The 72,089-nt window shown below is 47.2% G+C and overlaps 1 protein-coding gene across 2 annotated transcripts; it reads right to left on the bottom strand.

Annotated features, from left to right (window-relative positions):
- Window positions 1–19,188: 19,188 nt before the first annotated feature.
- On the bottom strand, window positions 19,189–68,137 carry TUNAR (TCL1 upstream neural differentiation-associated RNA). 2 transcript variants are annotated; one of them, XM_054665669.2, is made up of 3 exons: window positions 67,593–68,137; window positions 63,131–63,250; window positions 19,189–22,031 (listed from the first exon to the last, which is right to left on the bottom strand). In XM_054665669.2, exon 3 carries the CDS (start codon window positions 21,990–21,992, stop codon window positions 21,846–21,848), a length of 147 nt encoding a protein of 48 aa, XP_054521644.1. In that variant the 5' UTR covers window positions 21,993–22,031; window positions 63,131–63,250; window positions 67,593–68,137; the 3' UTR covers window positions 19,189–21,845.
- Between the last annotated feature and the right edge of the window lie 3,952 nt (window positions 68,138–72,089).

Genomic DNA, 72,089 nt, shown 5'->3' with positions numbered 1-72,089 from the left:
TCTGCCTTAGCTGTGCTAAAAGGACATTCATAAAAAGGTCTGGGCCCTAACCCCCCAGCTGCACCAGAGGAAAGAGGAATCTTGGGAAAACTGGCCAGCTCTGCCCATGGCTCCACAGTTTCATGGCACTTGCAGATGGAAAGCTTGGGGCCCACATGAGGCTGGTCATTGGCAAAGGCTAATGACAACAAAAGCTCAGCACTCACCTGGGCATGAGGACATGGGGCTCTGAGACAGGCTCTCCTCCTTCCATCTCTGGGCCTCAGTTTCTCCAGGATAAAATGATTGATTCTCTTCATGCATTTTGGCACTGACAAATTTCTATCTGGCACAGTGCCTGCACACAGGAGGTCTGCTTAAACATCTGTGGAGTTAATGCCATGGGGCACCTGCTTGATATGGTCCTTTCTCACTCTCAAGTGTAAGAGGCAGAGAAAGCACGGAGGATGGGGAGCTGCGGAGAAATTTAAGAATAGATTGGGGAACTCTAAACGTAGCTTTCAGGGGGCAGGGAAAAGGCCAGCCACACACTCAGCTTTCAGTGGAGAAGGCACAGCCGAAAGAGGCAGGCAAATGGCTTTAGGTTACCATGACAACGGCAGTGGATAGGAAAGGCATCCAGAGGATGCCAAGAGTGGCATCTTTCCTCCTGCCTTTTTTTTTTTTAAATGACTGGCTTTCTTTCTGTAAGGGAAAGAGAAGAGGAGGTAGAGGGGAAAGAAGGGCCCAACAGAAGGGAGTCTTGGAGAGCAAAACTCACCTTTAAAACTGTAAGGAAATCCATCCCTTTGTCAGAAAACTGGCTGAGCCTGCTTTATGACTGGCAAGGGCCAGTCAGTTTCCACAATGGCAGTAGCTGCTGAGTAGCTTCTATGAGGCAGGCCCCTTGCTCAGCCCTTTCCACACCGGGAAGTTTGATCCTCCCCAAGGATGCCATTGACATAGAGAATTAGGCCCACTATACAAATGGGGAAACTGAACCTCAGATAGGGTAAAAGCCTGTGTCTAAAGGCAGCATGGTGAGTTAGGATTGATTCTCAGGTGCCTCTGGCTGCAAAGCAGTGGCACTGAAGCTCTCTGCCAAGTAGCCATGGCAAAACCTGGCAGATGTGGGTGGAAAGCCATGATGATCACACTTCTTTTTTATTTAGGTGACACTTTCAGGAAGGGATTCCCTAAACCTGTGTCATTGTATTAGTCTTTTTTTACACTGCTATAAAGAACTGCCTTAGACTGAGCAATTTATAAAGGAAAGAGATTTAATTGACTCACAGTTCCACATGGCTGGGGAGACCTCAGGAAATTAACAATCATGGCAGAAGGTGAAGGGGAAGCAAAACACGTTCTTCAGAAGGCTGCAGGAAGGAGAATGAACACAGGAGAAACTACCGAACACTTATAAAACCATCAGATCTCATGATAACTCACTCACTATCACAAGAATAGCATGGGGGAAACTGCCCTCATGATCCATTTACCTCCAACCGGTCTCTCCCTTGACATGTGGGAATTATGGGAATTATAATTCAAGATGAGATTTGGGTGGGATCACAAAGCCTAACCATATTTTTCTGTCCCTGGCCCCTCCCAAGTCTCATGTCACTTTCACATTTCAAAACCAATCATGCCTTCCCCACAGTCCCCCAAAGTCTTAATTCAATGCAGCATTAACCCAAAGATCAAGTCCAAAGTCTCATCTGAGACAGGGCAAGTTCCTTCTTCCTAGGAGCCTGTAAAATCAAAAGCAAGTTAGTTACTTCCAAGATACAACCGTGGTACAGGCATTGGGTAAATGTTCTCATTCCAAATGGGAGAAATTAGCCAAAACAAAGGGGCTACAGGTGCCATGCCAGTCCAAAACCCAGCTGGGCAGTCATTAATTTTTATAGCTCCAAAATGATCTCCTTTGACTTCATGTCTTGCATCCAGATCATGCTGATGCAAGAGGTGCACTCCCATGGCCTTGGGCAGCTCCAACCCTGTGGCTTTGCAGGGTATAGCTCCTCTTCCAGCTGCATTCACAGGATGGCATTGAATGTCTGTGGCTTTTCCAGGAGCATGGTGCAAACTGTCAATGGATCTACCATTCTGGGGTCCTAGCAGAGGGGAACATAGCAGAGGTTCCCCATAAGGACTCCACCCCTGCCGCAAACTTCTGCCTGGACATCCAGGCATTTCCATATACCCTCTGAAATCTAGGTGGATGTTCCCAAACCCCAATTCTTTGTTTCTGTGCACCTGCAGGCCCAACACCATGTGTAAGCTGCCAAGGCTTGGAGCTTGCACTCTCTGAAGCAATTGCCTGAGATGTACATTGGCCTCTTTTAGCCATGGCTAGGATGCAGGGCACCAGGTCCCAAGACTGCACAAAGTAGCAAGACAGTGGGTCCAGCCCAGGAAACCATTTTTTCCTCCTAGGCCTCAGGCCTGTGATGGGAGGGGCTGTTGTGAAGACCTCTGACATGCCCTGGAGACGTTTTCCCCATTGTCTTGGTGATTAACATTTAACTCCTCATTATTTATGCAATTTTCTGTAGCTGGCTTGAATTTCTCCCTAGAAAATGGGTTTTTCTTTTCAATCACGTCATCAGGCTGCAAATTTTCTGAACTTTCATGCTCTGCTTCCCTTTTAAACATAAGTCCCAATTCCAAACCATCCTTTTGTGAATCCATAAAACTGAATGCTTTTAAGAGCACCCAGATTGCCTCTTGAATGCTTTGCTGCTTAGAAATTTCTTCCACCACATGCTCTAAACCATCTCTCTCAAGTTCAAAGTTCCACAGATCTCTAGGGCAGAAGCAAAATGTCACCAGCCTCTTTGCTAAAGCATAGCAAGAATCACCATTATTCCAGTTCCCAAAAAGCAGCTCCTCATCTCCATCTGAGACCACCTCAGCCTGGACTTCACTGTTTATATCACTATAAGCATTTTGGTCAAATTGATTAAACAAGTCTCCAGGAAGTTCCAAATTTTCTCACATCTTCCTGTCTTCTGAGCCCTCCAAACTGTTCCAATCTCTGCCTGTTACCCAGTCCCAAAGTCACTCCCACATTTTTGGGTATCTTTATAGCAGTATCCCACTCTCTGCAGTGCCAATTTACTGTATTAGTTCATTTTCACACTGCTAAAAAGAACTATCTGAGACTGGGTAATTTATTAAGGAAGCAGGTTTAATTAACTCACAGTTCAGCATGGCTGGGGAAGCCTCAGAAAACTTACAATCATGGCAGAAGGTGAAGAAGAAGCAAGGTACCTTTTTCAGAAGGTGGCAGGAAGGAGAATGAATGCAGGAGGAACTACCAGCAGTTACAAAACCATCAGATCTTGTGAGAACTCACTCACTATCATGAGAATGGCATATGGGAAACTGCCCCCATGATCCAATGACCTCTACCTGGTCTCTCCCTTGACACATGGGGATTATGGGGATTATAATTCAAGATGAGATTTGGGTGAGGGACACAAAGCCTAATCATATCAGTCATGCAAAAATGTTTATTTCCAGTGACTGGAGTCAACAGAACGCTCTCTCCTCTTGGAGTCTTCAGTTGCCTATGATGGGTGTGTAGGGGGGTGTAGCCATGGGGTATTGGATATATGCAGACCCCTAAGTTAGCACTTAGCAATTGTGTGACCTGGAGCTGTGCCTCAGTTTCCTCTCATGTCAATGGGGATGGCCATGAGATCTTTTCACAGGGCTACAAAATGACTGAATGTGCAAATGCTCAATGGACATCAGCTATGTTACTGAGATGAAAAAGAAGCTGACAGGAGGAGGAGGGTGGTTCCCTAAAATCTTGCAGTAGCAAGTCAGGGCAGGGCAGTGGCCTGGACTCAGCCTCCTGGTTCTCATGGTGTGTGCATCCATCTGACTGACATTTTGGTGGATGCAGACCCTCACCCATAAGTAGCCCAGCTTCTGGTCACAGACATCATAAGGACACAAATGATACCATGCCAGCTCTCTGGGACCTCCTAACTCTGTGTGTGTGTGTGTGTGTGTGTGTGTGTGTGTGTGTGTGTGTGTGTGTCACAGAGAGAGAAAGGTATATATATATAAATTGGAATTACAGGCTCCATGAGTCCTGTGGATGGGGGCCCACAGCACTACTTCCCTTGGGTTAATGTTTTATCAGTGAACAGTCTCGTAATTCATTATTTACATCATGCATGCTGCCATAATTGACTAATTAGCTTGAACTATCTGCTTAGCTCATTGGACAGGTCACTGCTCTGACTACAGGCAGGGTGAGGATCCTGGAAGGTTAGTCCTGGAAGGAGCCTTGAAGGCACCAGGAGACAGGTCTGAAGGTGGGACCACATATGCGGAGGGGTGGGCACTCACATGGGAGCGCCCCCTAAAAAGATAGTGGGTTCCAGATACTAAGAAGACGTTGAAGAAATAAAGGCAAGCTACATTTACTGAGCACCTGCTAAGTGCCCAACACCAGGCTAGGGGCTTCTACACACGTTCACTGGCTAATTCTTTGTGTTGGATATTTTTAACTCTGATTTGCGAGATAGAAAAACTGAGGCTCAGAAAGAGACATAGGAGCTTGTCCATGGTCAAAAATCATTCAAAGGAGTTAGTCTTTTGCATCTGGAGCCATGGACTCTCACGTTCCTTGTCAAGCGCTCAGAAACAGGAAAGTTGAGTGAAACATGGTCCAGCCACCAGATGGATATGGCGGGTGGAGTGTGTGTAGTCTGTGCTCTCTCGTCAGTGTGGGAATGGAGATGTCAGTCTTTGTGATATGTCTGTGAAAGGCTGGGAGTTGGGTTCACCAGAGACAGAGACTGCTGTATTTATAGTGCATGGGTTTCCTAGGGTGAAAGATAAAGTTGCCTGGAGCCTATGTGGAGAGCATCCCTGGATACGCTGGAAGTGAGTGGCTCATGATGTACAGGCTGGCCGAGGCTGGCCTTCAAGGCCAAGCCATCTGTCTTCTGAGGGTGGATGAGTCAGCGGGCAGCTGCCTGCCACAGGTCAGTGGCATGTCTTTGGGGAGAGATTGCTGTATTATTAGAAGGTGTTGACATGGTGCTCTGTTTGCAAAACACTTCTTGGTCACTTTAAGTTTGGGAAATATTTAGTGCAAGTTTACTAATGCCTGAGAATCAAATTTTCTTGGGCAAGCTGTTTTTCGGTGAGTCCTACAAAAGGGAACAACACCAAATGGGGAATTATTGCTACCGTAACCAGAAGTACTTTAAAGAGTCATCAGATGTGACATCTTTCTAGGGACAAGAAATGGAGTAGGAAGAACCCCTAGACACAACCTAGCTCAACCCGCTATTTAAAAAGTGTGGAGACTAAGGCCCAAGAATGGCATTCTCAAGGTCATTCAGCCAATTAGCCAATAAGGCAAGAGTGAGACTCAGCTTCCCTGTCTCCAAGCCCTCGACAGGGAGCATGAGAGTTCATGGCACCAGACGCAGAAGGCTGACTCATTTGAGCCTCAGGGGTGCTTGTCAGGTCATCATCAATTGTCCAGGCAGTTGCTTGGTCCCAGCTGGTTAGTGATGGAGCTAAGATATGAACCTGCATCTTCAGCTTTTTAGTTTGGTGACCCAACCACTTACTACCCCTAAAATTGGTACTCCCCAACCCTCTGTCAGCTTGTCCAAAAGTTTTCCAGCTAAATCAAAGTACTGAATAGTTGGTATAATGAACACTTGTCATATCACTTAACATTTCTGAACATTTTTCCTATATTAGGGGAAATTCCCACATTTTTAAGTCTCTCCTCTTCAAGTAAAAGCTGGAAGTCAATTTCCCAGCCATTTCTAAGAACGTTGCTTAGATGCAGGCCATCAGAGGCATCCATGCAAGGCCTTGATTTGGAAGAAGGAAACAAAAACACAGACCCCACATGCAATCCTTTCTTGATGAGGATGGTGAAGGATGAGGCAGAGGCAGCATCCAGATCTCAGTTCTGGCAGAGCCCAAGGATGCAGCAGCTGTGTCCTGTGCTTGGCGTCTGCAGGGCCTGTAGCCAGAGGCCATGAGATCCAAGTGAGCTACAAGCAGTGTAAAGGGGCAATTTGGAAATCGTTCCTGGGCATGTGGTCTCCAGGCCCCAGTCTCTGGCCCTCTTGGAGATTCTGCAAGCTCTTAACAATCTTTAATAAATTCCTGTTCCATTTAAACCAGATAGAGTAGACCCTGTTGTCTGCAACTTAAAATCTGAATGGGCACAAATATCATCCTCATTCTCATCATCATCACCATCTCTATGATTTGTATCTTAGATATAAAATGGCTTGAGCCAAGTGTAATGGTTTACACCTGTAATCCCAGCACGTTGGGAGGCAGAAGCAAGAGGATCTCTTGAGCCTAGGAGTTCAAGACCAGCCCTGACAACAGAGTGAGGCCCCCGTCTCTACAAAAAATTTTAAAAATTAGCTGGGTATGGTGGTGCATGCCTGTAGTCTCAGCTATCTGGGAAGCTGAGGTGGGAAGGATCGCTTGAGTCCAGGAAGTTGAGGCTGCAGTAAGCCATGGTTGTGCCACTGCGCTGCAGCCTGGGTGACAGAGCAAGACCCTGTCTCAAAACAAACAAATAAATAAATAAAATGGCAGGTGGGTGTTGCTGTCCCTATTTTCTTGAAGTTCATTTTTCTTTTGAGAGGAAAGGAGTCCTGGTATTTTTCTTTATCTTACTTTATATTACATTGTAGACATGCAAGCTATGCATGTATAATAGGTGTTCATGGTGTTCATTAAAGATTTGCTGGCCACTGGCTAGCTGGGTAGAGAGGTGACATTTCCATGATAAAATATGCCCTAAGTCTGATATTTCATTCTTGACTGGTGTTCTTATTAGGATGATTTCAACTGCATGTAATAGATGGCTCCATTAAAAGTGGCTTAAACAAAAAAGGAACCATTTTGCATAACCAGAAATTGGAGTGGATCCAAAAGCAGGGTAGAGTCAGTGTTGTTTAACTCAGACACTCAGGTGTCATCAGAGCCCCTGGTCCTTTCCATCTTTATGTTCTGTCATTTTTTTATGGTAGCTTTTATTCCCAAGCTTATCTCCTCATAGTCACGAGATGGCTGCAGCACTTCCAGACATCACAGATAGACACCAAACTTCAGTATTACAAAACATCAAACCACATTTACATCCTTCCTCTTGAGGTATCCCTTTGGAAAGTGATGACACCCTTTCCAGAAGCTCCCCAACAGATTTTCCTTCATGTCTCACTGGCCAATAAATTATGCCCTATATCCGTTCTCAAACCAGTCCTGGCAAAGAAATAGGTTTATCATACTGACATGTATCATTCAGGATTCATGCCTTGGGGCTGCGGATAAAAGGTGAGAAGAAGGGAGGAGTGGATTTTGGGTAGCAGCAAAGTTTGCCAATTGCCTTCAGTGCACTGGCTCTCAAGTTAGCTACGTCCACATGCTTTACCATCTCACAGGAGCTAAGCAGGTCGGTGTTGCTGTCCCCATTTTCTTGAACTTGAATTCAGGCAGTTGAAAAGTGATTTGCCTAAGGTTGCCCAGCTAAATCATAGGAGAGCTGGGCTTGGAATCTAATTGATTCCAAGTTCAGAACCCCCATGGTCCCTTGAGGGGAAAGCACTCTTCCTACAGTTTATGCAGAGGTTTTGCTAAAGCAAGAAGAACTTCAGCATGGAAATAACTTGTTAATTGGAGGAGGCTGCAGAAAAATATATTCCCTTGCTGGGTTTAACCTTGTATTTTAATAAACTGTTTAAAGGAAAGAGAAACGGTTTCCTATCAGCTGTTGAGAAGTCTGACTCTGTGCTGCTGAAATATTTACTCTCCTGTAATTGCTGGCCATCTCTTAGGCTCAGGCAAACTGCTGCACAGGAGAAAAGAATTCAGCAGTGACTCAATGGGACTTCCACAGGAAGAAACTCCTGCCAGTGGCTAACCGTGGTTTGCTAACTGTCTCCTTGGGAAGCTCATTGGGGATTTATTTCTCGGCAGGATTAATTTCTTTAGTGAAAAAGTCTCAGCTGCCTCTTCCAGAGGGGGTTGGTGGTGGGGGGAGAAGGGGGGTAGAATTTTGGTTACTTTCTATGTGGCATTTTCCTCCTAAGTGCATGGGCTATGCTGGCAAGTAGCTTTGGATTTGAAGGCATTTTCTTTCTAATTCAGATAAATTCAGTTTATTTTAACTCCCATGTACTGGAAGCATTCACTGTGTGGAAGGCCCTTTGCCAGAAGCTGAGGAAACCAGCGTGCCTGGAAGTATGACAGTGCCTGGCATGTAGTACATGCAATCTGTGTTGATAATTGGTCACTGCATGTTGTTGAGATGCTAAGAAATAATGTGCATACAATGCTTCACTCAGCGCTGCTTACCAATTGTGCTAAAAGTTCTTACTACTGTGCTAAGAGCTAATGCTTATTGAGTGTTTCCTTTATGCCAGACACAACTCTAAGTACCTTTCATACATTAATTGACTTAATGTCAATTAAACTTACATTAATTGACTTAAGGTATGAAAGGTAGTTAGAGTTGTGTCTGGCATAAAGGAATTATTATCATGACACTATGTAACTTAATCACTACAATGACACTATGAGGCAGGTACTATTTGGACTCTGCTTGTGGATGAGGAAGCTCAGAGAATTTGAGTAACTCACTGAAGGTCTACATAGCTGGGATTTGGAGTTAAGAGTCCTGCCTTTGGAAACTGCATTCTTAACCACCATAGTATTTTGCCTCTTGCTGTTTAATATTACTCCTACTGTTGTGATGTTATTCTTGTTATTCTTTTCTATTATTATTCTCACTGTGATGCTTCCCATCACAGTGATGTTTTCAAGAATACTCTTTGTATAACTGGTACTTTCTTTTGGTTTCCTTCTTGCAATTTGGGCATGGTACTTCCATGTGAGCAGTGAGTATGGGAGAAATCCTTGGTGGAGTATCTTTTCGGAAACACATATGTGTTCCATCTTGCTGTGGATGCCACTTTTCTTCTTGACAAATGTTTTTCTTCTTAACACAGGGCAGGCTCCCAGCTGCTGCAAAATAGATCAGCACCATGGAGAGCTCCTTCCAGTCACCAAAATGGAATAAGGGCTTGTGGTCAATGGAAGTGAAATTAAAACTGTTTCTATAATGGTAAAAACTACAATTTGTGGAGTGACTTCTATGTGCCATACACTTTTCATGCCTGATCCTATTTAATTCTCACAACTACACAGCAAGGGGTGTGTGATTATTCCCGTTTTTCACATAAAAGAGGACTAAATGTCAGAGGTGAAGCAACCCATTGTCAGTCGCACAGTTAGCAAGTAGGGAAGTCAGAGTTAAATCAGATCTTTTGACCTCAGATTCCTTGCTTTTTTACACTAGATAATGATGCTTTATATTGCCCTGGCAATTCAGTTGTAGGTTTCACCCTGGCTCCCTGACCGAAGGCCACTCCCACAGGAACCTACCCTTAGCTGTCAGAGCCAAAGACAACAGTCTGCAAGAGTCTGCACTGGTTGTCTCCTTCTGACCCTACCTGGCCATTCTACCTAATCACCTGGGCTTATACTCACAGACGTAGCTTGCCATGATAATGGGTTATGTATCTATACGGTTTATTGGTGTGGCACTGGCCAGCTACCAGCACATACAGCAGGCACTCAACTAGTATCTGTTGAATGAGTGAATAAATAAATCAACAAGTAAGTAAGTGGATGAATGAGTGAATTGCCTTCAAAGGATCCTCCTCAAAGGCCTGGCCTCCAGCAGTTTGCTCTCCTTTTAATCTTGCCTCCTGAGCTCCAGAGATCCTCCAGAGATTTGCATCTTCGTTTCTGAATTCTGATAAAGGAAAGATGAGTGATTGGGTGGGCAGGAAATGGGCTACCCAACATGTACAGGGAGCTGTTCTTCTGTGAGGTAAGCAATAAGGTCCAATAAACATGTGGGGAGACAAATCACTCCACTTGGAGAATATTGTCTTCCTTGGGTGAATGTATTAGAGATGTGTCTGTAATTTCTGTTTCTTCATTAATCATTGAGCACCTATTGTGTACCAGGGACTGACTTAGGCAACAAGGAACTGCGCCAGCCACACTCAACTTCTTTTACTCCTCTATATATTCCACATTCTCTCATTTCTTAGCTTTCTGGCATGCTGTTCCCTCTCTTGGGAATACTATTCTATCGTCTGGACCCTGTGCCTGGATAATTCCTACTTCTCCTTCAAGTCAGAGAGGAAACATTTCCTTCTGTGAGAAGCCATCTTCTAACTCCCCAAATCTGTGGTCAGTGCTCCCTGTGTCATCTTTGACTTTTCTCATCATTGCACTTCGTAGGACTCTGTAATGTCATTTTCAGCCTCTTTGTGTCTTTCCAGGAGATGAGGATATGTAGATGAGGGTCCCTGATGGGCTCTCTGTTATATTTCTATAGCGACCAGCAGCAATATAGTAGGCATCTAATAGATTTTTAATTAAGTGCTTAAAATAGAACATATGCATAAATTTTCTGAGCAGTAGAATAATGTACATAAATGTAAATTATTTATATTCTTCTCCATTGGGTGTTGCAGAGGATGTCACCTTCTTTCTGCCCAGTCTGTTATTAAGCCATACACCCATTCCTCTGATTTTTCTGTCTCGAATATCTCTTCCCACACCTACTGAGCACGTTTTTGTTGCCAGACATTGTTTTACACACCCTTCTTGTGTACATTAGCTTACTTGATCCTTAGAACAACTTTCTAAAGCAGGTTCTACTATTATTCCCTCCATCTTATAGATGAGGAAACTGAGGCAAACTGAGGAAACTGAGGCAAAGTCGATTAACTAGTCACATACCTTTTGTGTTAGTTAAGGTTGTTGTAGAAAATAGGTAACATACAAATTAAAGCAAGTTTAATAAAAGAGCAATATATGAGGTTGAAACATGAGACTGCCAATATTTGTTGATTTTTGACTTTCAAAAATAGCAATTTTATAAGTTTGAACTTAACGCAAATGTATGACCAGAGTTTAGGGCAAGCAACAAGTGATGGTGTTGCTTGTAACCCTGGGGCTAGTAACCCAGGAAGCTGAGGCACTGCTAGGTCTGAAGGAGTGAGAGGAGGTAGTAGTTACTAGAGCCTAGAGAGGGAGCCATGTAGACAGTCCACCTGAGAGGAGATGTGGCCTTTGGTTGAGCCCATAGTGATCCAGCAGGGAGACAGGGAGCTGGGAAAACACATTTCTCAGCCTGTTTCTTCTCAGTTTCTGCAGTGGTTGCCAGGGCTTTCCATTGGTTGAACAACTGGAAGGCACAGGTCCACGGTATTTGTTGTTACAGTCCATAGAGTTCAGCCTGTTGGAGCACAGGGCAGAGTGTGAAGGGTAGAGGGTGATTTATAGGGACAAATAGAAGACATTTGGCACAGCAAGTAAGTGAGAGTTGGGTGAAAACCCAGGCAGCCTAGTTAAAGAGCCCATGCTCTGAGCCAGCATCTCTCATTTTGAACTTGGTGGAAAGAGCTGAGTCTATATAGTCACTGCTGCACCAAAATCTCCTCTTGGGGATTTCGATGGAACTTCTCGGGAACTCAGACTTACCAATGAATTATTCACCCTTTATATTAATATTTGATTTCTAACAAAATAGCTGGTTTTAAGAGTGCTTTGGTGCAAAACGGAGCCAGTTTGAACCCAGGGCTGCAGCCTACTCTTTGCAGATCTTGTTCATCTTTGGTAGTTAAATATTTTAGTGTGTAAATAAGGGCCCATGTCAGGCTTCATAAATATTTTAGAAGTTGAGGCTGGCTGTCAAGATGATGGCACATTAATGAACATTGATGGTGTCCAACCAATGGAAGGCAACTCACTTAGATCACAAAATGTCAACTCTGGGACAAATCATGTGAAACTGGATTTTTTTCAAAACCCATACTTTGAGGAAATTTTGAGATAAAAAGCCCCAAAACACCAGGTCTGAAAGAGAAAGAAATGAGATATGTGTCCTGGCATCTGTGGCAACAGTTTTCCCTGGGGCTGAGGACAGCCTTGTTCTCCTTCCCACTTTGGTACCTTGACAGTTGATGTTTCCTCTGGCTCAAACATCTTCTACCTTTAGTACCATGACAAAATCCTACTCGTTCTTCAAGTCTAACTCTCCTAGGAAGGATCTCATGATTTTCCATCTTGTCCTAGGCAGAATAAGCCATCTTGGGTAATAGGATAGTTATATATCTGTCTCCTTGACTAGACTATGAATTACCTTCTTCTCATGGCTAGAGACCATGCCACAGGCATCTCTGGAGCCTCCAAGCCTAGCATGGTGCCTGGCACACAGTTGGTATTCCATACATGTTGGATGAATAAATAAAGGAGCCAATAAACCCTGTCATCTCAGAGGAAGCTGTCTTCAGTATTGGGGGAGGGCTCACTGAGGGTCTGTATGAAATTCCGTGGGAAGCCACTGTGTATGTTTTCTGGGTACAGTAAGGAGCATCAGCTGGAATTCTAAAATTACAAGTGATGAAAGAGATACATGCACTTGTGCCTTAGTTTAGGCTGCTATAACAAAAAACAATACCACAGACTAGGTGAGTTAAACAATTAACACTTACTTCTCACAGTTCTGAAGTCTTTTTTATAAGGGCAGTAATCTCTCATGAGGACCCCATCCTCATGAGCTTATCTAAACCTAATTAACTCCCTAAAGGTCCTACCTTTTCACATTGGTGATTAGCAAATTAGGGCTTCAATATTTAAATTTGCTGTGGGGGTTGAAGGGGACACAAACATTCAGTCCATAGACACTGAGATACTGGGTTCTTTCCCAGAATGCATGTGTGCCCATAGTCCTGTGAGGTCAGTCTAAGCCCACTTTTCACCCCAGGGAGGAACTGCTGGAATTCTTTAGCAACATGAGTCCAAAGTTCAAAGCCTTTGGACCAGACAATGCTGATTCAAGTCCCAGCTCTGCCATTCACCAGCTGTGAAATTTGGATGACTTACACTCTATTTGCCTCAGTTTGCTTGTCTTTAACTTGAAGCTGGTCACACCTAGCCCTCTGGGCTGCTGCAAGAGACCCAGAACACTATGGTGACCTCTTCCAGCAGCTGTGATTGATTATGTCTCTGTCTTCCTCTGCAAAAGTAAGAGGCAGAGGAGGAGACGTGAGCACTGGCCTGGGAGCACAGGAAGGATATGGTTAACTGCTGACCATGACTGATGCATGGTGTCCTGTCCCATCCACTCCACAAAGATTCTTCTGAGGACCACCTGGAACAAAGGGGTTAAGGTATCTGTCTACACAGAGGGCTCTGAAATTGCAACACACACACCTTTGCCTTATGAATAAATATATCTCTGCTTGTTCTCTTTGTGGATAGAAGATAGAGTTCAAATCACAAATCACTGATGAAGAGATCATTGTGCTCACATTTTAGTATGTAGCTACTTCCAAGTTCCTAATATTTGGTTTTCCAATCACATAGACCCCTGCTACCAACCCAGGTGAAACTACACTTAATTTTGACAATAAAAGGATTTTGAAACATTATTGCATCTGAATCTTGTATCTTTATGATTCTTCAGTGAAAAAATTTAAATACACATATCTATCTAAATATATCTATCTCTATATATTCTTTCATCTCTGCTATGTATTTACTTTTTATTTATCTATGTATCATCTCTATATAATTTGTAATTTCTGTGATTAACTGCTAGCAGAAGAACATACTTCTCAGTTCCCCAAATGATATATAAAGATGTAATCCACACAAAACCGAGAGATCAGAATTATTAAACTCAAAACAAGAAAATGAAGGCTCAGCAACACTGAGGGTGTGATCCAAGATCAATAGCCAATACGTGGCCGTGTTGGGACTTGAACACAGGTTTTCTGCTTCTGAATCCCAGTTCCATTTCTGGATAACTTCCTGGCCCTCAGAAAAAAAGGGGGGTGGTCCTTGAAGAGTGAGGATCGGCTTTCTGCACACACTTATTGCTTTAGTACTCACAGGCAATGGAATTATCCACCAACTTTTCTGGAAGAAAATGGGATAGGTGAGAACTATCAGCAGCTTGGGTGGCCAAGCCAATATCAAACCAGAACAGCCTCTTGAAGCTGAGTTCACACGACTCTTCAACACTGAGGCAGTCTCAGAACTTCAGAACCCAAAGTTCTATAGTATAGTCTTTAGAACTAAAAACACTAAAGCGAGCTCTTTAGAAATGAAAACAAAGTTACCAAAGAAAGAACATGGCCACAGCTAGGCGCAGTGGCTCATGCCTGTAATCCCAGCACTTTGGGAGGCTGAGGCAGGCAGATCACGACATCAGGAGTTTGAGACCAGCCTGGCCAACATAGTGAAACCCTGTCTCTACTAAAAATACAAAAAATTAGCCGGGCGTGGTGGTGGGCACCTGTAATCCCAGCTACTCGGGAGGCTGAGTCAGGAGAACCACTTGAACCCAGGAGGCGGAGATTGTATTGAGCCGAGATCACACCATTGCACTCCAGTCTGGATGACAGTGTGAGACTCTGTCTGAAAAAAAGAAAGAAAGAAAGAAAGAAGAAAGAAAGAAAGAAAGAAAGAAAGACGGAAAAAAAGAAAGAACATGGCCAACCTTGGTCAGGGACAACAGAGGCTCGGGTGGCAACAAGGGGAGAGAGTTATGGTAACCGTGGGCAGGATACCGCACTGTGGCGGCTGCCCAGTTTCGGAGAATTATGAATCTCTTTGGAAACTGACTGAGGGGCTAGGCAAGCTAACCACATATCCACTCCAATAGAAGCTACACTGTTCATTCTGGCATGCGTAAGCTCTTGAGGAAGCGCCTGAAGTCAACCTTCCCTGGCTCGAGGTCTCAGAGATGAAACAGCCTGTCTGCATCTCGGCAGCTTTGATTTGTGGCTGGACCACACGGGTGGGTCAGTCAATCTGTGCCTTTGGCCTTTCGTGCTAGAAAAAACTCCTTCCCGGTTAAGAGAAAGATGAGATACGGGAGACATAAAGTGTAGGCTTTGGATCTTGCCAGAATTAAGGCTGACTCACCTCTCTGTGTTTGTTCTAACTTTGATTCTTTTAGTCCCAATGAGACAGATACGAGTTAAAAGTGCTGTCCTCTTATTTTTGATTAACTACAATGCTTAGGGCTATTCAGCTATGACCCCCCTGCTTCCTGCTCTTGGCTGGGAGGTGGGATGTTTCTGCTGCCCCAACAGGATGCTGAGTTGTGCTGTCCTCTTGGTAGTCACAGGTGGATGACAGTGTTGGATGTCTTGGCTTTGAAGCTGAGCATCTGTCTACGTACCTGGCGGCTGCTGTGTCAGGGAGGGAGGTGCGAGGACCTTTCATTACTTTCCCATGGAGACATGCAACTATGACTCTTACCCCATTCTGGAAAAGTTTCCCCATTACTCCCTAATGGAAGTGGAGAAAGTAAACAAATACGGCTCTTAACAAAGAGTCTTTTAAGAGAAAATTTACAGCTATGTAATCTTGCTTCCCGTGGCAACATGTAGCCCATCTTCTGGGAAAAGTATCCAGTTTTATGTAACATGTTTATGAACAACAGAAAATATTGACAGTCTGTTCATCCCATCTGCTTCCCATGACAGGGAGTAATCATTGCATAGTGGTGCCAGAGGGTCTCCCGGTCCACAAGGGGATCTTTCTGGAGGTGTCCTGTTATAGGGGTCCTGCCTTCAGGGAGATGGAGGCCACAGAAGTCTCCTAGGTGAGCTCTTTTGGAAGAGGAATCAGGAATTTGGCCTCTGGAACTTTCTCTTCTTAATGTGTGGCATGCTCCTAGCCAGTCTGGGCTCATGAAGTCACTGGTAGGAAAGTGCCTAAATGGCCAATGGGGTTGTTGGTGTGGAGAACAGTGAGACAGGGAAGGGGGTGGGCTTTCTCATGCTCTGCAGGCAGCTGGTGGGAAGGGGGCCCTGAGCTAAGCATGGGGGTGGCAACATGTAAAGGAGAGGAAAGTGAGCGAGGCCCTGGTGTTTAGAGGAGGAGGAAGGGGAAAGAGAAAGAAGGAATAATAAAGAGAGGGACAGAGGGAGAGGCCAAGGCAGAGAGGGAGGGAGAGGGAGAGGCAGAAAGGGAGGGAGGAAGAGGGGGAGGCAGACAGGAACAGAAGGAGAGGGAGATAGGGAGGGAGGGAGAGGGAGAGGGAGGGACAGAGAGAGGCAGAGAGAGGGAGGCAGAGATAGGGAGGGAGGGAGAGGGAGAGGGAGGGACAGAGAGAGGCAGAGAGAGGGAGGCAGAGAGAGGGAGAAGCAGGGAGAGAGGGAAGGAGAGGGAGAAGCAGGGAGGGGGGAGGTAGAGAGGGGCAGAGGGAGAGGGAGAGAGGGATGGAGGAAGAGGGAGAGAGGAATGGAGGGAGGGGGAGAGAGGGATGGAGGAAGAGGGAGAGAGGAATGGAGGGAGGGGGAGAGAGGAATGGAGGGAGAGGGAGAGAGGGAGGGAGAGAGAGAGGGAGAGGCAGAGAGGGAGGGAGAAGGAGAGAGGGATGGAGGGAGAGGGAGAGAGGGAGGGAGAGGGAGAGAGGGATGGAGGGAGAGGGAGAGGGAGAGAGGGATGGAGGCAGAGAGGGAGAGGGAGAGAGGGATGGAGGGAGAGGGAGAGAGGGATGGAGGGAGCGGGAGAGAGGGATGGAGGGAGAGAGGGAGAGGGATGGAGGGAGAGGGAGAGAGGGATGGAGGGAGAGGGAGAGAGGGACGGAGGGAGGGGGAGAGAGGAATGGAGGGAGAGGGAGAGAGGGAGGGAGAGAGAGAGGGAGAGGCAGAGAGGGAGGGAGAAGGAGAGAGGGATGGAGGGAGAGGGAGAGAGGGAGGGAGAGGGAGAGAGGGATGGAGGGAGAGGGAGAGGGAGAGAGGGATGGAGGCAGAGAGGGAGAGGGAGAGAGGGATGGAGGGAGAGGGAGAGAGGGATGGAGGGAGCGGGAGAGAGGGATGGAGGGAGAGAGGGAGAGGGATGGAGGGAGAGGGAGAGAGGGATGGAGGGAGAGGGAGAGAGGGACGGAGGGAGAAGGAGAGGGAGAGGGAGAGAGGGACGGAGGGAGAGGGAGAGGGAGAGAGGGATAGAGGGAGAGGGAGAGAGGGACGGAGGGAAAGGGAGAGGGAGAGAGGGATGGAGGGAGAGGGATGGAGGGAGAGGGAGAGGCAGAGAGGGAGGGAAAGAGGGATATGTCCTTGAAGCTTGCTGTAAAGCACACTACCTGAGACCACTCTAGGGGATCATGGGGGAGAGATGGACAATGCTTGGGATGCTTTAAAGAGCAAGGCTGCATGGTTCGTAGCAAAACACTGACAATGACCTTAAGGGTCAGCAGTAAGAGAACAGGGTAATTTGTGATGGTACATCTAAACCACAGAACACTGAACAACCATCACGAGGGCTTGCCCATATAGATCCATTGATGTGGAAGCGTATTCATAATTGCCAATGACAAAATTATTTGGAGGCAATGCTCATAGCATGAGGCCATTTTTTTGTAAATTACAATATCCAATCTATTGTTTATAGGTCAATGTCTGGATGGGCATTCAAGGATGTCATCTAGAACATCTTATGACCCAAGTTACAGAAATGTGGAGAACTGTCCACTGAAAGACTGCAGGGGCCACGGGGGCAATGGCTGAAGAGTGTGCCCTGCCAAAAGACAAAGAGATTTCAAAATTCAAGAAAAAATGGACTCACCAAACAGTCCTGCTGCTCTATAAATTACACACTAGCTCTATAGTGCTAGTGTACTATACAATATATATAGTACAAGCCACCTGCTCTATAAATTACACACTAAATATTAATAGTGGTTGCTTCTGGGTGGTGACATTTGGGAGTTACCTTAATTTAAAAAAGTGCTTGTATAGAGTTTTTAGAATTGTAGTTCTTTTTTGACTGTGACTATGAGTGTGTGATTTATGAAAAGACAAGAAGAGTAGGACCAAGTTGCCATGTGAACTTCCCTTTCTGTTGCTGGCATAAGGCCCCTCTCTGGTCCTCCCTGCAGGCAAGGGAACCATGCAGACTAGAGGGAGCGAGGCCAGAAGGGGCCCCCAAAATGTATGCCCAACGGCTCCCTGACTGCCTTCATGTAGCAGCAGGAGCTTAGCATGACCTGAGCATGAGCTATGGGCCAGGCCTGGTGGTGCCAGCAGCTTCAGCTGGTCAGGCTCCTTTAATCCTCACAAAGCTCCTCCAGGTGGGACTGTTGTTATCCCCTCTTACAGGTGAGGAAAGCTGAAACTCAGAGTTCCTGTGAGCTGCCCGCCATCACTTACACTGAAAGAGGCAGAGAAGGGACTCAGGACCAGGAGGTTTCTGGCCATAGGGCAAGTGCCCTGTGGCTCCAAACCACCAGGCTACACTTCCAGCAGCATGGCTGGCCCTCCGGGGCTAGGACCCGGCCTTTCAAAGTTGCCTTCCCAGAGGATAGGTGAAAGGCCAGTTGTATTGTGATCAGTTGTATTGTGATCAATACAGGGCCAGCTGTATTGTGATCAAGAAGTGCCAGGGCTGATGGGAATCTGTATATTGTGACTGAGCTAGCCAGATGGTTCATCACACCACCTGGGGCAGGCAAGGTGCTGACGGCTGGTGGACATGGGGCAAAGACCTGATTCTGCTAGTTTCTGGCTGTGCAATTTCAGAAAAGTCAATTTGCTTTTTTCCTTCATCTTGTAAAGTGGGGATAAACAGACACACATCTCATGGGATTGTTCTGTGCCCAACAGGATGAGTAGAAAGTGCTTGGTAGAGTAGATGGCCCTGGCGTTGTTTTGGGTATTGCTATTGCTGGCCAAGGCTGGGCTCGGGGCTCACTCAGATGTTGAGGATGGAGGGGCACTGCCAGCCTCTCCCTTCCACGTCCCTTCGCGATGGCTTCAGATCTGGGGGAAGCTATGAGTTTGCCCAGTGTGTGTTCATGGTCTCTACTAAATTAGAAAGGAATCAAGACAGGGCATGCTGGAGCTGTGGGAAAGGGCGTCACTGCTCTGTTCAACATTGAACAGGTAGCTTCATTTCCAGGCTGTGGATTAGGACAACTTAGAAGAACCATCCCGGGAGCAGAGGAGTGGAAAGGCACTTTTCCCCCTCAATACATTTCAAATTTGTATACTTGAAAAACCACTGAGGCTTCTATAGTCCACACAAAATAGTCTCCGTTTAACAGCATCACATTCAGTTTTTTTTTTAATAAATAAACACTATGTATAGGCAAAGGACTGACATTGAAATGTTTTATATCCCACAATGTTGAAAGAAAAGACATCGAGTATTTTTTTCCATTGCACCTTTATTGTTTATTCTGTTCACTGTTCAGAATTTTCATACAGTCTTTCTAGAATCACACAGAGCCTACTGAGTAGCTCCTTCCCCCTGACATTGCTTTATTTCTAACCAGCCTCCTCTCATCCCTTATCCTTAGTGTATGATATTCTGCTAGTGTCCAGGGAGTTCCCAGGGTTGTTTTTACAGGGGAGGGAGAAGGGTGTGTGGTGGTATTCCTGCAGCTTTCTCTCCTCTCCACCTCCTTTCTTGTTCAGCAGCCTCTGGACCCCCCAAGGGCTAAGGAATCAGACACATTGGGTTTGGATCTTGACTCCACTAGAAGCCATGTGATCTCAGGGACATTTCTTGACCTCTCTGAGCCCTTTTTCCTTCTTCTACAATGTGGGGAAAAGACTCCCTCTCTCACAGGGTTACTACAAGAATTCAATGACTCCAAGTATCCAAAGCATCTGGCACAGTGCCTGGGCACACAGTACGCCCTACATGCACCTTAGCTTCCTTCCTTCTGGCAGGGAAGAGAAGATATCATAAATCAATGCCAGAGCCAGCTGCTCAGGGGCATTTTCTTTATAAAAGAGCCTGGTCCATTTAACAGAGCCCAAGAAATGACTCTCTAATGGTGGAATTTCAGACACCATAGCATGGGTGAGGGAGAGATCTGAAGGCATAGACTATAGAAGCCTCAGAATCATTTGAATCCAGCCAGGCAGACTGCTGCTGCTTCTGCCCAGGGGCAAGGCTGGTGATAGAGTTTGGCTGTAACCCCACCCAAATCTCATCTTGAATACCCATGTGTTGTGGGAGGGACCCGGTGGGAGGTAACTGAATCACGGGGGCAGGTTTCCCATGCTGTTTGCATGATAGTGAAAAAGTCTCACGAGATCTGTTTTAAAAATGGGAGTCTCCTTGCACATGTTCACTTCTCTTGTCTGCCACCATGTGAGACGTGCCTTTCACCTTCCACCGTAATTGTGAGGCCTCCTCAGCCACGTGGAACTGTAAGTCCAATAAACCTCTTTCTTTTGTAAATTGCCCAGTCTTGGGGATGTCTTTTTCAGCAGTGTGAAAACAGACTAATACAGCTGGCAATGGCAGAAGGAATACTAACCCTCTCTTTAAGGCCATGCCACTGTAGCCAGGCAAGGGCCCATTTCAGGGAGCCAGAAGGGAGCTAATTTGTTTTTATGCAACCATCCCTGCCAGAGAGGAAATAGCTTCATGTGGGTGTAAACCAGGGGCTTTAAAAATACAGAAGTCCTTCAGGGCAATCATTAAATCCCCTCCTCATGTCCCTGAAAAGTCACTTGTCACAGGGCTGTCCTCACAGCCTGAATCACCATGAGATCTCATGGGGGAGTTCTTGTGTCATTTATACCCCACCCACTTTTGAGGAGGATCCCAGGTATCTTGCAAAGGAAGGAGTAATGCACCTAATACTGAGCTTTCCCCCTTGTTCTTCCCAACTCTCATGGTACATGACCGCTAAAATCAAAATCTGATAAACGAATGGTCACAAGAATGAAACAATAACGCTGCCAGTAAGAAGCTGAATATTCTGTTCAGAAGTTCATCTGCAAATATAGCCACGCTCTTCTTCCTCAAAGGTAGTCCTTTTAATTTTAAGCTGATCTATCACTCAGCCCTTATTCATGCATAATTCTCAGTAAAGACAGGGTGCATCTAAGGTCTGCATGCCCACAATCATTTTATATCTCCGAGATAACAACAAAAAGCCACTCAATGGACAATCTTAAAACATGCACCCAAAACCATGGCTGACAGTATGGGAAAATGTCCTTCAGACCAAAGAGGCAGAGAGAGAGGAGAGAGAGAGAACAAAAGCGCAAGGTAAAAGACTCAAGATGAGACAAAAGGACTAGAATGGCTCCACAACAGAACATCTGTAGTTGAGGGAGGAGGGGACAAAGCAGATAAAACTAAGGAAAGCTCTATGGATCTGGGAGCGCCTCTCCAAGAATTTGGTTCATGCTAAAAAATAGAGCACATTTATTAAAAATATATATTTATAAACCTTGATATGAACAGATACACATGTCAAGCCAATGAAAAAAGAAAAATAAGTTATCTCCCCAGTATCAAATAGTTAGACACTTTTGATGAATGGGATGCCTGTCAAAGGGCTGCCCCTGTGGTTTTTCCACTAAATAGCTCGTCAAGTGAAGATGAAACACTTGTCCTGGGAGACACACATCTGAGCCATGTCCGCCCTATTCATCTTTTCAAATATGTGATATCTGTCAGCGATCTGGAATAATGAATTTCTGCACCCATCCGCTCACCGATGGTGTCAGAGGCTGGTCTCCCAAGCATTCTTCTGGACCCCCTGCCAAAGACGTTGAGTTCCTAGTGCTGTGAATGAGTTTTGTTGGAATCATTGTGCTTTAGTGTCTGCTCCCTGCAGCAGGATCGGTCTATTTGTGTGACCTTTTGTAAAGTTTGAAGGTGCATTTGATTGGGTGGTATGTGCGGGTCAAGCCTGCTTGTTCTCGCAGGGTCTGGTCAGTGATGCGCCGACACGCAGGACTTCCGTCTTTGGCCATTCCGAGGCCTCTGAGGACGCTCTGGGCCATTCACAGGGTGGTGTATATGTAGACAAATATGATCACAATCAGGTTCAGAATGGTCCCGATAATCCCCAGCATTGCCAAGACACTCTCCTCTTTACTTTCTTTTTCTTGACCTCCTCTGTCTTCATCATTTCCACTAGTGATTACCATCTTGGGTGCAAATGTCTTTATCTTCCTTGCCAGGCTAACCTGTAATTGGAAAGAGGCAGCACAAAAGGTGATCATTTATAAGCATGCCCTCCATAGCCAGGCAGATCTGCAGTGGGTAGTGATCTGCTTGCAGGTCAGAACATGGTGGGAGAATGACAAATCCCACAAGGATCCTATCTTGGGACACCTTGCTCTTGGCCATGGGAAAATGGCAGAACACGGCTAATTGGTTTACAAGATGAGTGTCCTGACATTGGTACAGAGACAGGAGCCTAGAAGTCTACCCGGGCATCACCCACTTTGTTGAGCTGGTTTTCCCCCCTTCCCTTGAAGGAGAAACTGGGTCAGCTGCACTGCAGTGAAACTAAAGTCTGTGCCCTCCGTCCTGGTGGTGGGAATTTCACATACTCTCACATATTGGGTTACACGCAAGAAACATGCTGTCCTGAGTATCCACAAAGTGTGTATGGGGCATCACAGTCCTACCATGCTAAAGCTCTGACTGCGGTATGGGTAGGGGTGGCTGGAAGCCAGGGAAGGTGATTCATTGAGACCAGGGAGGATGGTAAAGGGTCTATGCACGGTGTGGATGAGTAACGCCATGAGAAATTCTCATAATCCCTGGTAGAAATAGATATTGCTACAATCATTCCAGAAAGTTTCCAGGCATTAGCTAGAAAAGTGAACAGACATATTCTACCACTGGGCACCTGCTCTGCCAGGTTATACCCTAGAGAAGGCCTCATTTCTGTGCACCTGGAGACATGGACACAGGACTGCTCCCATGGGCTTCATCTGCCATAGCAGAGAACTGGAAGTTACCCAGATATGCACCGAGAGGAGAGCAGATGAACATGTGGTGGTCAGTCTCTACAATGGAATATTATATGATGGTGAAATGAATGAATTAGAACTACAGGCAACAGGAAGATCAAAGCCCAGACACTTAGCGGAGGGAAAGAGCACATGGCAGACAAATTTGTGCAGTACAATTTGATTTATAAAGGCTCAAAACAGGCAAAACCAAGTCATCTATTGTTTTAGACATGCGCTCTTTGATTTTCATAAAAAGTAATGGAATGATTAGCACCAAAGTGACTAGCGCAAAACTCAGAAGAGTGGCTTTCTCCAGGCAAGAGTGGAACAGGCTGCCATGAGGGAGGGGCGCCAGTGGCCTTCAGATACTAGTCATCTGCCATCTGTTAAGCTTTAAACTGTTCCTTTAAACTGCAGGCATATCTTCCAGCTACTCTTTTTGTATGCATGGTATGTATTGCAATAATCAAAATAACTTTTTATTTTCAAAGACAGAAAACATGGCCATCCAGGAGGCAGACTGGGCAGCCAAAGCCTTCTTTTCTACCAATTGCTGGTCCAAACCACAGGTAAAATAGGATCAGTGTGTGTGGTGGTGGCAGCCCGTCCACTTGTGATGTGATGTGCACCAGGCCAGCCCCACAGCTACATTTCCTCCACTGGAGGGCTGCACCTTTAGAGCCAGAAGGCTTTTCACGCTTCAGGGTTTGATGATGGTTAAATTTATGTGTCAGCTTGACTGGGTCATGCATGCCCAGATAGCTGGTCATGCGTTATTCTGGGTGTGTGTGTCAGGATGAGATTAACATTTGAATTGGGAGACTGAAGAAATCAGATTGTCCTAAATGTGGGTGGTGACTGACCTATCAGCTGAAGGCCCGAATGAAACAAAAAGGCTGACATTCCCCCAAACTCCTCCTGCCTGCCTGCCTTCAAGCTGGGACAATGGCTTTTTCCTGCCTTTGGACTCGAACTGTTGATTTTCAGGCAGCTCTTCCTGGGCCTTGAGCCTGCAGGGCTTCAGATGGAACCACACCACTGGCCATCCTGGGTCTCCTGCTTGCTGACTCACCCTGCGGATCTCAGGACTTGCTGGTCTCCGAAATCACATGAGTCAATTCTGTATAATAAATCTCTTTATATACACCTATATATATCTTACCAGTTCTGTTTCTCTCATTCGAATGCTATCTTAGGGCACATATCCAGGAAGGATCACAAACGGGAATCCAGGAATGTGGGAATGTGAAATGAGATGGGAAATGAAATGTCTGCATGCCCTCCCCCTGTGCACGTGAGCCCCTGAAAGGGCTGGGTCGCTCGCACCTTACAGAGCAGCTCTGGATCCGGAGCACAGGACATGTGAATGAACATCCATATGAACGAGAGGCAAGCACATCAGTGAAGAATGGAGGAACTGATGCAACATGAAACTGTGCATAAGTGAACAAATGAACACCCTAAAGGCAAGTTTCATATTCTTCACAACTTTGGTTTACTAGATAGGCCTACAGTGGGTTCCTACTCCCACAGCTCAGCTAGGGAAAGCTTCTAGCTGGATTCGTTCGGTTTTCCTGCTTTTTCTTCCCTCGTATACTTTTAATGATGTATAGTAAACATACAGGAAAGTGCACAAAGTTTAAATGTACAGCTTGATACATTTTCATATCTGTTTAGCACCGAGATCAAGAAACAGAGCCTTCCAGCACCCAGGGGCCTCCCACAGTGCCCCATCCAGTCACTATCCCTACCTCCTGAAAACCATTATTGTGGCTTCTAACACCATTGATGAGCTTTGCCTGGTTTTGAATTCTGCGTAAATGGAATCATACAGTATGTCCTCTTTTGAGTCTGACTTCTTACTCACAACACTGTGTGTGAGATTTGCTCACGTCGTTGTGTATAGCTGTGGCTCGTTCACTCTTATATGTGAACAGTATTCCATTGGATCACTACACCCAAAATTTATGTCTCTATTCTACGGTTGATGGGCATTTTCACGGCTTCAACTTTGGGGCTATTATGAATAATGCTGCTATGAACATTCTTGTATATATATTTGGGCAAGCATATACATACATCTTTCCCAATATCTCATATGAAGTTTTTTAACATACAGCAAATTTGAAGGAATTTTACAGTGAGCACCCATAAACTCACCATCTTAAATCCATTACTAACATGTTCCCATACTTGCTTTGTCACATATCTGCCCATTCCTTATTCATCTATCTTCTTTTTTGGGTGCATTTTAAACTACATATATCATTATTACTATTATTATTATGATTTTGAGACAGGCTCTTGTTCTTTTGCCCAGGCTGGAGTACAGTGGGGTGATCACGGCTCACTGCAGCCTTGACCTCCTGGGCTCAAGCGATCCTCCTGCCTCAGCCTCCCAAGCAGTTGGTACCACCAGCATGCACCACCACGCCCAGCTAAAATTTTTACATTTCTTTTTGTAGAGACTGGGTCCCACTATGTTGCTAGGCTGGTCTTGAACTCCTGGGCTCAAGCAATCCTCCTGCCTCAGCTTCCCTAAGTGCTGGGATCATAAGTGTGAGCCACCATGCTTGGCCTAAACTGCAGATACTATTTCATTTCCCCGTAAACACTGCAGCATGCTGCATGTTTTAACTACAGTTCAGTATTTATTTACAGTTTTCTCTTTTAATGTAAAATTCACACGTGCATTTCCTATTACTACATACATACCTAGAAGAGGAGCTGCCGGGCACAGGGTACGCATATGTTTGACATTAGTGGATACTGCTAAACAGCTTTTCAAAGTGGTTGTGTCTGTTTGCTAGTTTGTAGGTATTAGTGGATCCCCCCTTTTTATTTTGGTGACTCCATGGCTCAAACTTTGCACAAAGTCATGAGAAGTCTGTTTTAAGAACCTTAGAAATCCACTCCCTTTACTGCCCTGGACAGATGTCTATCCAAGCACTAGTCATGTCTCTAATGGAGTCTCTGGTTTATCATCCGTCTTCTTAGAAAGACTGCAAGCCCTTGGAGGAAGGACTTTTGAATCCCCACCTCCAAGCGTGATGCCAGGCATGGAGCAGACACTTAAGAAAATTGTGCTGAATGAATGAGTGGGTGCTCTGGGGCAACCTGGCATCTCCCAGTCTCTGCAGGCCAGGGAATAGATGGCCAGGGTTGGTATAAGAAGATGCAATTAGTGCTGCCTTTATAACCAAAGACCCATCATCACAGTCACTCAAGCAAAACAAAGCGCCTGTCATGGAGGCTGCTTGGTTTCAAGGCTTAATTTAGCCTCTTGCCTGAGTTAACTCGAGATAACTCTGACTCAGGAGGAAGTGGAAGGGAATAATCAGGTCAGCTGTGTTTACTTTCCAAGGACTCTGAAGCAAACAAAGACCTAGAAGAGACCTTCTCCGACTCACAGAAGAGTTGCATCTCGGGTGTTTGTTTCCAAGTTGCTTAAGTCATCAACTTGGAAACTTCAATTCCCCTGTAGACAACACGATGGGAGTGTGGCTTGATTCCCAGGGGAGTTACTGAGGGCTTCCTTAAATGGAGTAGTTAGAATATTGTTTTCTTTGGAAAAAGTTGTCTGGCCAGGGTCTGGAGGATGAACAGTAATGGAGGAGACTCATAGAATCCAGGAGATTAGCCTAGAAACCAGAACAATAACAGAGATGGGAAAGGAAAACAGAAACAATAAGCAACAAGTATAATAATAACAGCACATTTTAAAATGGATTAGAGAGTGTAACGGGAATGTTTGCAACTCAATGGATAGATGCTTGAGGGGATGGATACACCATTCTTCATGATGTGTTATTTCACACTGTGTGCCTGTATCAAAACATCTCAAGTACCCCATAAATATATACACCCACTATGTAGCCACAAAAATTAAAACTTAAAAAATAAAATTTAAAAAATTAAAAATAAACAACAAGCAAAGGCTGGGGCCAGTCAATGTCTGACATAAAGCTTGCTAAAGGTTATACATTCATTTATCCACTCAATCATTTACTCATTTCTTCCTGCCAGGGGCTGGGTGGAGGGGGAAGTGGGGATTGGCTGATAACAGTAAAGGCATTTCTTTTTGGAGTAATAACAATATTCGAAACTTAGATTTTTAGTGACAGTTGCACAACTCTAAATACACTAAATATACTAAAGCCATGAAACTGTACACTTCAAATAGATGAATTTTGTGGTTTGTGAATTATATCTCAATCAAGATGTTAATTTTTAAAAAACAGTATTTGTGATAGTATCTGAAATATAAAGTGCCCAGAAATAAATCTAATAAAGATGTGTGAAATTTTGATGAAGAATACTGTAAAACTTTAACTGAAAGACATAAAAGCAGACCAACTTGAAAAAGAAGACATACCATCTTCATGGAATGCTAGATTCAATAAGCAAGATTCAATATCCTAAAAACATCAGTTTTTCCTCAAGTGTTCTATAGGTTTGTTGCAGTTCCAGTCAAAATGTCTATGGGGTTTTTGGTGATACTTGACAAGTAGGTTCTAAAATGTATATCAAAGAGCAAACGGATAATAACAGCCAAGATGTTGACTAAAGAATAAGGTAGGGAGATCTGCCTCATAGGGCATCAATATCTCTTAGGTCTAAGGCTTATACAAGCCTTAGACAAATAGGCCAAAGAAACAAAAGCAAAGTCACACACACATGGACACTGCTGATCCACAGGGGTAAACGGGTCTTTGATGAGCAGTGTTGGAATACCTGAGTATCTGTATGAAAAAATAAATGAAATCAAATCAGTAGTTCATCAGTTCCAGATGGATTATAGATAAGAATAGAAAAAGAACACTTCGAAACTTTTATAAGGCAATATAAAGGAATATCTGTATGACCTTGGGGTAGAGAAGGATATCTTAACAAGACATAAAAGCTCAAACTATAAGGAAAATTATGAAATTTGATGACCTTAAATTCAATATCTGTTTATCAAAAAAATAAAATATCATCAAAAGTGAAAAGCCACAAACTGGGATATATACTATACATCATTCTAGTCTCAAATGAGTAGGAAAATGATAAATATCCAGTAGAAAACTGGGCAAAACCATGTCCAGACATGGTTTACAAAAGAGTAAACAGCCGTAAAGAAGCTAAACCTCAGTATCAGAGAAATGCCCATTGAAACACAGTGAGCTACCATCAAACAGCCATCAGATTGGCAAGAACTAAAACATCTGACAAGACCACTGAACACTGACAGAGTCTGTATGGTAGCAGGGACTCTCAGATACCTACTGCAGGAGTATCAGTGGATACTGTCACTTTGGAAAACAGGATGGCATTACCTTATAAAGCCAAACATACTCACACCCCAGTGACCCAGCCATGCCACCTTGAGATACACACCAAGTACACCTGCAAATGAGCAGCAGGGTACATGGATAAGAGCATTTAAAGACAGCAATGTCAGCATAAGCAAAATGCTGGACCCAGCATCAACGGCCATCAGCAGTGGCCTGGATCTACCGTTGTGAGTTCTCATGCTGGAAAAACACACAGCGTCGAGGAAAAAATGAAATGCTGGAACGTGCCATCGCATGGATGAATTGCAAATACAATATCGAGTGAAAAAGCACGTTGCAAAAGACCACAGAAAGGATGTTCCCACTTATGTGGGAAGTTCAGAAACAGGGAGATTCTAACAATATTTTATATGGAGATACAAGTGTGATAAAACCACAAAGAAAAACAAGACAATAATAAATCCCAAAGCTGACGTAGTGGTTCCCACTAAGTGGACAGGATAGAGAGGATGCTCAGGACTCTCTAAGCCACTGGTAATATTTCTCAAGCTAGTGGTGGGTACATGAGCGCTTGCTCTTTATACTTACATTCTAAATATGTTTCTCATATGTATTCCATACTTAATAAGTTAATTGGTGATTTAATACTTACTAGTTAACTGCATAATTAACAATAAAACAATACTGATATTAAAACAAATTAATTAGCAAAAACAATTTTTTTTAAAAAACACAGGGTTTTAAAGACTGGGTATATTAAGTGCTGTGCTGAATGCCAAAAGAAGCCCTGCACGGTAACCAGGAAGGGAGCCACTTTTCTGGAAAGACAGAGTGCTCCTCATCAGCACCCCTACTGTGCTAAGGCGATGGGCAACTCACTTTCAAGCACAGTTCCCAGCAAGCCAGTCCTCTGTTGGGCTGCTTCCGATGAGCACACTTGAGAGTTTTTAATCATTTGCTTAATTAGGATGCGTGTCTTGGAAAATAAACCACGAGTATACAGTGACACAGCGCCGTGTGTGGCCTGGGCCTAGAGGCTGCAGAGCAGCTAGGGAGAGCCCTGCAGGGGGACTCAGGGTTCAGTGTGGAATCCCAGCCAGTCAGGGCTAGAAGGCACCGAGGTCGTGGCTCACTGGGCCTAACCAGCATTCATGGTCTTTCTTTGGTCTCGATTTTCCTCTGGAAAATTACCCTTCCCAATGGAGACTGTCAATCAAGTTGCCATGGGGATGGGTCTGGATCCTGGCTAAGCCTATAAGATGCTCTGTCTCTGGAGCTTAGTCTTAGGTAGGGTGATAGCAGGTGGGTCAACTGTAAACACTGAGTCATCCTAGCCACGGTGCTGAAATGAGGTTCCATTAGCTGCTGCCGCCTGGATGCCTGCAGCCAGGCTGACTTTTGCCCTTTTTAAAGCTCAGCTCACCATTTCCTTCTATCCCATGAACTACCCCATATCTCTGCAAAAAACAGTGTTTTTGCTTAAGGCAGTTGGAACCCATTTCTTACCAGTATCTGTTGCATGCAACCAGAGCTTTTACTTGTACAGAAGGGGTACTCAAGGTTATTTTGTTGGCTTCTTTGAGCTCCCTCTAGAACACACAGTGCTAACCAAGCCTCCTCTTGAAGACTTCCTATCATTCTGGAATTTACCACCTCTCAGGAAGTATATTCTACCTGCCAACAGCTCAGTCAGGAAAGCCCTTTGCTTTAAAACAAAATATTCTCGCTTAGCTTGCACCCACTGGAACTACTTTTATAACCAGGAACTAAACAAAAGCAAGTCCTTGTTATCCTCTGCAAGGGAGCACCACGGTTTTTGAAAAATTGATATGGAAGGAATGACAACTCTGGCTTCAGATATAGCTGGGATCCAATCTTGTCTCAGTGGTTTATCAGCTATGTGACTGGGGCAAGCTGCTTCATCTCTCTGAGCTTCAGTTTCCTCACCTATAAAGTAGGGATAACAGTAGCTTGTAGGATTAAAGACATTAGTTGTAAGTCTCCTAGCTTGATGAATGGCAGCCACTATGATTAAGTGGTGATGATGATGATTGATGATGATGATGACAATGATGACAGAGGCTCATTCTCATGACTTCACAAGCCCTTTTGTCCAGCTAAGCACCTTCTGTTCCCTACTTGTCCACATAGCCACTCCTAATCATGATCCCTTCTCCTGGGAAGGCCCACCCTAAAATCACAGCATGCATAAGGAAAACATAAGGGAAAGATTTTCAGCCCAAACTGGGCAGGTTTGTCCTCTCCCTCCTGGATGTGGTACATCCATGGATGCTAATAAGAACCACTTCACTTTGGGGCCACCACAGCATGCCGTGACTTATGATGCTGCAAAATCACATTGCTCCCTGTTTGTGGAAGGTGAGCATTTTCAACCCAAGAATAGGACTTAGTATTTACATTACAGTCCAGGTGGCTGACCTCTGCCCACTGTGCCAATCTGTTGAGTTTGCCTTGGCTCCTAGATGATTGTCTTCCTACATAGTCACTCTCCTCCCAGCTTCAGATCATCCACACACTGGATGTGCACCCTCTCCATACAGTTACTCACCTTCCAGTTTTTGACTAGGTTTCCAGCTTAATACCAACTAGTTCATTAGCACTCTTCCAAGGCTGTCAATCGGTTACTGTTTGCCTTCTCCTCTGGCCCACATTTATCCAAGATTGCTATAAAGTCCACCTAGGGGCTGGGCACGGTGGCTCACGCCAGTAATCCCAGCACTTTGGGAGGCCAAGGCAGGCAGATCACAAGGTCAAGTGATCGAGATCATCCTGACCAACATGGTGAAACCCCGTCTCTACTATAAATACAAAAATTAGCTGGGTGTGGTGGCCCGCACCTGTAGTCCCAGCTACTCGGGAGGCTGAGGCAGGAGAATCGCTTGAACCTGGGAGGCGGAGGTTGCAGTGAGCCGAGATCGTGCCACTGCACTCCAGCCTCGTGACAGAGTGAGACTCTGTCTCAAAAAAAAAAAGTCCAGTCCATCTAGGACTTAGAGGTCTCTAGGTCAGTGACCCTGCTGGACAGACCATGGCTGAGCGATATCCAAGATGCTGGGTCCTGGCACTTTCTGCAGCCTTTATTTGCTGGTGAGGTTTCCTCTTTATTACTTCTCTAGACCAATTTCTCAGAGCCAATTCTAAGAAATGGAGTTTGTCCCTTGCCAAGCCACTCAGTGATCAATAGTAAATTGCGGAATGAAAAATTCGTGTGATTACGACTCACTGATGCATTACCTGGCAGCTGAAAATGATGGTGACCATTCTCAGCAAACTAACACAAGAACAGAAAACCAAACGCCGCATGTTCTCACTCGTAAGTGGGAGTTGAACAATGAGAACACATGGACACAGGGAGGGGAACATCACACACCGGAGCCTGTCGGGGACTGGGGGACAAGGGGAGGGAGAGCATTAAGACAAATACCCAATGCATGCAGGGCTTAAAACCTAGATGATGGGTTGATAGGTGCAGCAAACCACCATGGTACATGTATACCTATTTAACAAACCTGCAGGTTCTGCACATGTATCCCAGAACTTAGAGTAGAATTTAAAAAAAAAAAGGAAAGAAAATGATGGTGACAAAGACCATGAGGTAAAAAAAGGAAGATGCCCGGCCGGGCGCGGTGGCTCATGCCTGTAATCCCAGCACTTTGGGAGGCCGAGGCGGGTGGATCACGAGGTCAGGAGATGGAGACCATCCTGGCTAACACGGTGAAACCCCATCTCTACTAAAAATACAAAAGAATTAGCCAGGTGTGGCGGCGGGCGCCTGTAGTCCCAGCTACTCGGGAGGCTGAGGCAGGAGAATGGCGTCAACCTGGGAGGTGGAGCTTGCAGTGAGCTGAGATCGCACCACTGCACTCCAGCCTGGGCGAGAGAGCGAGACTCCCTCTCAAAAAAAGAAAAAAAAAGAAAAAAAGGAAGATGCCCATGAGGTGATAAGGGGAAAAGCACAGGATATTAAAATTCAGTTCTACTTATGACTGCAAATAATTTTTTTTATTAAATAGTTTATTTTTGTTAATGATGGGAATATTTTCTCAGTAAGTTCAAACAATTTTGTAAGAGGGAACGATAAGCTAGTGTTAGATCTAGAAAAGTTAATACAGCATTATCTTGAAATTTCAGGGGGAAAAAGTGGTTGAATGGAACTTCATCTATCTTTTTTAACCAAACAATGTTAAAATAAACAATTTGAATAGAAAACTGTTATCTAGTTCTTTTATATTTCAAATGTAAAATACTTTAATAGAGAAAATTCCATTTTTCTCCATCTATTTAGACAATATTACAATAAAAGGCAGTGTGGAATGCAGAACGAGCCACTGAGAATATTAGGTAATGTAAATTTAAGAAGAAATTTGCTTTTCCATATTAAATAAAATCAATGATCACATAAATTCAACATGATTATGGGGACTAAAGTAAAAATACAAAGTACAATATAGTGCAAGTAAGATTTTTAAAACCTTACTTGTTTAGGAAAAACATGCTGGGGGAAAAATTCAGAAATGTTCTATAACATAGTTGATTATGTTAATTTACTTTTATCATGTTCAAAGCAATCAATATATAAATAAATAAAACTACGAAGACTACGAGTGCTTCTGTTTTCCAACAATCCTCAAAGAACCTCACCAGCCAAGTGACAAGAACAACGCCGGTGTGCAAGGAGAAATCTTCGTGTCAGTATCTCTCTGCTTGAGAGGCTGGAATTTGAAAACCAAAAGGGGCCGTTGCTGTATGTGAAAAATGACAAATGAAGGAGGTTCTGACAGTCTTCCTGTAATACAGCAGAGATGTTCAGGCTGAATGGGAGTTGGCTTTTGGGTCATTTAATTCTAGTACCAACTTGTTTGTCAAAATAATGCCAGTCTCAGAACTAAATCTTTGCTGCCTGATGTGCTAAAAGGTACCAGACATTCCGGAAAAGGAAGACAGGGATTATTCTATCCAAATTCTTTCCATTACTTGCTGGCTGCTTTCAATGGAGTGGCTCAGGCTCAACTGTAATTCTGAGTGTTTCTCCATCTTGAGAACATTTCCATATTTTGGAGCGGGGAAGGTTCACGCTGATCCTATCTACGAGGGCAAGCTCCTGCCTGGAAATTTAGCATCGTTGTCTGACAAATCTAGCAGATAAGGCCAGAACACAGAGGAAGCATCAACTTCTCCCTTCCAAGAAGAGACCTCAGTGGTCACCTAAAACACAGCCGCCCATAACAACGGGCATGTACAAATGGAAGACAAGGGCCCTGGCCCTCAATGAGCTCACGGCCCAGTGAACGGAAAACACAAATTGATCACTATGGTGATGAGGGCCCAGGGCACTGCAGAGAGGGCATGCAGTGAACTGTCTCCACAAGATAGGAGGTCTGAGCTGAGACATCAAAGGCCAGTAGGACCATCTCAGCTGATGGTGGGAGAAGGGCACCGAGGCAGGGAACCGGCAGATGTGAAGAAAATGTGGAAGTGCGGAATGCTACGTCGAGTAGGGCTGGCACAGCAGCATGGTGAGGGGGCTGTCCTAAGAGCTGAGGCTGGAGGGGGAAGGGGGAACTGAGGCCCTTGTAAGTCATGCAAGGCACCTGTGGAATTTATTCATTAGATGCAATAGGTACATGGATGTTCAATTCCTGTTTATTTTTTCAATCACACATATACACTATGTATACTCTTGTATGCATTAGATACTTTATATTAAATTTTTGAAACTCACTTGGCTCCTAAAATCAAACCACAGTAAGTAAAATGGGTAACCGGCTCTCCAGGACTAAATGTCTGGACAGGGTGGCCGCCAGCTCTGGCAACATTCCACAGCTGCCTTCCAGGCTTTCAGGAAATGAGCTGGGAGCCTCTGAGTGACAAAGTCTGAACCCAGGCAAGGTCTTCGTCAGGGGCTGGGCAAGAGTTTTCCAAAGGACAAGCTCCTCCACACATGCCCATGCCCAGCACAGGCAGCCACAGAATGGCCTGGCTGTCATCAGACAGCCACTCAAGGGAGACGGCAGCCAGGCCATCCCTGGTGATAGGAATTACTCCCAGGAGTTCCAAAGAACCAGTGAAGAGAGAAAATATCTGTAAAGCATTTAGTCTGATCAGCGAAGGTTCACAATGATTAGTATTAATTACAGTGCTTCCCTTCCCTAATTGCCAAGATGTTGCTGGATCTGGCTTTGTACTTGATATCTGTCATGATGAGGCCAGTAGCTACTATCCAGCCACACATGATGATAAACGTCGTAGCTACTAATTAATAAATACACAGTTCCTCCATCCATTCACCCACTCAACAAATATTTATTTAGTATTTAATCTACGCTGACCCCATTCTATTTTGTTTTTTACAGACGAGGTCTCACTCTGCTGCCCAGGCTGGTCTCAAACTCTTGGGCTCAAGTGATCTGCCCACCTCCACCAAATGTTGGGATTACAGGCGTCAGCCACTGTGCCCAGCCAAGACCCTATTCTAGAGACACAGCGACAGCACAGACAAAAATAAGCATTATCTGCATTTTGGAGATAAGGAATTGAGACTTAAATAATTAGTGAAGCTCTGCAACACTCCAGGAAGTTTGTAGATACTAGGGATACGGCAGTGAAAAAAGTAAAGAAATGATCATACACCGAGTTGCGATTTAAATCACGCAGCCAATGTGACTCCCAGGTGCTGCCCATCTTCTGCCTGCCCTCAAATGCCCCCCACATTCCAGTCCCACCACCGCCTGCTGGGGTTCTAACCCCTGTGCGTTTGTTCACATGCTCTTCCTGGCTTGGAGAACTACTGCTGGCCCTTTGAAGCTCGATTCCATTGGTAGCATTTCCCAGGACCCCGTCTTCGGATGTCTGGGCAACTCCTGCCCTATCCTGTCACCATCTCTTGATTTGGGTCTTTCCCCACTAAACTGAGCTCCTTTGGAAGGACAGGCCTGGGTGGGTCAGATTCACCTCCATGTCCTCTGGCCCCTGAGCCTGGCCTGGGGCAGCCGCAGTGTTCAGTACTGAGAGTGAGTGCATGCATTGGCTCACTCTGAGAGGCAGCTGAGATGGGGGGTAGGGACAGCCTAGCCCAGCCCACCTAGCTGGATTTCCCTATAAAGAGATGGCAGCGGCCGGGCACGGTGGCTCACGCCTGTAATCCCAGCACTTTGCGGGGCTGAGGCGGGTGGATCACAAGGTCAGGAGATCGAGACCATCCTGGTTAACACGGTGAAACCCCGTCTCTACTAAAAATACAAAAAATTAGCCAGGCATGGTGGCGGGTGCCCGAAGTCCCAGCTACTCGGGAGGCTGAGGCAGGAAAATCGCTTGAACCCGGGAGGAGGAGGTTGCAGTGAGCCGAGATCGTGCCACTGCAGCCCAGCCTGGGTGACAAAGTGAGACTCCACCTCAAAAAAAAAAAAAAAAAAAAAAGAGATGGCAGCAAGGATAACCTTGTTTATTTTCTTTCTACCCCTGAAGTCTGATGGAAAGGAGGATTAGTTTACTGTGTGTTGAGTGAGAAAAGTTTAAACACTGATCTAAAGAGAAAAAACAGCTCCCTGTACTGACACTTAAGGGTAAATTAATCAAAATTTCCTTTGCTCAACGAGAACACGTTTTTCACTTGTGGGAAAAGTTAATTCTGTTAGTCCAGACTTCCCTGAGGAACCCAAGTCATCAGGTATCTCTGAGGAAAGGATGCTTCAACAGCAGAGATGAGACGCAGGCCTGTGGTGCAGACCTCCAGCCCAGCAACGTCACCCCCCGCCTACCTGCCACTTCCACTGGGCCATGGACCCCACTTGCCAGGGCTACTCTACCTCCAATTCCCAGGACTAACAGGGAGTAGGGGAAGGATCCAGGGATTTGGGTTCCAGGTATGGCCCTCACTGAGCTGTGTCACCTAAACTACATCAACTTCCCTCTCTGGTCCTCATCTGTAATGGATTCATGATGGGCTCAAACTGGGTGATAGCCAAGGCCTCTTCCAATAGTGTACATGGAGAGGGGAAGAAGGCCATAATCTGAGAAAACTGATTTTGAGACTCTTGTGATCCCAACTAACTCTGTGACCAAGGGAAAATCTCTTAACTTCTCTTAGCCTCAGTTTCCTTGCCTTTAAAATGGAGCCAACAGTAGAGTAAGCCCAGATTCTTCATGACGTTGTTAGAGGACAAAACGAGGCAGCGTATATGAGAGTCCTCAGTAAGTTGTCATGAGAGACCAGCATCTGCCTTTCCTTGATGCTAAGACGACAGATGGGAGGACGCACTTTGCCTGACAGATCGTTGCCTGGTGAGAAAGAGCCTCCATCAGAGTGATGGCAGTGGCAGGTCGTCTGGAGCGGCTGAGTAGGCAGGAGCCCCACCCCACTGGGTGCAGCTGCAGCTGCCCAAACCATGGCTGCAGACTCAGGCCTCCCTGCACTCTTGGGGACCTGGGAAGTCATCCCTGCCCTCACAGCTTTGGAAGTGCCTCTTCCCACTGTCTGACTTCTCCCTGCTGTTGGCATCTGCTCTGATCTCCGAGCAAAACTGGGGCCAAGCCCAGGTGCCATGAACAGCATCAGGAGGCAGACAGATTCCTGAGCAGAAGCAGGCAGGTCCCTAGGAATGCTCCACCTTAAGGCCAGGGAGGGCCTGAAGGCTGGGGGCCAGACTGCCAGTCCTGCAGATCAAACTGGGGACTTGTGGTGCCTTTTCCAGGCCCACCCATGGCTGCCCATGGACCAACTGACACACACTTCCTCTCCTCTGAGGTCCATAAAAGCCCCAGGTTCAGCCAGAGCAGGGCAGAGGTCAGAGAGGACAGAGAGACCACAGGAGGACCAGCTGCAGAGAGGATCTATCCTCTCTGCTGAGGGCTTCAGAGATCTGCACAGATGTTGAGACTCAGCTGCAAAGAGGAGTCACCCTCTTCAGGGCCTCCTCTCTGCTGAGAGCTGCAGAAATGGTGGGACGACCTGCTGGCATAAAGAAGCCACTCACTCCAGGGCCTCTTCTCTGCTGAGAGCTGTACGCTCAATGGGATGACCTGCCTACAGAGAGGAGCTACCCATTGCAGATCTCCTCTGAGCTGTTGTAACACTCAGTAAAGCACCTCTTCATCTTGCTCGCCCTCCACTTGTCTGCACACCTCATTCTTCCTGGATGCCAGACAAGAACTTGGGCAAAGGCACCACTGGCCACAGAGATTTCTGGCCAGAAAAGCAACATCCTAAAGATCCCATAAGAAGAGTAGCAATACCCCCACCTTGCCCCTTACGCTTACCGTTGACTTCCAACAAGAAACAAATATTTTCCAACCCTTGAAGGCAAAGCTTTCTGGAAACAAAATTGGCAACACTTAACAAAACCACATATAGATTTTCCTTCCAACTGTGCAACTCCATTTCTTGGACTCTACCCTGAAGATAACCTCCAATGCTACAAAAACACACATGCAAGTTCATCCACTGCAGTATCATTTGTAAATGCAAAAATACGAAAAGCAACCTAAATGCTCAGATATAGGAGAAGGGCTGAATAAACCATGGCACGTCCACACAGAGTATGATGTGGTGGCAAAAAGGAAGGAGGAAGGACCCTATGAATGGACTTGGAGAGATTTCAAGGACCCAATGTTAACTTAGAAAAGCAAAGTGTGAAAGTGCATGCAACAGACATGTAACATACAACAGTATGCTACACCTCATGGAAGAAAGGGGCTACAAAAATGCATGCATGCATCTGCTCACTTATGCAAAAGAAATACAGGAAGGGTAAACTAGAAATTAAAGAGACTGGTTCCCTAGAGGTGGTGGGAGAGAAAGGGATGCAGAGAAGAGTGGGGTAGGATCACAATGGGGAGGATGGGGAGGAAGTGATGCTTCTCTGAGTGTATCTTTTGCTATAGATCTGACTCAGGAGCATTGCCATGTTTAGCATGTCTTTCATATGTCCACACAAAACAATTCAAACCTACCAAGACCGGAAGGAAACCCAAAATGGAATGTAAACATTAATAAGTGGACCAAACTATTACAAATAAATAGTATTACCACACTGAAGGGGGTGGGAAAGAAAAGAACTCACCTAAGTAATTTTGGAAAACAGTATTTTGATTGGATAGCATAAGGCTGACGACAAAAAGACTGTACACAAATGCTATCACCTACTCAGTAATTGGGTAAATGTGCTTCTCATGGGGACATGGGTTAATAAATCTGAAACTACTTTAGTGTATACTAGAATTAAATAAATATATTTTAGCTAACAAAAGCTGAGTTTCTTGCTGTTGGGGAAAAAATTGCAGGAAAGGGAAAAAGTTAAAATGAGCCTTGTGATGTTGGACTATAATTAGAGATACCAGTATAAACACGTGGTTTTTTAATATACATCCAGGTAGGTGGACACAGAAATACAGATGAGTGTGCACGCATGGATTAGTGCCTGTCCATGTCATTCCCAGCTATGTCCCCTAAAAGGCCTAAAAGCAATGACAGCTCAGTGGCAATAAACATACCTGGCACCCAAACCTTGGTTTCTCTATGCCATTCTCCAATAAAATGAACCAGGGCTCCTTGGAGAAGTGGTTGATTCCAGAGTTGAGGAAGGGAACATACAAGATAAGCCTTGAACATCTTGTGATACCAGAAAGTTAAGGAAGTCTTCCAAAAACAGGTGGGGGTGGAGGGGCTGGTTGAAAACACAAGAGCAAACCTGAAGGAACTTCTAATGGCCAAAGCTGGGATAATTTGAGCAAGAAAATAAATAACCACAGGATTAGATTATAAATCACAGGATAAAAGAAATGTCTATGAGTTTTCATTGACATAAGTAAATAATCACATACATAAATGGGGGAGAAAGACCAATTCTTTCTTACAGTAGAGTTCCAATAAATAAATGTAGGACTACAAAGACAGAGAGAAACAGAAAAATCACCAGTAGGCAATCACCACAGTAATAATTATTGTGGACAAGATCTACCGATGGATGCTAAAAGTAATGAGCTCATGTTTGAGGAGAAAGAAATTCACATGGTCTCAAAGTATTTCCTCCAAGGTATTTATCAATTACGAAGAAAAGATAGTGACTTTACAGTGAAGCCTGGCAGACATCCCTTTAACCCAGTGATCGAGGTCAATGTCACCAGTGATGTCCACACCATGAATCCCGATAGGGGGCACCAAGAAGGTCACAACATGAGCTCTGTGGGATTCTTGCCAAAAGTGCACAACCTCAGTCCAAAAAAGAACTTCAGACAAACTTAAACTGAGGGACATTTAAGAAAATAGCTGACAAGTGCTCTTCTGAAGTGTTAGGGTCACGGAAGACAAAGAAAGACTGAAGAACTGCCCCAGATTGGAGGGGAATAAGGAGACATGGCAACTGAGCAGTGTGGGATCTGGAACGGGATCCTGGATGGAAGGACATTTGTGGGAAAACTGGTGCAATCTGAATCGGTGTGCAATTGAGTTAATAGTATTACACGTTGGAAACTTCCTGGGTTTGCTGATTACACTCAGGTTATATAAGATGTTCACTGGAGGGGCCACTGGGTGCAGAAATGACTTCTACATTAGTTCAAAATTTTAAAAAGAGGTAATGTTTAAGTCCCTTATTGAATGATTTCACAAACACTTAGACCAAACCACCAGGGCCTTTGCTAAGTCCTACTTAAGGATTTGCTCTAGTATCAATCCCTCTAGAGGATGCAGGGAACAGAGGCTAAGGAGTGCTGGATGTGAACCAGAGCTTCCAGGGCCCTTGTGGAATGAGCTGGTTTTTGGTGACAGGCTCTGGGACAGTCTTTGGTTACAGAAAGCCCCAGAACTGAAGGGATCTCTGGAACATCCTGCGCAGGTCCTCAGCCAGGGCTAGCGTCCTGAGGGGAAGGGGATATAAACTCAGCCCTACGGGGTACCCAGCCCAGGCAGCCCCTCCACCTCCTGGACTTTTCTCTGCAGACCTTACCTGCCTTGGTTCTCAGAAGCAATCAGGGCCCGAGGCCTGGAAGGGGCTCCCCACCTCTATGGGGCTGAGCCTCAAGGGCCCTGGGTTCTGGGAACCACAGCTTCTGTGTTTCAGGGATGACACCTGGGCTTTACCAGTACACAGTGTGGCCTACATCTTAGGACTCGGCCTCTGGCTGAGCTCCTGTCCCAGGAAGCTGCTTGGTGACTCTGGCCTGGGCTGTTGACTTTCATGCCCGTCCCTCACCCAGAGAGAGTGGGCTGCCCTGCACCTGCCTGGTGGCCTTGGCTGTGCTCCTGAGGCCTGGAGGTCAGCCTGCCTGCCTTCCTGAATCCTTCCAGGGCCCACCTTTCCTCTCCCACTCCCTCCCACTGTGCTCTGCCTATCACCAGCACATCCTCCACAGGCCTTGCATGTTGACTGCTTGCCTGGGTTCAGTCTGTCTGCCAGAGTGACCTTTTCCCAGATCCCCATTGAAGCAGGTTCTAGTCTAAGCCAACCACCCAGGCCCCCCCACAGGAGCCAGTGATGGCCTATGTCTCCAGCAGGATCAAGCAAGGCTCCAGGTTTGTGCTGAGGGACCTAGCGGAACCCATGTTACAGGGGAGTGAACTATTACATACTTGGCCCTCCAGGATCTGCAAAATCCACCTTGCCCAGCAATGGGGGATTATAGATGGCCACTCACTCCCTTCCAATCATGAGGTAGGGGTCCATGTTCCCTCCCCTTGGGTGAGAGCCCATGCAAGTTCCTGGGCCAGCCTTACAGCCCAGCAGCTTCCATTTCCTGTGTCTTGGAACAGTCCCTCTTGGGAAGCTGGCTGCCATGTCAGTATCCAACTCCCCTGAGGCCACCTGCTGTGAGGAAGCCCCAGCTAGCCAGGTGGAGAGAAATGGGCAGAGAAGCCCTACAGCCCTGGCTGTGCAGGACAGCCCAGCCCAGTTGCCAGCCAGTGGCTCCAGCTCCAGCCACCATCTGCCCCCAATACCCAGGAGACCTAAAGTGAGAACCACCAGCTGAGTCCAGTCAACCCACAGAACCCCATGAGATAATAACGACCTTCTGTTTCAAGTCACTAAGTTTTAGACTGGCTTGTAACACAGCAATAGGTAACGGGAACACTGGCTGAAAGAGGCTTTTGTTTGCAATCCTTAAGGAAAAGAGGGCTTTTTATGAATGTCAATTTTTTTCATCTGTAAAGTGGGGAGAATAGTTCCACAGGTAACTGAGCAAGAACTGTGTGAGCAGAACAATGCTCATTTGTGATCTGTGTGGAATGTTTGTCGCTGGTGATCTCCAGGGGTCTCTGGGCTTTGAGCTTGGTCTTTCTGCACAGGGACAATCGTGCTGATGTCATCATCTCTTTCTGCTTGCTGAGTGACTGTGGTCACATTTAAAGCAGTCAGCAGAGCCCCTAGCATTGCTGACTGCTTCCCAGGGGCCAAGTAATGTTCTAAGCACTTTATGTCCATCAATAATTGTAATGCTTGCAACAACAGAAGAGAGGAAGACACTATCGTCACATTTTATAAATGGGCAAAGTGGAATCAGCGAGCGGGAGAAACATCTCCCCTTTCCTCAGGGTGTGAGAGAGCTGGGATTCTCTCATGTTCGCCAAGGCCATGCTCTAAATGGCCCCACTCTATTGTTTCTGAGCCTCAGCTTTCCTGTCTACAAAATGGAGTAACAATGCCCACCTGATTACTGTTGTATGGATTCAATAGGAAACAATCATGATGTCTGGTACACATTTTTTTCTCTCTCTCCACTCCTACATTTTATGGCTCAAAGTTGCAAATACCAGATATTTACTAAGAAAATCTATGTTCTCAATGCTTTTTCAAAGACCCACCCATGAAAGGAGAATGCTTTTTAAGGAAATCCAGCTTAGAGTCCCTGATAGGCTCAGAAATACAAGTTGAAACGATGCAGGGAAATGCAGACCCCTTCCTCTTGGGAAGGTGGAGGTGACACCGTCTCTAGTCTTTGTCCCCAAGGTCCATGCTGAGAGGTTCAAATAGACGATGAAAGCAATGTGGCCAGAGTGTCCTTTTACCAAGCAGGCTCCCCTACCCCATCCCCATGATTACCCAGCACTTGAGCGTCCCCATTTCCAAATGCCCCTGGGGAGATCAGGGTTTGCTAAGGGCACAGAACAGCTCCCGTAATTGCGATTTCCTAGCACTCAGGTCTTGCTGAGCAAATGGCTTGGCCATGCTAGCTGTGGATCAACAGCCTGTATTTCATGAATATTTTTCTTTGGCGGGCTGCACCCATCAACATTTCACTTACTCAGGAGCATTTGCATTTTAATGTGATTTTTTCCAACATGACTAGACAGCTGGGTGGGTTTTACCATCTTCTGAGATACAAAAATTCTCATCTCTGCATATGGATCCCTCCAACTGTGTTTGCGTCCAGCCTGGAAATAGCATCCTTCTGAATGATAACTTTTTGAAGAAACTGCGGCTGACATGCAGGGAGAAGTCAAGCTTACAATTTTGATCCAATACTTGTCCAGACTAACAGGGGTTAAAAACAAACTTGAAAAAAAATGACTTTGCTATAAGGTGCTACACTGGAAAAATACACTTGATACTACTGCTGCCTAGCTATCTAAATTCCCGCTACTCTCCCCTCTCTGTCAATCCCATCACAACTAAAGGATTGTGATCTTTACACAATCTCTGTCAATCCCATCACAACTAAAGGATGTGAACATCCTTGATCTTTTTTGAAATTACTACCCCAGGGCCTTTACACTGGCTGTCTCCTCTACTGGAACACACTTTGCCCAAACTTTTGCACTGGCTGGCTCCATCACAGCATTCAGATTGCTCAGATACCGTGTCCCTGCAGCAAAAGTCTTCCAGGATACCCTGTCTATAAAGGTCCCCTATTCCCATCACTCTCCAGCTATGTACCCTACACTTCATTTTCATCAAAGTACTGAAGAAAGTAGGATTCCCTACTCCAAAGTATGTTATTTTTTCATTTCTCCTCCCTACTTTGAAGAGAAGCCACTTGACAGCAATCGTGTCCTTCACTGCAGCCCCTGTGCCAAGAACAATGCCATATGGCAGAGGCTCAATGAATGAGTATCTGCCCATTTTTCAGAAAAGGAAGTTGTGGTTCCCTGGGGTTAAGTAATTTGTCCACGATGGCCCTGCTAGGCGCCAGGGCTGTCAACCCTTGGGGCTGTCCTGAGCCCAAATCCACAAGATTAACTCCTGTGCCCCACATTAGCAAAATTTACATCTCCTGCCTCTGTCCCTTAACGTCCTTATTACTGGCATCTATATGGGGCCTGGCACCCAGGAGAGGCTCACAAAATGCTTACAGAAGGAGGGTCTGAATACATGAGCAGAATCCCTGGCCCCCAACTCTCTGGGGAGGAAGAGAATGTTCGGGCTTTTCCAGTCTGACCACTCATTGAATCCTCATTCCCTTCTCTACTAGTTTCACCAGATGGTTGCCCAGATTTCTGCTCGAGCATTTCCGGGGCTGCATGAATCACCTCCCAAAGCAGTCCATAAGCAATGGCTCCTGTCAGCTCTGCCGGTCAGAAAGCTCTTACACCGAGCCAGACAACAGCACTTGCTTGCTTGTCCGTTAAACACACACCTTCTGAAGCTGTTGCCTGGACTGTCTCTTACCCATCTCAAACATGATGCTAGAAAAGAAAAGAGAGAAACCTATATATGAGTACTGAAACTAAAAAGCAGGGAAAAATACGCTCCTAAAAATAGGTAAAGGGTGCAAAAATAACTAACCAACTAAACAAAAAAAGAAGCAAAAGGCACCTATAAACCACATGGCTTCAGTCCTGTCTCACCGCACATAAATGAGCTACATCTGTCCTTTACGAGCCTGTTTGCCTGTCCACAAAATGGCGATGTGGAGAAGGTGGCTGCATCCCTTCTAAGGGCATCTGCTTCTCCCCTTTTGTCATGAACTGTTTTTAATGCCCACAGTTCTTTGAAACCCGGCACCACTTGCTCTCCAAACTAGTATGTGCTCCAAGGCTATGTAGAACTGTTGGCCACCTTGTCATAAGCAATGACAGCTAACCTGGATTAAGGCTTACTATGCAACCAGCATGGAGCCCACCTCCTGCCCCGGCTGGCTCATTTACTCCCCAGCACAGACCTAAGAAGGAGGCACTGTGCCCTCACCAGACAAGAAACCCAAACCTTCGCATGGCCAAGTCCTTTGCTACCCTGGACTCCCACCAACTGGGGCCAGCAGCCCTGGGATGGGCCTGGCACTTGTGAGCCTATGACTCCTGGTTCTTGCTCAAGCCATGCCTTGCTTTACTGGTTCCATCTAATAACACTCAACTTCCTGTCCAGCCCAGCCCTGGTGCCGTCTCTGCTCCAGTCTACCTCAGTTCCCCCGAGCACAATTCACCGCTCCTTTCCCTGCAATCACGCAGCCCACTAACTGTACCTCCCAGCAGCGCAGCCTTCCCTTCGCCTCACAGTGCACCTGTTTACACGTTTGTCTCTCCCTCTGAGTTGCAGGGCCCTTGAGGGCAGACGCCACATCTTAATTGCCTCTGCACCCTTCTCACCTCTTGTATTTAAGCATCGTTTTATGCTTACAGGAAGATTTCATATACATCTGCTGAATAAATGGGGAAAAAAAGGAATAAAGAAAAGCTCCCAATAAATGGCTCAGTCTCATATTCCATGTGATCTAAGGAGCATCCCAAAGCTGGAGGACTGAGAAATTCCTTTGAATGATTTCACTGTTTCTCTCTGCAAGTCAGAATATTCTATAGGAGAAAGTTCCAGGAGCAGAAGATGAGGGTGACATGAGCTAAAATATCTATGGTTTAATGGTTTCTTCCACATTTTCCTAATTTTTCACTGCTATGATCTAAATGTCTCCCCCCAAAATTCATATGTTGAAATCTTCACCCTCAAGTTGCTAGTATTAGGAAGTAGGGCCTTTGGAAGGAGATTAGGTAATGAGGGTGGAGCCCTCATGAATAGAATTAGTGTCCTTATAAAAGGGACCCCAGAAGACAGCTCTCCACCCCTCCCTCCACTAGGTGAGGAGGCAGCATGAAGACGGTCATCTGCAAACCACCGAGTGGACCCTCTCCAGGCACTCAATCTACTGCCAACTTGATCTTGGAATCCCCAGCTTCCAGAACTGTGAGAAATAAATGTGTGTAGTTTAGAAGCCACTCAATTTATGCTATTTTGTTATAGCAGCCCAAATGGATGAAGACAGGCAGCCTGCCTGCAGTCAAACACCCCCTTGAATTATTCTGCATGCAGGTGAAGATTTACTTCTAACCAAGCCTCGGGGACCCAGGAATCCTTCTAGTGGGTGCTGCTCCACTGTGGTCCCCATCTCAGAGCTGAGGGTCTCCTGTTCTGAGAGGGAGAAGTCTGAGCTTTTTGTGGGGGGCTGTGGGATACCTGGGAGTGGATTCTGGGGCATCACCTTCGACAAAGGACATCAGGCCAATGAGAAGCCACCGACCATCCCAGATGTGGCTGCATGGTCTCCTGACAACCACAGAACTCCTGGGGCCTCCAGCATACCACAAAGGAGGCACAGACCAGTGATGGGAAATGGGAAAGTCAGCTTCTCCCACAGCCCCAGTTACCGAGAGATGCCAGCCTCCATGCAATTAGCAAAGTGGGACAAGTCTTGGCCTAAAATCTACTTGAAATCAATCAAGTTTTGGGGGGAAGGGAAGCTGAGTAGAAATCAGAAGGTTGGGGTTTGGTTACCAGCTAGTCATTTCTACCTGGGTGATCCTGGTCAGTTACCCAGTCTTTCTCAGCCTGTTTACTCATTGGCCAAAGAACAATCTCACAACAGCTGCTAGACTTTTTTCAACTCGAAACGAAAAGGCACAGGAGAAAGTGAGCGGCAGGAAGAGCAGAGTCAAAACAATCAAAAACTGACCTTAGAGGAGACAGAAATAATTCATGGACTAAAGCAAACAAACAAACAAAATGCTCTAATTACTATTCCAGCACTCAGTATACTAGTAGCTATAAAACGAAAATAGATTCTAGGAAAAGAAATGATCAGAGACAAGAAAAAGCTCTCAGAGGTTAAAAATGTTAGTGCCAACATGTTTTTTAAAAGTTAAAAAAAAGCAAAACGACAAACCAGAAAATGAAGTCAACAAAATCTCGAATAAAGAGCAAAAAGGCAAAGAAATGAGAAAAATGTAGAAGAATATAATCCCTTTCTGGAAGATTTTAGAGCTGACAAGTAAGAGGCTCAGATATGGAGAATGGAAAACAAATGAAGGTTTTAAAACAATCAGTTCCATTAGAATCTCCCAGAGCTGAAGGATGTGGGCTTTCAGATGAAAGGGGTCCACTGGGCATCCAGAACAATGAATAAATGAAGACCCACCCTGGAGACTATCCTCATGTAATACATGAACCCCATGAATGAAGAAGAATTCTTATAATCTTCTGGACAAGACAAATAGAGAATAAATAATCTACAAAGAACCAGGCATCGGACTTCTCATCAGCAACAAGGAAAACTCTAAAGTCTTCAAAATTCTGAAGGCAAATGATTTAGAACCTGGAAATCGACCTTCAGTGTGAGCATAAAATACAGACATTTTCAGACAGTTTACTTTCCATGTACCTTTTCTTAGGAGGTAACTTAAGCAAACAGAGCCTCCAACCCAGGAAAGCAATGACGGTGAGCCCAAGATGACCTGGGGGCAGCAGCCCTGGAGAGGATGCAGTACCCTGGGTAGAGGAGGGGAGAGCATCCTGAGAGGGGTTAGCTCTCCAGAAGAAACAAAACAAAACAAAAAAACAATGGGGAAAGGCTCAATGGAACAGGCGGTATGAAAAAAGGGAGAGTATGAAAAAGGCATAGAAAGCAAGAAGAAAAAAAGAAAGGCAACCAGAAATCCCAGAAAAAATATCCTGTGCAATAAAGTGATGATCCAAAGATGAAGCAAACTACAATATGGCATGCTTCCAAGCAAATGACATTGTGTAGGCAGGAGAACCCACTCAAGTCTGTTCCAGGCCATTCTGCTTTGAGTGGTCTAGGGGTTCTGACATTGATCTCCAGAGAAGAAAAGGTCATCCCAGTGCATGAGTTAACCCAGCATTAGACACTTCCGATGTAGCAATAATTATAGCAATGTCACCTACTGTTCTCAACATTCAGAGTCAAACTATGGACAATGCATACGCTAGAGCATTCAGGATGGGATGCAAGCTTCAGCAACCTTGAAGGAATGTCAGCCTGAAAGTAGCAGGTGAGTGGCACCGAAGCTTGAGAGGAAAGACAAAAGGAACAATATGGATTAACAACCTCACCTTATGAAATAAGGAGACAGACACACTGTGCAAGGGTGCTGGAGAAAAATGTATCTAAAGATTGAAAAGTAACAGATAGAAGCACTTTAACAAGCACAGATGAAACTGAGAGGAGGAGAAAGAGCCACTAGTACAGCAGTGGCTTCCTCTTCCACATCAGGAAGTCCATGACTGGGGCTCAAAGACGATCAATGCACTGTCTGGATGCAAATCCTGGATCACACAAAGTGGGGACAAAGTTCTGATGAGGATTAAATGAGTTTATAGGAAAAACATCCCCAGAACAGTGCCTGGCACAAAGCAAGCATTCAGGATGTATCAGGGCTTTTATGATATACTTGCCTATACAATTTGATTTGTGACAATGCGCATGTGTTAACTTTTAAAAATGGTTTTACTGTGAAATAAAAACATATGCCAAACAGAGCTATTTGAAGGAACAAATTCCAACGCAAGCCCGAATCATGGCATAAACTGTAAAGTACGATTTTAGAGCCTGCTAAGCAGGCAAGGCAGCACGCTCTGGGAGCTGGAGAGTGTCATGGAAAATATGGAGGGCTGTGGTGAGGAGGCTTCCCAGAGCCAGGCCTGCAAGGAGACCCTGCCCTTTGCATTCCCAAGCTGCAAACTGCAGAGTACTCTGCTGCCGCATGATATCAACATAACAAAGTGTTATTTTTTGCAAATGGAAAATAAATGTTTCCACCTTTTGGGGCACCTGGACACTTCTTACAAACTGCTTGCAAGTGGGATTCAAACTACTACTCTCCTGATTCCATTTTTATTTGCAGAGTAAGGCAAACAGAGCAGAGGCTTTCTGCTTCCACTTTTGCCAAAAGAAAAACAAGTGAGGCTTGGAATGGCCTCTAGAGTTCCAGAGGGTGTGGTGCAGCTTCTGGCTTGCCCCTCACCCAGCCCAGTCCCTTCATGGAAGTCCCAGCTTTATTCCACGCAAAACAGGGCAGGAGGTGCTTTGTCCCAGGAGGTGGGGCTGCAGTGAGCCTTGATGCCACAAATGAAGTCTCCAGTGGGTACAGGGTCATGCCTGTGCACTGCCGCTACTTAGCTAGAACAGCCCGATCTCTATTTCTGGGGTTCTACCTCAGTTTCCCCATTGAGCTTGAACACTGACACCCTGACATCCTGCCTGGCTCACTCCAGTGCCCACCTTCTAGAAGACCGGACTCTAAGCCCCATTTCTTCCACAGCTCACTGCATAATCGTTGAGATCGGTAGGAAAGGCAGCAGGTGGGTAGGTGCAGTGAGAGGTGCACAGGAGTGGGGCCAGGGAGAAGGCCGGTTTGAATATCCACTCTATTACTCACTGGCAGAAACGTTTTTTAACCTTGCTGAGCCTGGGCTTTCTCAAGGATTCAATAATTTAACAAATATGCGACCAAGTGCCCACCTGGGGCCAGGTACCACGCTAGGTGTTGAAGATTTGAGAGGTGCACAAAGCATGTTGCTTTGTAAGGAACTTACCAAGAAAAAGGCCACCTGGTGGTGGATGCCATGATGGGCAGGCACCACGTGGTGGAGCAGCCCAGAGACACCGGAGCAACAGCCTGCAGTGGAAGGGACCAGGGTCAGAGAGAAGGCGACGGCGGGCTAAGATCTGAAGGAGGAAGAGAAGCGGGAGAGTGTTCCAGTGGAGGCAACAGCACGTGCCGTGGTTCAAAGCAAGAAAAAAATGGGCCGGAAACACCTTCCCAAGGTCTGGTGCACAGGGTGCTGGGGGTGAGGAAGATGCCAGAGAGCTATGCCAGGAAGATCAGAGACCCTGGAAGCCCTTGGAAGGGCTTTAAATCATTGGTAAAATTCCCACTTTGTAGCAATGTGAGGCTGAGCGAACCATGATCCTGGAGGATGCGTCGGGAACTCCCTTGTAAAACAGATGCTAACATGACCATCCCACTGCCTGGGTTTTGGCTTGCCTCATTTGACAACTCTCCGCTCCCTTTCCTCCTATGCATGCACACCCACACATACACACACGCACCACACACACTCTAACAACATGCACACATGTGTGATTTGCTGGAACTCACGTCTTTGGCTACAGAGCTAAAACAGGGCCCCACACTTCCCTCACTCTATCAAACCAGCAGGCAGATCTTTCTATCTTGCCCAGTCCTAGCTTCCTGCCCTTCCCGCTGGCCCATGCTCTCCTCCTGGGTTAGACACATCTGTTCTTCCTGCCTGGACTGCCCTTCTGCACATAGCTAACTGCTACTCTTCCTTTAAGATGCAGCTGAGATGTCCCCTCTCTGGGACACCTTGTATGACCCTCGTCCAGCTTCAAGGCAGGTTCTGCACTTCCTGCACTTACCTGGCAGACAACATCTGTCACTATTCTCTGGAGATGCTGGCTGTCTGGCTTGACTCCCTGCCTTGGCCATTTCTGTGCCCTCAGCTCCAACCTATCGTCAGGAGAGAGGTGGTGCCCAGCAGGAACGTGTGGCTGGGATGAACACTCCATCCCGCAGTGCCCTGCACCAATATGCACATGCTGTGGACTCCAAGAGGAAGCCACCTGTGGCTGAGGACAGGAGGTCTCTGGGTCCTCACTCTCTCCTTCACTGCAACCGCATCTACACCTTCCCTGTGCATCATCCCAATCCCATCTGACCCTTGCTTAAAAGAGTCCTTTCTTTTAAGATCTCTTGAAGCTGTGCAATATGCAGAGAAGGAGGCTGACCTGTGGGAGAGCTTGCTCTTCCAGGCATGGCCTTAGGGGCTTTTTGTTTTATGTAACATTCCAACAATCTATAGACCTACAGCTCAGCACCTGCAGAAGGTCATGGGCCTGGTTCCAAATCTTCTTTCTCAATCAATTGGGAACAGTTTACACCAAGAAAAAAGTGTTTCGACAAGCAGGACTGTTGCCAGGGGCCCCGCAAACCACACTCTTCCGCAAGTTCGCAAATCCTGATCCTCACGTGTGAATCTCTCCCTCCCCGCCCTCCTCTTGCTAGTGTGGCTGTCCTGGGTTAAGGTGCCTGGGGAACGGGGACCCAAAAGCCACTGGGCTCCAACAGGGCATGACTGTCTAATTTGTCTAATTCATTTAGGGGGTCCCCAAGCCCTTGCACAGATGCAGCACATAGCGTGTGTTCAATGAGAGCTCGTTAACATCAAATGCACTGCCTGATCCCAAAAGAGGGGAATTTCTGACAAAATGGCATTTTTCATTGAAAGGAGACCTAGACCAAGGAGATGTGTTCTTTCTCCTCAAACACTCTCAACATCCCAAGGGACCTTAATGCTCACCTTAAACCAGTGCTCGAAGCCAGACGCTAACCCAGCTTGGATGATCCAATCAGCAATGACTGCTCCTCTTCCCTCTTCTGGAAATCTGCCAGTTTCCCTGAGCAGTCATCTCCACAGGGGAGCTATCCACCAAAACAGGGCAAAATCGTCTTGCGACTTTAAATCAGCATTAGCCAGGGTGGCTCTGTGTGCCAGGCACACACTGGACCCACCATGTACATTTCTGCAAGGCTATTTGCAAATGACTGAACAGGCCCAGAAAGACCGGGCATGTGCCCACATAGTGCAGCCACAATTCGGAGCTGGTGGTGAACCTTAACAATGAATGCAGTGTCCATGAGCAGCTTTGAAAATGCCTGGTGCCAGGCTCCAGCTCAGACCAACTGCATCATTAATACAAAGTGAGGAGGCCTGGGCATGAGCATTTTTCAAATGCTCCTGGGAAGGTTATTCTCATAGACAGCTGGGTTGAGAACTCCAGCACTTGAGCAAAAGCTGTCTCTGGCAACGGGTCTTGTCTATTTTTGTTAAATGAGCACCTGCTATGCCCCTGGCACTCCACTGGCTGCTTGATGGGGAGTGGGGTGGGGGGGATCCATGGTCTTTCAGAAGCAGCTCCTGCTCTCAGGGAGCATCCAGGTAGCTTCAGGAATCAGGGACACACGCAGAACCTGAGGACAGACCCAACCCCTTAGAGCCATAAGGAGTGAGGGCGGCCCCTTCCCTGTTGGCCCCTGGTCACTTTTGATTCCACTTTGCAGCAAACTTTTCCTTCACAGGCCAGTCAGTATTCTTGGGTCTGCTGACAGCACTGCCCAGTCAGGTTGCTCCAGGTTCCTGCCTCCTGAAACCCTGGATTCCCATCCTGCAACCCTAACTTTCCCAGGCTGCCTCCCATGCTGCAAAAAGGAAGCTTCCTCTTTTCCAAGATCCCAGGTGGCCTCCCACCTCTCCCACTATCCCTGTCCCCAACTGCTTGGGTTTCCACTAGTCCTTGGCAGGGACCCTCATGAAACTCTCTGGAGAGTCCGTGTTCCCTCTCTCTGGTCTCCTCTAGTGAGAAAATTTTCCCATCCCATTGGCCATGGTCACTGCAGACTCAGTAGATCTAAAACTTGACGCGTCTTCAGAAATTCACTTGAAACTGCAACAGGTTTTCAGAGGGGCCACCTCCTTGCCCAAATCTACCACCTTTTCCTATAAGTGGCTCCCACTGGGGTTACATGGCCACCTATCCCTGCACCGCCAGACATATCGAGGTGCTGTCTTCAACCCTATTCTTCAATCAGGTCCTGCCACTTTGTCCTGAGGCATCTCCCAGATAATGAGAGCTGCGGGCATTTCAAGTCGTGCATGGTTTTAAAATGCATCATCTCATGGAACCCCACAGCTGCCCTGCAGGGTGCCCAGAGAGTGAAGACTTGCCCAGGGGAGCCTCACAGGGTCACAGCAATGTGGGACTAAAGCTGCAGAAACATGGCAGCTCCCACGAGCCTGAAATTGCTGGAGGGGAAATGGAGATGGCGAGGCATCCCTGCCCTAGAGACGCTTGTCATCTGGTGGGGAAAAACAATCAGGCCAGCTCGAATGTCTAAGCTCCATGCCACTTCCCCAAACATAGCTTCCTCAGCCACCCTGAGGTCAAAATGATACCCTGACCCAGTAATGCACCAGGTGCTGCCAGGAGCCCTGAGGAAGGCGACACATCCAGCCGGAGGTGGCCCGGCTCCCCGGAACACACAATGTGCTCGCACTGCCACCCACTCACTGAGGCCACGCACTTGCAGCATCTCAGACAGATGCGAAAGCGGCACAACCCATCCACAGGCTGGCAGCAGCTGACTTCATGCCCCTCCTGGCAGAGGGACTCATGAGCACAGCCCCTACTGGAAGCATCTCATGGGCCTGAGCAGGGGATTGAGGAGAACCCAGGGATGGGAGAACACTGACCAGGCACAGAACCTTCTGGGTAAGAGCGTGGTCCACCAGGGGCCCCCTGGCAGCATCTCAGTGTCATAGGGGACCTGTGTCCCCCCAAAAGATATGCTCAAGTCCTAACTGCTAGTACCTGTGACTTTGTTTGGAAATGGCATCTCTGCTGATGTAATCAAGTTAAAATCTGGTCACATGAGTCAGGGTGAGTAAACCCAATGACTAATGTCTTCATAAGAGAAAAAGAGAGGATTTGGACACAGACAAATAGATGCACAGGGAGAAGGTCATGTGAAGACAGGGGCAGAGGCTGGAGTGGTGCAGCTACAGGCAAGAATGCCAAGGATTGCGGGCAACCACCAGCAACCGGGAGGAGACAGGGATCCTGCTCTGGAGCCTTCCGATGGAGCACAGCCCTGCTGACACTTGGATTTCAGGCTTCCCATCTCCAGAACTACAAGGCCATACATTTCTGTTGTCTTAATCCACCCAGCTTTTGGTATTGTTATGGCAACCCTAGAAGACTAAGCACCCAGCTAGGACACGTAACAGACAACAGAGCCAAGATCAGGAACAGCCTCCCAACTGCATGTGTAGCGAGTGTATAGTAATAGGGAGATGAACTTGGCAGCAGAGACTCTGGTCCAATTCCTGCACCATCTCTCAGGAGCCGTGTGGCCCTGGGCAGGCTCCTGAGGGTGTCTGAGCCTTTTTCCTCATCTGCCATTTTGGGCCAGTAAGCCTTGCCCTATCCCAGACTTGCTAAATTTGACCTGTGCCCACGAAGGGGTTTTATAAACAGAACTTCTATGAATCGCAGGGCTCTTGTGGAGAGAGGGTGAAAATTATTCCAAAAGCCAGTGGTTTTCTCCAAAAAAGGAATCAACCGTCAAAGTTGACGTCATGAACACGACCGCTGGCAGCCTGTGTCTTCAGACTCGGAGGTGGGTGAGTGACAGGTTCCTCTCAAGCTCCAGGGAAAACCCCCGAGCAGGTGGGACCTTGGCTCTAGCTTCCGAATGGGGATGCACTTTCAGAAATCAGTACTTTGAGTGTGTCTGCATATGCCAAACATTTGCTCTATTTAAAAGTGTTTGCCAACACAGATTTCTAATTTGCGAATGTTAGTTCAACCTCCACGTGGCCGAAGGGCTATCTTTCTAAATCACAGACTAGATCATGTCGCTTCTCGGCCCCCCAGCTTCAGCAGGCTCCAGACACGGGTCGATTCTTTTTGCTGCTGTCTGGGTTGTATTATTGTTGTTAAAAATGATCTCTGAGGACTCCGAGCGCTGTGGGTCCCGGTGTAAGCCCACAGACCCGTTCAGCTCTGTGACCAAAGTCTCAGCTGTCAGGGGTGAAATGGGAAAACCAAGAACAATACACTCTGATTAATTTAATTACATTTGATTAATTTGATTAATGAATAAATTTAAAATACTTTTACGATTCTAATATTAAGGTCTTCCTGTTTTCTAAATTATTTATCACATGCTGATTAGAGAGGGCAGATTAAAATTGGGCAATCTTATACCAATTTCTCAACTAAACAAATATCCTCTTCTGTGGACATCAAAAGGCTGGCAACCACCACCCTAAACCAGGAATTGGTTTTGAGGCAAAGGTGTAGCGAACGTGCTATTTCTCTCTCCCCTCTTGCACACCCTACCTGGGGAGCCTGTCCCAGTGACAGCCTCGAGGGACAGCTTTCCCTACCATGTGACACCACCTCCCAGCCACAGCTGTTTACAGCAGAGGGCTCCTCACCAAGCCAGGCCACTCTACTTCTCTCCTGGGAAATTAGGCCCCGGGGAGATGGAGTGAGCTTTGAGGCCACACAAATGTAGGGTTGGGGCTGCCATACTGGGGTGACCATTGTTTGGCCATATGCTCAGAGGACGAGAAGAAAAACACGAAGTTGGAGAGGAAGGTTAGAGACAAAGGGTACAAGACGGTGAGACCCGGGGTTCCAGACAGAGACGAAGGAAAACATCCTGGTCGCTGATGGCTTCATTTCTCCTTCACGAAGCCAGACTACACTTCTTGCTTCGATTTCCATGAAATGCCAATTTCTTATTAAAAAAATCTCCCATTGCTGGGAAGCTAAAAAAGGAGAAGTGCTTGAGCCTAGGAATTCAAGGGTGTAGTGTGCAGTGATTGCGCCTGTGAATAGCCACTGCCTTCCAGCCTGGGCAACACAGTGAGACCCCACCCCTTGGGGAAAAAAATCTCCCATTGCTTAGAATCATTTGTCAGGTTTTTTTTGTTTTTTTTTTTTTGTCTTTGTGTCCCTCTAAATTCCATGAGGAAGGAGACAAGGTAGGCCTCGTGAAATGCTCACCAGTAAAAAGCTGTTTCCTAAATGGTTGAGTGGAGGATTCACGAATGGATGGGCTGGCTGGGGTGTCAGACGCAGGAGCCAGGAGAGCAGCCATCTCTGCACTGCCACCACCCCTGCAGGTGCACAGGAAGGGAGGCCCTTCCGGTACTCTGCTATGAGAGACCAGACAGAAGCCAGACAGGGGTGACGGCTCCGTGGGCTTACAGGGAAGATGAGTCTCTGCTTAAGTTCCTCCTCACGAGGGAGGTCTACCCTTGGTGAAGGACCAGGAGACAGGAAAGCCAGAGTTACGGGGAGCAGTCAGCTCCCAGTCACGGGGCTTGCCCAGGGTGCAGAGAACCTGAAAGTTCACAGCCTAGGAGAGGACAGCAGCCTGCTAAGTGGTGGCCAGGGCAGAAGAGTGAATAGTGGAGGCGGAGGAGGAGGAGGGGGAGGGAGAGGAGGGGGTGAGGGGTGAAGGGGGAAGGGCAAGCCAACTTCTCCTTCACATGCAGCAGGCACGGTGCCCAGGGCCCACAGAAATGTTCCAATTTAAAATCAGAAGGAAAACAATGAACTTCTGGGTAGAAGAAAATCTTTTAATATGTAACATTAATATGTTCATCTTTATATCAGCTCAGTCCTAAGAAATAATTTTTAATTTTTCTTTTTATGGTGGAAGAGGCCCATAATTGCCCAGGACCCAAGAAAGTGAGAATGTGGCTCCAGGTGAAGGGAAGGGAGGCCAGGGACAGCAGGGGAGGGGAGGGGAGGTGGTCTGCCCCAAGGGTTGGTATCAAGGCCTCTTTGAAGCTGAGAAGCAGCAGCTGGACTCGCACACAGCTCTGCTTCCTTCTTCAGAAAGGACATCTGAAGGGGAAACAGCTCACATGCTTACAGAGGTCCCGTTTCACGGGGCCCGTAGTGCTTCACACTTTACACTGCAGAGGGGTGACGGCCATGCTCAGGATCCGACACCCCACTCTGCTGCCTTGCAACGGTCTACCTTGTGTAAGTCACCTAAGCACTCCGTGGTGGCTTCAAACGTACTGGCATCCTTCGGCACTCCTCCCATCAAAGGATGGAGTCTAACTGCCCCCCCCATCCCCTCGAATATGGGCTGGCCTTAGGGACTTGCTTCTAAGGACATGCCGGAAGTGATACTATGTGACTTCTGAGGCTCAATCACCAAAGAGGATAGAGACAGACACCCCCACGCACTACAACCTCTTGCTCTCTCTTGGGTCAATGGAGACCTAGACTACAGGTAGGCAGTACGGCTACCCAGCCACACGGAGCGTCCACAGAGCGATGGAGAGTCTCAGCTGTGCCAGCCTCCCCACTCCCACCCTCAGGCTGTGCGCCCCTTCTCACTCAGGGGCCAGACATGCGAGTGAGGAAGCCTCCCAGATGATTCCAGCCCCAGTCACAGTCTGACTGCAACCTCACATGAGGCCCGCAGCAAGGCCACCTAGCTGAGCAAAATAAGTGATTGTTCATGTTCAAAACCACTATCTGAGGTGTTTTTGTATGCACCAATATATACTCGAAGGCTTAGTATTTTCATCTGTAAAATGGGAATAATAAAAGTAACTCCTTTATCAAGCTATTGTACACATTCAGTGAAAGAGTCCACGGAAAGGACTTACTGCACAGGGTCCCTACCCCAGTAAGCACCCAGCAAATATTAATCAAAGCTGGGATTACCATTAATTGTTGTTATTATGCCCATTTCTCAGAAGAGAAAACAGGACTCATAAAGGCTGAAGCAAATTGTCCAAGAATCACACAGGGAATTAGAGGATAAGCTCAGATTTCAATCCAGGTCTGTCCAGTGCTTCACGATCTGACTCGAAGAACAGCTTCAAATAAAAGGTGCATGTCCCCCAAAGTGACTGTGACAGCCATCAAAATCCTGTTGAAGAACTGCCATTCCAATGGTGAGATTGTAGGCACAGAGTGCCGCCAGCCAAGTGCAGCAGAATCTGGGAGGTACTAGGTCCTTGCCCAGGAAAACAAAAGGAACTGAGGTCAGATGCTCAAAATGTCTTAATAATAATTACCCTGAATAACCACACAGAACTCATACATTTTCTACACTGTTTTGTCATCCATCATCTGGTCGGGTCCCCAACCCATGAGGATAGTTTTTATAGCTTTACTCTCCTCTTTCATTAAAATGTGAGTCAATAAGGTGGTGAAACCTATGAAATGTGCCAGCAGGTAGATTAGTACTGTCCGAAACTGCAATAATTTATGGACCTCCCAAGATTATTTATCCAATACATATATTTACTAAGTTTGGGGGTAATAACCTGGGAAAGTTTGCAAACAATTCCTTTATGTTGCACGGGGCTGTGACGGATGCATTTTATGAGCAGGAACTGTACTTACAGATCTGCCTAATAAAGTGCTGAAGGTTTGACTGTTTTGAAGTCAGCCAGCAGAGCTGTCATCAGCTTCTTATGCATTTAGGACAACCTACTTGATAAGGTGAGAAACAGTCAGGAGCACCAGGCTGCCCCAAAAGCTCAGTCAGACTGACCGCTGCACAAGTCCCTTTGCACACTGCATCCCCCATCCAGTCACTAACAGGCCAGGAGTGACTTCCAGGTGCCAAGCAAGGTTCACCCCAGGTACTGAGGATCCAGGGAAGAGACAGTTGAAAGAAGGAGATGGAGCCAGCAATGATGATCTCATGAGATGGTTTGGCTTAAACTTATGTATGTACGTAAGTGTGCACCAGGGGCTCTGAGAACCAGGATGAAAGGCTTTCCCAGGACCTGATGGTGCATTTCAGGAGCCCTAGAGCTCCAAAGAGAGAACTCAGCCCCATCGATTTCCATGCCCAGATCCTGACAACCATTCTAATCTGCTCTGATAACTTGCTACTAAATTCCTTTCTCTGCTTGCATTCAACTTCCACACAAGCTTCAGAAACCAAGAAGCAAACAAAAGGCCAGACATCTAGGGGTCATGCCCAGCCCCCTGGCTCAGGGCCTGGGTTCCAAGAGGGAAGACAGATGAACAAGGAGAAAGCCACATCCTCCATGCCTGGTGGGCAGCGAGGCAGTGTGAGGACAAACTGTCCATTTCCAGGTGGACTGCTGCCAGCAATGGGCACTGGGCATTGGCCGGCCTCAGGGATCATGACCGACTCCAGAGTGATTTCATGTGCTACTCGGCCACAATTCCACTTCTCTTCTCTTGGCCTCAATTTGTTGACCTGTAAATGGGACCCATGGAGGGTGGAATTGCATTCCCTTCCCAGGCCCATGTCCTGGGGCGGGGAACCCTCCAGAGGACGGCAATCTTCACTAGGAGGCTGACTGCCTGGGATGCCGTGCCCTTGGCACCATCTGGCAGTCAGCCAGTCGTGAAGAGGGCTCTCTGCCAGGCCCAGACTCCACAGAAAACAGCTAAGAATTTGCCCACTGGCTTGTGGAACATGCTTTTCTGTCTCTCCCTCTTCCTTAGCAATAGGAAGGTGAAGTTCAAGGGTAGTATAACCACCCGTGACCCTGAGACACTCTTCCCTTCTTCATGCTCCCTTTGTCCAGCCAGCTCTGCAAAAGTCACTGGCCCTGCTGAGCACATTGATTTCAAAGCAAATGGTCACTGAGCGGCACACGCCTTGATTCCAGACCGTGTCCCCCTCTCCTACCCACTGAGCCCACTGCTGGGGGAAGCTCAGGGAAGCTGGCGGGCAAATGTGTGCCCTGGATTCTCTCAGCTGTGGATGTAGGTCTGGGAGCATTGTTTTTAGGCCAGGAGCAGCCTGAATGCATTTGCAGAGGCACAGGGAGACCCATGGCTCAGTGAATCAGGCTGGGACACTGCCCGCTCCATTTCCTGTTGGCTAGAGTCCACGATGGCTGGGCAGCAAGTGCTGAAGCCAGCGGCTACCTTGCTTTCCTTCCGAGCCCCAGCAGGGCTGGTGGAGTTGGGGTCTGGGCAGCAGGGCCCAGAGGATCAGACAACAGATACAGACAAGCAGAGACACTGCAATCAGAGAAACGGTGCCTGAGGTTACACCCGGGACAACCATGCTCATTCCCACACAGTATTTCTTCCTGAACGTTTTACACATCTTCACTATCCTATAATATAGAGGGTACAGGGGGTCATAAACAGGGCTACCAGCTATCTTTTTAATGCAAATCCTGAGTCAAACCCCTCCCACAGTTCCCTGTTACCTGTAAGACATGGAACCCTCCTTAATCTAGCATTCAAGACCCACTCCCATCTAAGCAGGAGTGACCCAGCCTTGTCCCTGCCTTGCAGCCTCAGCCTGACTCTACAGACCTATAACACAGTCCCCTCTCCCCAATAAACAGGCCTCTGTGCTTCTGCTCACACTTGCCCTCCTACCTAGAAGGCCTTTCCCGCTCAACTCTGCTCAAGAAATTCCTTCTCGTCTCTCAGGGCTCAAGTCAAACGCCTCCACCCTCCCCCGGCCAAACCCATCTTTCCTATCTCTGCCTTCTCAGAGCACGTCAGTCACTCTAATTAGCTACAGGTAGTTACGTAACACGTTTCCCCAACTGTCTCTGAAACCATAAAAGGCAGGGAACATCTCCACTTTCATCCTCCACCCCACTTTGCTAATGGCCTCTCAGTGAAGGCTTGGTCAATGTGTCCAGAGAAAGCATCCCAAAGAAGATTGATGCTGAGCGTGAAAATGCTTCCCTCCTTACGATTCAAGGTAAGGCATCTGCAATGTCAGACCCAAAAGTATCTGAAGTTTTCCTGGCCTTTTTCACTCATTTGCACTGCTGGGCAGGCTGGCTTTCAGAAAACCAAGCCCTGGCCCCACGCGCTGAGCACGCATCCCATCTGAGAGACCCCACAGATCTTCCAGTTAGGCACTCAGCTCGCCTTGAAGGTTAATCTCACAACATGGTCCATCTTTCCCTCCTACTTGCCAAGGGATTGATCCTTTCGAGTGCAGTTTGCTTAACCTAGGCCCCAAGAGGGCTGCTGTTGATACACAGGCCAGAGCAACTATTTCTCAGTAGGAGGGGAAAAAAAAGGCCAGAGAAATACTTTCCAGACCACATTGTTTCATCTATAAGCAAGAGCGGCAGTCGGAGATACAACCACGCAGACACAGATTGTGGGGACCGCAGTGTTTGGACGTAGCAGGTGTCTTGTGAATACTTGTGGAAAGAAGAGGAGGAGGGATGACAGGGCCCTGGGATCAAAAGTGGCTGAGTTAATAGTCCAGCCCAAGAGGGTTGCAGTCTATATCCAGAAACTTCCTCGAAAAAAAGTTCTAGAGCCACTTTGACAATGCAGTCCCATGATGAGTCACCCTGTAACACGGTGCCTAGACTTAAAGAGCTGCTCCTAAATTTACTTTTACTATGGTGGTGGGCAGGCCCAGAAACAGATTTGCCCAAGTGGGTTTACAAGTGTCAGTCTGCAGGGCTTTTCAGCATAGTGGCAAGACAGAAAACAGAGCTTCACAGGGTTGTGCCCCACCTACCGGGGCTGGCACCCTGCCTTGCCAGTCCCCAGGTCCTGTGGCTCCTTGGAGTGAATGCCTGGCAGCTGGGTGGGTTCTAGGGCTGTGACATGAAGAGGGAAGCAAGGGGGCAGGTGGTGGGAGAGGAGGTGAGATGGAGGGCCAGATCATGCAGGGCCCTGAGGGTCACCTTAAGGTCCCTGACTATTGGGCACAGGGGGCACTGAAGCTCTCCCAGCCGAGGAGAAATGAGATCCTTTAAAAGGCTCACTCTGGCTACCATACGGGAAACAAACTGTAGTGCACAGAGGAGGAGCGGGAAGCGTGGTGAAGAGAGAGTCGATTGGCTTGGACAGCACGGCGGTGGGTGAAGGTGGGAAGAGTGGCCAGCATGGGGGTGAGTGCCACATTCTGAGTCCTTTAGAGCAGGGAGGGGCATTACTGATTCGACACCCATGAGAACCAGTGCTTCTTGAACACCACTGTGCTCAAGGTGAGAGTGACCTGGAAGCATGTTAAAAATATAGATTCTGGGCACCCCCATCCCCAGGAGTTCTAATTTGGCAAGTCTGCAGCAAGGTCCACCCATATGCATTTTAATAAGCTCACCTGGTGTTTCCATGGAAGTGGTCCCTGGATCACACTTGGAAAAAACCTGCAGTGACCCAATCTTTGCACTTGAAACCAGTGAAGGGTCAGAGTGGCTGCGGGGGAGCGGGGGTGGCTTGGCCCTAGGCACCCAGGTGAGAGGAGAGAGAAGGCCCCCTGCCTCCCAGCCTGGGCTCTCCCCACCAGCCCCAGCGTGCCTCCAAGTCTGCAACAGCTAAATCCTCCAGATTCTGAACAGACCCCTTAAAAAAGGCAGAGGGTGACGCCCCAGGCCTACTGAAACAGTAGCAGCCTATGACACACTACAGCTGTCTGTGTCCACCTCTGCAGCCTCAATGCCTAGCAGTGCCTGGACCAGAGCTAGTGCTCCATAACTGTTTGTTAAACTGTTGTCCCTGACATCTGTCTGAGGAAAGGATGATGGTGTGTGTTGGGGGGGTGGATCCTAGTAACCAGACAGGACCAGAGAGAGGCCTGCTCTGTGGAGGAGACAGCTCCATGCCTGCACAGATGGACAGAGCCACTCTCAACCGCCACAGGGATGTCCTCGAGCAGACTGGAGGACAACCAGCCCTGCTGTAGAAGATGCATCTACAGAGAATTTTCAGACCGAAGCAATGTTATCTTGTCAGTAAAACTGAGAGAGGAACAGTCTCAACATTCCCTTTTAGAAGTCGGGTGTATTTTTCCACTCCTCCTTTTCAGACGAAGAACACGGGATGTGGTTTTCACGTCTACCTTTAGACTTGAACACTGCAAAACTGGACGTACTGTTTTAGAAGTATTCAATAAAGCCCTCTGAACAAGTTAAAGGATACTGTATCCATTCATAAATCATTTTAAACTTGCACGTGATGCTCTCAGGGGCATTCATTTTATTTAAAAATATAAGACTTATCAATATTGATCATTTAAAAAATGACTGTCATTATCATCCATTTTCTGAATTAAAAGAATCAAGAAGTGGATCAGGATCCCCAGACCATATTAGCAGATAGAGGCGGAGAAATGTGGCAGGTTGGGAAAAATGCCCTGGGCATTCTCTGTTTGCTATTTTGCTCGGTGATGCTAAATGAGGTACATACAGCAGCTCATCATAGATTATTAAGAAACAGAAGCACCTGGAAATACACTGACCCTCACCAAGGCCACCACCTGACCTTGGGAGTCAGGTTTCAAAAACGCGGGTCCACCAAGGCATTTAGCCTAGCCTCTCTCAGCCACCACGAAGGACTTAGGAAGGCGAAAGTTTTTAACTACATGAAGTGCCATCTGCACTTGTCATAAGCCACATACAAAAACAACAAGAAACACAGCTAAATTTCTTAGTGAATTTATTCTGTGCTTCTCGTTGCTGGAAACGGGTGTGAAATCGTTTCTACTACCACGCCCTGAATAAGTGTTCGCAGTAATCACGTATCAGAGGCCATGAACTTCTCTGTCTTCTTATCTTATCCTCTCTAGTGACTCTGCAAAGCTACTCTTGCATTTTCTACTTTTTAGTAACTACACATATTAGAAATCTAGCCCAGAGCTGAAGCCCTGGGGCACCTGTTCTCTCAAAGTTTGGGGGCAGAAGATGCAGATTCCATGGGCCGCACCGAGGACACGCAATGTTATTCCTCATTTACCAAATCAAAAACTTGTGCTGACTGCTGAGATGTGGTATTTTAAAGATTGTAGATGAAGCATAGTCAAGCTTTCTAACTCATTCTGTCTGCTTTTTCTCATTCATCACCTATCAACAAACTTGAAGCTTTTGGCATATAAGCAGCTCAGTGATCCAAGGGAGACGGAAGGAGGGGTCTGTTGGTGAAGACGTCACTCACATGACACAGGCAAGGCCAGCGTCAGAGACAGAAACATTTTCAACTGCTGGTGAAGAAACCCAGCCTGAGTATCGTTAGCAGAATGTAAAGCCACGCAATGGGGCGACAGAGTATTTCAGGGATTTTCCTTTGCTCTTTGTAAATTGAGTGTTACCGACAGGACTCTGGAATCTCCGGTCCTGGGAATGGTGGATGCTTGGCCAGCTCTGCACACTTACAGCGAAGAACAGCAGCAGCTATACTCACATGGGTGACCTTCCGAAGGCCATCCCCAACCTCAGCTACGACGGCATCTCTACTCGGTAACGTGAAAAGTTCCTTGAGACCTACCTTTCCTCCCGAGTCCCAGAAACTCCTAAGAGCTGCAGGTGAACCGTGAAGGTCTTACATGTGTTCCTCTGAATACCTTCTCTAGTCTGTTGTTTGGGGGAGGATTAACTCATGGGCATCCTGGAGGAGGAGAAACAGTTCTTTTGAAAGCTGTTACATAACTTTTATTGTGTCCCGTTTTCAGGAGGAGCAGCCTAGCGACAACTCCTCAGACTGACGTCGCATACGTCAGTTTGTGTTCACCTCCCACAAAACCCCAGGGGGATGAATGTGGGACCCAGGAGAATTCTTTCAGCTTTTCCCAAAGAATCACCAGCACTAACCCTGTTAGGGTTACACTTGGCTTATTTAGGAATCTTTTTGGAAATCGACACGTTTGACTTCGTGTAGTTAAAAGAAATCTAATGCATTAACAAAAATCCTGGTGAATTTAGAGGTTTTATTGACAGCAAAATCACCTCCGTATGCTACTTACGTCAAATCATCTGCATGCTTTTTTTAGTGCCATGGTTATCTAGAAATTGGGGAGGAAGGACACAATTTGGTTGCCAGACAGACACACTGCAGCAGCAGTGGAAATGAGGTCCAGCACGGGTTGATTTAAACCCCAGCAGAGTCCATTTAAAACATTGCATGGTTCTGCCATTCAATAATTATTAGAGACTAAGAAAGACACTTCAGCTCTCTGAGCCTGGGTTCCTCATCTAGAACACAGGGTTCACAATGTCTACTTTGCAGAGTTGCAAGGACAAAGTGTTTAAGGGCTGGTGGTTCCTTTCTCATGCCCTCTCTATCTGAAAATGACTGCAGCTTCACCAGGGAGCCTGACCTCAGACAACACACTTCCTTAGATGTTACAAGGGAAGCCTACACACAAAACCTGGCAAAAAATACCACTGCCAAACTGACAAGCTTCTTCCCCACCATTTCCCAGCTTCAGCTGAGTTCAAGGCTCTAACTAAAGTACTCTCCATTTTCAAATTACATACTTCCCCTTCCTTACCTTCCAGGAATAGCCTGAGATTGAGGCAGAATCTCCAAGTCCCCTGAACCCTAAAGCTACACAGATAGAATGTCATAGTCTTCTTACCCCATTGACCCAAATTACATAATGGTTCTTGCATCTTCTGCCACATGGATCCTAGAGAGGGTCGTGGCTCATTCTAGTTCTCTCAGATTTGTGCTGAGCCTCTACCGTGCAAGGGGACTCTGATAGGGAAGCCGGCATAATCAGGATGGATCAAAGCTCCATCCTCCTTCACACACTCAGGGTACGGAGTCTCCACTTGGGGTAATAAACAGCATATTTTCTATAATCACCAATTTCTTATTGTTTATAGGAATGTCTAATTGGAACGTTACGTAACCTTAAAGTACAGAGCATTCTGGAGGTATTAATAACCAGCTATACCCAAATTTTGAGGATTCTTCAAACTTAGAGTTTGGAGGGCGATATCTGGTACCAATACACACACATATACATGCAAACGTACACACCCATTGCATATATGTAAACCCAGACCCAGCAAATGGAAATAATTTGCCCAAGGCCACAAAGCCAATGAACAACTGAGTCGGGAATAAACCCCAGGTTTCCTGGCCTATGGAAGCTGCTGTTTTCCTCCATACTCCGATCAGTCCAGGTGTGCATCCTCACTGATGCAGAAACGCCACAGCACTCAGGCTGTGTCCCCATGATGCTAAGTGTGGCAGCTGCAATCATGAAGGCATGGTCTCAAGCCCTGACTTAGAAGAGTAAGCAAACAAGGGAAATGTCTCATCACTGTTATTTACTTACGATACATAACCCTCTTGTTCTCCCAAAAGAAATCCAAGGCACTTAAAACATATTTTAACATGAGGCCATTATATGTATGGTGTGGAAGAGTTCAGCTTAGAGATCTTACAGAAAAAAAAAAAAAAACTGGATTTAAGACAAAGAAAAACTGAAAAGGAAGAATTTATTCTTGATGGCTTATTTTCACATGGGGAGAAAAAAGGCAAAAAATATGAGAAAACTAATGAATTAAAAAATAAATATCAGTAACAAGAGTAATGTTTTGTGATGTAATCCAGCTTTGGCTGTGAGTAGTATGATCTATGACACAAAAATCGTTATTTCATAATTACCTCAGCATTTTCAAAAGCAACTTAACGAAGATTGTTTCTCTGCATTCATTTTTATTCAAAACCTTACCAGTTAATCATGAGAAGCTAAAACACACAATGCTGGGAGATTAATATCCCTACATAAGATGCATTATTTTTCCTTTGCAGACCCCTATGAGCCTGTCAAAAATGAAAGCTTTGCTCTGGTTTTGTGAATTTCAAACAGTCACAAGACCCGCTGAGAGCCGAGTTTCTGGGAAAAAGGTGGGACATGCCCGTTTCATTTGGGATTCGGCAACACTTTAAGAGGTTCATTAATCCACATCTTAAAAAGACCAATGACAACCCCATTAACGACCCATAGGTCAAAGTGATGGATTTAGCTCTAATCCACAGCCAAAAACTAACTCAGGGTCTGAACATCCTTCAGCCCATCTTCCCTGTCCCAGCCCCTCTGCAGCCAAGCTAAGGCCGGCTCCACGCATCGCTAATATACTCAGCAAACAATGCAGTTGGAAGAGTCTAAAAAAAAAATCACTTTATTTATTTGCAGTAATTGTTTGTGCTGGGAATGTTTTACCCATGCAAATATGATTGATTATTTTTGGAGGGGCAGGAAAAGCTCACCAGCTTGCTGCTTTCTAGCCTGCTGGGCATCTTCTTAATGCATTGTATGTCATCAGTTCTTAGGAGCTAATGTCATCTCTCCTACTGAAAGGCCTAACCTATCCCACAACCCCAGTCTGGTAGCTTGGAACAGTTTATAGCCACTATGTGTTAGCCCAGTAAATAATCTATTAAGCACAGCTCAAGCCTCACGTCTTTTGGGCTGAACCTGAATCTCACAGCTCCCTGGAAACCAAGTCCTCTTCTTGGAAATCAACAACCCATTCAGTGTAGAATGTTCGTCCAAATGACTGGACTAAGACACCCTAGCTCAAGCCTGTAACTTACTAGTTTTGTCACTCATAGAATCATTTAGCTGAAGGGGGTCTGAAGGGCTGGTCAGTCCACCCTTGCTCTTTACTAACAGAGACACAGAGGCCCCTACTGCTAAGGGACTTTCTCTGCACCAACACAAATGTACATGTAGACAACTGAGCTCAACACTGTGACTTCACCAATGGAACAAGCCCCTCAGACCAGGATCAATTGATTCCAGGTGGCTTGCCCCTTCAGGAACTAAATGCACTTAAGCAAACAGTTAACTAAATGCACTTAAGCAAACAGTTAACTAAATGCACTTAAGCAAACAGCTAACAGCGGCAAGCCAGAGAACTGGGGGCATGCATCAGGCATCGTATCTGCGTTAAAACTCCTTTTCTTTGGGGCTCAGAAGTGTTTGGGGCTCAGAAGTTCTGCTGACACTGAGGGCTGGCAAATATGAGCCAACACTGGGCCAGCCCCTGCACAGTGGCCATCTGGGATCAGCCCCCGCTCCGGTTAAGTAATCATCTCCAAGATTTACAAAACCAGGGGCAGGTAACCTTGATGAGCCCTGCCCCCAGGGAAAGGTTTAGGATGCAGTTCTGAGGCCTAGCATGTGCTGGGCACACAGGAGGAACCACTGTCCTTTCCATCCTTCAGGAGGACTGGGAAAACCCAGGAAAGAGAACACCTAGGAAAACATATTATCCTCTCACCTGAACTAAAAAGTAGCTTTACACTTGGAGTACACATTAGGGGTTGGCAGCAGCGTGATGGCAGGATGGACAAAAAGTGCTTGCTACAGGCAATTTATTTCATCAGAACACATACTCATTGGAGCAAGTATTTTCACACACATGCAATGACTCTTGAGACGGAAGCAGTTAGTAGAAGAAATGAGACAGGTGTGTTTGTTACAAAGGGAACAGTCTGGCAGGGAAGTAGGGTACCCTGGTTTCCAATCCTGGTCTCCCACTTCCTAACCTTGTGACCTTGATTAAGTCATTCAACCTCTCTAAGCCTCAGTTTCCTCATCTGGGCCAAGGAGAAACGGGGACCTATTTCCCAGAGCGGCTTTGAGGCACACTGCCCGGCACGGCCTGGACACCCACTAAATAAGAGTTGTTGCCCCCAGATGCTAAGTCTGAACCCAGCTGCATACACATGCCGTTATCTAGACCAGACAGGTCTCCCGCCTGCATGTCAAACCCACATCTTTCTCCAGAAGGCAGAAGAAAGCACCAGGTCTGCCCGGGCAGTTCAGCCTCCAGGCGGGGCTTCGGGGCAGGGGAAATTGAACGATTCAATCGGAAGCCCCGAATGTTTCCAGGCTGTAAGTGGGGAAGGAGGGTAGGACAGGGGCCCTGAGGCGGCCTCCGGGCCCTGCGAAGGGAGCTTTGTTCGCGAGGCGGAGGGCCTGGCTTACCGAGAAGCGCATCCGGAGGCGGTTGAGGGGCGCGCGGGGCACGCAGCAGAGCCACAGCCCGGCCCGGACCCGGAGCGCCGGAGCCGCAGGAAGGCGAGGAGGAGGAAAAAAAGGAGGCTGCCGCCGGCTCCTGCCTCATTCTCCCGGGCAGCGTTGACCCGCTGGCCGCCGCCGGATAGGGCTGGCCGCCCGGCGCGGGACCCCGTGCGCGCTGCTCATGTCCCCGTCTGCCGCTGGCTAGGTGTGCGCGCAGCCTGCTGGTCTCTGGGCGGCACCCGGGGGCTCCCCATGCCCCGCGCCGGGGCTCGGCGGGAGGACCTCGGAGAGGCAGCGCGGAGGGAAAGAGAGAGAAACAGCATGAGAACGCGCAGAGCTGCACCCCGCGGGGGCCGGGCGCCAGCAGCACCGCGCTGCCCCACCCACGGCGCCTCTGCTCCCCGCGCTGCGCGCCCAGCGGGGCGCCGAGCCCCAGAAACTTTAGCACATGGCCGGTCCGGCGGCCGCGGTGGCCGTAGCTGCCCTGCTCTTCGAGCGCCCCCCACTGTTTCCTGCCCCAGCCCCAGAGCGCAGCTTACCAGCGGCGACCGCGACCGCAGCGGCGGGGCGCCCACCCGGCCGCAAGCAGAGCAGTGCGCACCTGCGGGAAAGGAGGAAGGGGCTGGCGGCGTCGGGGTCCCTGCAGGGGAGGGGCACCTCGGCGGCAGCAATCGGCGCAGGTTAAGGCATTCTGGGCCGGGGCTGCGCGCGAGCCAGGTGGTGGCAGGCCGGGATTGGGGAGGGTCTCTGCGCCCCCAGCCCCGCGGCGCCGCTGCTGACGACGCGCGCGGGCTTCCCCGGCCCCGCGTCTGCGGAGCCAGCCCCGTTACCTAGCGACTCGCTCCGGGGAGCCCACGCTGACGCGCGCTGCGAGCCGGGCTGCGGCAGCCGAGGGGCGGGGAGGGAGGGGAGGGGGAGCTCCAGTGCGGGGAGGGCCGGCGGCTGCGGCCGAGCTCCTCCCTCCGCCTCCCTTTCCGCGTTGGGGAGGGGGCCCGGGAAAGACGTGGCCTCCGCCTGGCCCTGGAGGATGGGAGGCCTTCGCGGGGCGGGGGGGACGGAGGGAGGCACTGAGTGCCCCTGTCCCCGCAGTGGGGATGCAGCAGCAGGTGGCGGCTATGTGGCCTGTGGAGGCTCGGCACCCAGAGGCGCGCGGTGAGCCCGCCCCGGCGGGAGCGTGGCGAATGTGGCTGTGGGCGCGCGGGTGTGTGGGACACGCTCCCACCCACGTGGCGTACATGGGGACCTGGGGACGCGGGTGAAAGAGGCGCCTCCTCCTTCCTCTGGTCTCTCTCCCTCCTTCCTGGACATTTTGCTCCTGCGCTGTCTCTTTCTTCATCATGGAAGCCCAGGTTGCTCCGTTCCCCACTCCCAGCTCCTTATATCTTCCAGGGAACAGGCGGATGGCCTGGCAGCTGAAGGTAGTTAAGTCGTGGTCAAATCACTATACCCCCAATCCCTGCCGCCCTTTGGCGCCTCCCCAACCCATCCCCATGTCCAGTTGCCGGCCTTGTAGGCCCTATAACCTGCCTCGGGGCGCCTTCCACTTTCTTGGAAGACTTGGGACCTCTGACACAGACTGGGGTTCAAATCCAGGCCCCTCCAATTGCTTTCAGTACGCAGGACATTTTAACGTCTTCAGGAAGATGGAGTCCTTGTCTCCAAAGGTCATAGCTAAGTACTAGTACCTAAGGCCTTCCATGAATGTGAACATGATTTTCTAGAAGATAAGCAGCCTGTCTCCTGGTCTCTGGGACCTCACCAAAATCCACCCCAACATCCAGGGAAGTAAGGCAAGTGCCGGGAAACATGGTCAGAGCAAGCAGCGACCATGGTCTCTATCGACGAGGAGGCAAATTGCCCAGGTCCGCTGGGTGCCTCAGAAGCAGAGCTGGGGGAAGAACCCAGACATCCTGGTTAGCAGGTTCCCAGGGCCCACCGCTGTGCCCCTTCCCCAGTTGGATGGTGCAAGGAACCTTCTGCCCCTACTTCTCAGAAGATCCTCCTGCCTACCAAAAGGCTGCTTCCCTCCCATCCCTGCTACAGAATAGGAATCACCTACCACCTCGTCCACAACACCAACCCATACCCTCCCTAGCTGGCCTTTCTGTCTTCCTCTCTGGTATGGATGTGGGGAGAAAGATGCAGAGGAGAGACTCAGCAGAGATTTAGGGGAATCAGGCCTGCCCAGGAACACCCACACCCCAGCCCTGCAGCTCTACAGGACAGAGTCCCTCCATGAGGGGCTTTGGGAAACAGCAGAGTCTGAGTGGTTTTTGTTGGCTTAGTGACAAGACATTTCCTCCAATTATTATTATTATTGAGATGCCAGTAACTCCTATTGAAAAACCCTGCAAGTCCATGGAAACAGAAACCTGTGTCTTAAGAAACCAGGGTCCAAAGGCCACACTTTTCTGAGAAAAGCACTTTGCATCCCAGCCTGTGTGTAACAGTTGCATTCCAACATTTTCCGGCGAAATTGGGAGCAATATCTCTGAATTTCCCAACCAGTTATTATGGGTAGTTGCAGACAGGGAGCTGGTCCCCAGAAACTCCAGAAGGACTATTTCTATGTGCCAAATTGGCTGCCGGCTCTTTCTTCAGCCCCAATTTCCCAATCTGCAGGTAGAGTTTGACACCTAATTTGGTCAGGGAGCCCAGTGCTTACAATAAATGAAACCTCAGAGCTTGGATTCCATGCGTCCCACTATTCCAGGAAACAAAGCAGCCTGTAAGGAAGTGCGATTTGACGGCACAAGTGTCTCATTCATGGTTTGCAGAGATTTGAAAAATGTTGTTTAAGCATAGCAAAAGCTGGCACATACATCTTTTATTGGTGTGTGCATGCATGGGGGAAAAGGCAGCAGGGAAGACTCCTACATTGCATATTCATTCTTCATGTTTTTCTCAAATAATAGGAAGTGGGGAGTGCACAGGAAAGCCAGGATTGAGGAAGCCCATGATCCCTGTGGCCACACAGGGATTGTTCCTCAGCAATGCAGTGGAAGAACATCACCCTAAATTTGTAAGGAGTATCTACTGAAGTCAGGCACAGTGTTAGACACCAGGGATGCAAAAATGACTTAGATAAGTCCTCTGTCTTCTGGGTCCTCATAGGGGCTTTTACTGAGGGCTTAACCCATGCCAGGAACTCCAGGTACCAAGAGTTTTATCTAGGAAAGCTCATTTTAACCTCACCAAACCCTGTAAAGTGGGTCCATTATCTTTGCTTGGGAAGGGAAGCTCAAAAAGGTTATGTAAGTTCCCTAAAGTCATGAAGCTGGCAAATGATGGACTTGGGGATTTGTAACCCAGTCTTCCTAACCCCAAGCCCAAGTTCCTAACTTCCTATACTGTCTGCCAGGCTAAAGGAAAAAAAGAACAATAGTAACATAGGTAGTGCCTGCTTGAGACTTAGGACTGCCAATGAGATGTGTGCGTGGAGTCTCCAGCATAGTTCCTGGAACAGAGTGAGCTATTGATAAAAAGATAGTTATTATCATCGCTAGACCCTCATAGTTGTTGTGTGAATTTTTATGCCCTATGTTATAGAGGTTACCAAATACTATTCTTGGAGGCATAGAGGAAAGTGACTATACCTATCTGCAGGGACTGCAGCTGGCTGCCCAGAGGAGGTGGCATCTGAATTGGGTCCCCCAAGGATCCGTAAATATTGGCCAGGTGATAAGGCAGAAGCAAGAATAAGCTAATCAGGAGGAATATGCAGGGGAAATCCCAGAGCTGTTAACAAGCAGCTAGTGTGTGCAGGAGCTCAGAGAGACCCAAGGCAAGTAGACAAGAAGTTGAAGACATGGAGGAAGTCCTAGGGATGCTGAAAGACACAGGTAGAAGAAAAGTCTCAAAACTGCAGGGACTGCCCTTCTTTTGAGCTCTCAGGGAGGCAAGTAGAGAGGGAGCTAGGGGAGCCCATGCCTCCTGTTAGTGCTGGTTTCCTCCCTGAAGAAGCAGGCAAGGCCATCTGCTGAGTCTGGCCTATGGGGTGGTGAGTGTGAGACAGTGGAGCAGGTAGCTGTAAGAGGATCCAGCCTCCAGACAGTTACCCAAGCCAAGACTTAGTGGCTGTGCTTGACTGAGTCTCCTCCCATCATTCATAAGGACGATGGGGTCCTGATCCCTACCAGCCTCCACACTTTGCAGGGACGTGGCAAGGCACACAGTACACTTCACCAGTCCCTCTGTGTGAGAGGGCTTGGCAATCGGTAGTGAGTGTAATGTTTTCATGAGACACATAAATAGTACATCTGTTTCCAGCTTTTTGCAGATATTAGCCTGTTGCATCCACAATCTATTCATTCATTTGTGCAGTCATTCATTTAATAAGTGTTAATTGAGCACTTATTAGGTCATGTGGTTGCACAAAAGAGAGGCCCTTCCTTGGATCTAGGAGATTGAGGAAGGCTTCCTGGGGTGAGGGGGACTTCTAAAATGAGTCTGAAAGATAAG

This window comes from Pan troglodytes, chromosome 15 (assembly GCF_028858775.2).
Source record: "Pan troglodytes isolate AG18354 chromosome 15, NHGRI_mPanTro3-v2.0_pri, whole genome shotgun sequence".
NCBI lineage: Eukaryota > Metazoa > Chordata > Mammalia > Primates > Hominidae > Pan > Pan troglodytes.
The sequence above is the reverse complement of the archived record's forward strand: the minus strand, read 5'-3'. Positions and strand labels throughout refer to the sequence as shown.

Excerpts from the sequence above, each read along its gene's own strand:
- TUNAR (XM_054665669.2), bottom strand. The coding sequence starts at position 21,992 with ATGGTAATCACTAGTGGAAATGATGAAGACAGAGGAGGTCAAGAAAAA.